At 45.8% G+C, this 72,089-nt stretch overlaps 3 protein-coding genes and 1 pseudogene across 5 annotated transcripts; all 4 read left to right on the top strand.

Annotated features, from left to right (window-relative positions):
• Nucleotides 1-18,659: 18,659 nt before the first annotated feature.
• On the top strand, nt 18,660-18,810 carry LOC120970016 (U1 spliceosomal RNA; annotated as a pseudogene).
• Nucleotides 18,811-19,793: 983 nt separating this feature from the next.
• Nucleotides 19,794-20,458, top strand: LOC120968079 (probable non-specific lipid-transfer protein 2). Its single transcript, XM_040394530.2, has one exon. The coding sequence runs from the start codon at nt 19,878-19,880 to the stop codon at nt 20,157-20,159; it is 282 nt and encodes a 93-aa protein (XP_040250464.1). The 5' UTR covers nt 19,794-19,877; the 3' UTR covers nt 20,160-20,458.
• A 27,768-nt stretch (nt 20,459-48,226) lies between these two features.
• LOC109765163 (uncharacterized) lies at nt 48,227-50,645 on the top strand. 2 transcript variants are annotated; one of them, XR_002233344.4, is made up of 4 exons: nt 48,227-48,408; nt 48,494-48,724; nt 49,084-49,618; nt 49,991-50,645. XR_002233344.4 is itself a non-coding variant. In XM_020323936.4 (3 exons), the coding sequence occupies exons 1-3, from the start codon at nt 48,329-48,331 to the stop codon at nt 49,268-49,270; spliced, it is 498 nt and encodes a 165-aa protein (XP_020179525.1). In that variant the 5' UTR covers nt 48,227-48,328; the 3' UTR covers nt 49,271-50,645. The 2 variants fall into 2 exon arrangements, 1 of the variants encoding a protein (XP_020179525.1); XM_020323936.4 differs by having other exon boundaries at nt 49,084-50,645.
• Nucleotides 50,646-51,319: 674 nt separating this feature from the next.
• Nucleotides 51,320-53,996, top strand: LOC109765153 (protein NRT1/ PTR FAMILY 8.3). 2 transcript variants are annotated; one of them, XM_020323927.3, is made up of 5 exons: nt 51,320-51,615; nt 51,761-51,860; nt 51,969-52,186; nt 52,427-52,989; nt 53,082-53,996. In XM_020323927.3, exons 1-5 carry the CDS (start codon nt 51,562-51,564, stop codon nt 53,905-53,907), a joined length of 1,761 nt encoding a protein of 586 aa, XP_020179516.1. In that variant the 5' UTR covers nt 51,320-51,561; the 3' UTR covers nt 53,908-53,996. The 2 variants fall into 2 exon arrangements, with proteins under 2 accessions (XP_020179516.1, XP_040250461.1); XM_040394527.3 differs by having other exon boundaries at nt 51,338-51,615; nt 51,969-52,146.
• Nucleotides 53,997-72,089: the final 18,093 nt, after the last annotated feature.

Consider the following 72,089-nt stretch of genomic DNA (forward strand, 5'->3'; position numbering starts at 1 on the left):
TGTTTGCTTTTTATCAGCTGCTCAAGAGCGTCATCAGCAAGATCGTCGTCACTTGACAGATCAATGGCGTCATTCTCGTTCCTCAGAACAGCAGCAGGGGTCAGAGCTGGACCAGTGGTGTGCATAGTCTTCTTTTTCTTCTTCTCGGACTTGGAGATGCGTGAGAGATCTTCAGACTGCACACTTGGTGCAGGAGGAGCAGTGGCCAGAGGCTTCACTCGCGAAGCTTTTGGTGCAGGGGAAGGCTTCGAAGCTTTAGGTTTCTTCAGCTTCTTTGGCTTCGGTGGTGCAGGCGCTTCGTCAAAATCAGCGTCGTCTGCAGGTTCATCCACGGCTGTCCCTTGAACCATAATATGAGTGATGAGACCTTCTAGATTGTAGAAGGGCCCAACAAGATTGGGTTCAGCTTCGCGTGTGCCATCGGCACGTGGAGCAGAGGGGCCTGGATTGAAGTCTAATCCCCGCGACTTCATGTTTTCTTTGGCCGAGTTCTTGGCAAACTAGAAGTTGCGCTTGAACAGATTGTCGTCATGACACCATAGAAGTGAAGATGGGCCGGCATCTGTAGGCTGTGGTCCACGGACCATGCAAGGGTAGAAGCCTTGATCAATGGCTTCAGCCCTGGACCTGGGTGGAAGATTTTTGTACAAGATGTCTCCCCAGGGTCGCTTGATGGCATTCTTCTCAGCATATTCCTGGGTCTCAAACCTGTACTTGTACCATTGTTCTGCCCAATATCTTCGAATCCATTGGATTCGGGTTTTTCTCTAATTGTAGTCCTCCTCTGGATCTGTCTTGTACAGCTCATAGAGGTCAGGAGGCAAATCTCTTGAGGTGTTCCCACGGCGCTGTCTGCCACCCTTCCTTGCAGACTTCTCTGTTGCCATGAAGTTCAGACTGAATGTCTTCAACACTATCAAAGGCTTCCACCTGCTGGTCAGATAGGAACTGGCTTCGGGAGAGTTGATGTGATGCTGTAAGAATTCTGCAAATGAATGCAGACTATGAGAACCAAGGGATTCTCCCACGGACATGTACCTGTGACAGCATTAGAGATGCGAGGGAAGGGGAAGAGGTCATATGCATTCTCAGAAGATTTTGAAGATAAATCAGTTTAGAAGACATTGACCTCATAGCGCGAAGACATTCACTTATATGTTGAGAGTTGGTTCCAGGTTTGTACGAATCCAAGAATAAGTACAAGTGAGGAATCTAACTATGTGTGAAGCATAAGTGAATATACTAGGCATTATATGAGATGCAGACAGGATAGATCCAAATTTGTGGAGGCAGAAACCACTTTTGGTACAAAGGATGAATCTATAGGATCAAAAAGACGGTAAAAAGAGGGTTTTAATTTACCACACGATGAACTGCTACACGGAGTAGAAGATGAGGCCGAGTAGTTCGATCTTCCGTGCCCTAACTTGGCGACGGAGGACACCTACGGCGGCGGCGGAGAAGACGATTTCTGCGGCCGGCGCGAAGACAGCGTCGAAGAGGTCGCGGCAGCTAAGCACTTCGTCGCCGGCGTCGTCGAGAGCTAGCGGTGGCGCTAGGGTTTGTCGAGATGGAGAGGTGGAAGAAGGATTTTGACCGCGATTGGACGGGTATTTATAGGGAAAGGGACGGCATAGCGCAATTACGCAGGTGCCCCTAGCGGTTTACATCTGAGGGACACGTGGCGAACATGCAACACATTGGGAGTTGTCCCACGTTCCCACGCCCGCCTGGACTGTCGGATGGTCGTTCCGGCTTCTCTGGATTTCAGGCAATAATAATTGAACGTTTAAAACAGATTTAATTTTTGTCTCTGTATCTTCTGCTGACAAGGACGCAGAGAAGACATTCGACAGTTTCAACAGAATGCATATGATTTGGATAGATAGAGTTTGAGGTAGAAAGCATAGAGAGGTTAGGGTCCGATCACATTCACTTAGTTCAAAAGATTCAAACAAGAAGACATAGCTATAAGTGAATGATGTAGAGGACAGAACACTAATATATGTATATATCAGAATACAACCACATCATAGTGAAGATAATCATGAAGACATGTTGAAATTGAAGACAAACCAAATAAGAAGACATAGCAAATATAACGCCATGAGAAAACACTTCAAACAGAAGAATTTGGTGGTGGCGTTACCCACCGTATAGGAAGTATTAGACCCAGACACGGCGCACAATTATCGTGGCGCTCCGAAGTCAAATTCCGCGTTAATGTATTCACACTTGGAATGTAAGTCTTCATTGATTGAAGATATACTTTACTTCGTGTGTTGCACATCTAAGTCATCAACATGCATAAGTGTTAGGATGTGTGCCTGATCACAGGACATTTGAGGATTCCAAGATATTTAGCTCACACCGCAACTTGCAAAACCTTTTCTCATCCAAGGGCTTTGTGAAGATATCTGCCAGTTGCTCTTCAGTGTTGACGTGTATGATATCAATATCTTCCTTCATGACATGATCTCTGAGAAAGTGATGACGAATTTCAATGTGCTTTGTCTTCGAGTGCTGAACTGGGTTGTTGGCAATCTTGATGGCGCTTTCGTTGTCGCAGTAGAGTGGTACTTGTTTCAGATGGATGCCATAGTCCTGGAGTGTTTGCTTCATCCATAGAAGCTGAGCGCAGGAAGATCCAGCAGCAATGTATTCAGATTCAGCAGTGGAGAGTGATACACAGTTCTGCTTCTTTGAAGACCAACAGACAAGTGATCGTCCCAGAAAGTGACATGTGCCTGATGTAGACTTGCGATCCACCTTGTCACCAGCATAATCAGCATCCGAGAATCCAACTAGATCAAACTCTGAGCCCTTTGGATACCATAATCCTAATGTTGGGGTGTAAGCCAAATATCGAAGAATTCGCTTCACAGCTAAGTGATGCGATTCCTTTGGTGCCGCTTGGAATCGAGCACACATGCAAACACTAAGCATAATATCTGGCCTAGATGCACATAAATAAAGTAAAGAACCAATCATGGAGCGGTATACCTTTTGATCGAACTCTTTACCATTGGCGTCAGGACTCAGATGACTCTTGGTTGGCATTGGCGTCGTGTAACCTTTGCAGTCTTGCATTCCAAACTTCTTCAGGCAATCTTTGAGGTATTTCTCTTGAGATATGAAGATGCCATTTCTTTGCTAACGAATTTGAAGACCAAGGAAGAATTTCAGCTCACCCATCATGGACATCTGATATTGCTCTTGCATCATGTGTCCAAATTCATCACTGTATTTCTGGTTGGTGCAGCCGAAGATAATGTCATCCGCGTATATTTGGCACACAAACAGTTCACCATCATATGTCTTCGTGAAGAGCGTGGGATCCAGGGAACCAGGTTTGAAGCCTTTGCTCTTCAGGAAGTCTTTGAGCGTGTCATACCAAGCGCGAGGGGCTTGTTTGAGGCCATACAGTGCCTTGTTTAGCTTGTACACCATATCATGATGTTTTGGATCTTCAAAGCCGGGAGGTTGTGCAACATACACTTCTTCTTCAATCTTGCCGTTGAGAAATGCACTCTTCACATCCATTTGATACAGCAAGATGTTGTGATGGTTAGCATAGGCTAGCAATATGCGAATAGCTTCAAGCCTAGCCACAAGAGCAAATGTTTCATCGAAGTCAATCCTTTCAACTTGAGTGTATCCTTGAGCAACGAGACGAGCTTTGTTTCTGACAACTTGACCATGCTCATCTTGTTTGTTGCGATATATCCATTTTGTGCCTATTATATTGTGCTTGCGGGGGTCAGGACACTTGACAAGTCCCCAGACATTGTTCAGCTTCAACTGTTGAAGCTCTTCTTGCATAGCTTGAATCCATTCAGGTTCCATGAGGGCTTCTACAACTTTCTTGGGTTCAGATATTGAGACGAAAGCAAAGTGCCCACAGAAATTTGCTAGTTGTGTTGCTCTTGAACGAGTGAGTGGACCAGGCGCATTGATGCTATCAATTATCTTCTCAACATGTACTTCATTTGCAACACGAGGATGAACTGGACGAAGATTTTGCTCTTGTTGATCATTGTCATCGTTGGGTGGATTGTCTTCGGGCTGAGCATTGTCTTCAGGTTGATTAGGTGCAGAAATGATAAGTTCCTCTTCAGGCTGTGCTTCAGACAGTATGATTTCTCCAGTTCCCATTAGCTTGATGGATTCACTGGATGGAACTTCATCTAGCACATTTGGCAGGTGCTCTCTTTGCGAGCCGTTAGTTTCATCAAACCACACATCCACAGTTTCAACCACTTTATAGTGAAAGAGGTTGAAGACTCTGTAGGAGTGCGAATCCTTTCCGTAACCGAGCATAAAACCTTCATGTGCTTTCGGTGCAAATTTTGAAGTGTGATGTGGATCCTTGATCCAGCACCTAGCACCAAATACTCTGAAGTAACTGACATTTGGCTTCTTACTAGTGAGGAGTTCATAGGATGTTTTCTTTAGAAGCTTGTGATGATAAACACGGTTGATGACATGGCATGACGTATCAATAGCTTCAGGCCAGAACTTTCTTGGTGTCTTGTATTCATCGAGCATCGTCTGAGCCATCTCAATGAGGGTTATGTTCTTGCGCTCCACAATGCCATTCTGCTGAGGTGTGTACGGAGCAGAGAACTCATGAGTGATGCCAAATGTATCCAAGTAAAGGTCGAGGCCGGTGTTCTTGAACTCAGTGCCATTGTCACTCCTGATATGCTCGATCTTGACGCCATAGTTGTTCATGGCACGGTTGGCGAAGCATCTGAAGACATCCTGCACTTCAGTCTTGTAGAGAATTATGTGCACCCACGTATATCTTGAATAATCATCAACAATGACGAAGCCATAGAGACAAGCAGTAGTAGTGAGAGTAGAGTAGTGAGTAGGGCCAAATAAGTACATGTGTAGCAGCTCGAAGGGTTGAGATGTCGTCATGATTGTCTTCGAGGGATGCTTGGCCCTAGTCATCTTTCCAGCTTCGCAGGCATCGCACCAGTGATCCTTCTTGAACTTGACGCCCTCGATGCCTATGACATGCTTCTTCTTTGCGAGAGTGTGTAAGTTCCTCATGCCAGCATGCCCTAGCCTCCGATGCCAGAGCCAGCACTCTGAAGCTTTTGCAAGAAGGCATACGGCAAGCTGTGGCCCTGCTGAGAAATCTACCATGTACAGATCATCTTTCCGGTACCCTTCAAAGACTAGAGACTTGTCAGATTCCATTAGTACAAGGCAGCAATATTTTCCAAATATCACAATCATGTTCAAGTCACAAAGCATTGAGACAGACATTAAGTTGAAACCAAGGGATTCAACAAGCATCTCTTTATCCATGTGTTGATCCTTTGAGATTGCAACTCTAGCTAGACCCAATAACTTGCTTTTACCAGTGTCAGCAAATGTGATGTGACTCTTGTCAGATGGACGTAAGGTTGAGTCCATGAGAAGACTTCGATCACCAGTCATATGATTAGTGCATCCGCTATCCATAATCCATTCTGAAGCATGAGGTGTCATACCCTACAGTGCAGTTAGGGGGATAGGCTTCACCAAAAGTATTGTGAAGCATAAACATTTGACGAGCAAGAGGATTATCAAAGCTCAGATCAGGATTAGGACTGATAGGATGATTGGCAAACGATTCAGGAACAAAATACATAGTGAGACCATTTGGGCATTTGATCTTGCGCCCTACAAGATGTTTTAGGTCCCCAGCAATAGCATCAGACGCCATTGATTTCCGGCTGGAGACCTTTCCCTTGGCACCACGTGCCATGAAGCAGTAGGTGGGAGAAGAGTCGTCCTTGTCATTAGCTTCAGCGTTGGTGACGGGGCCATTGTCTTCAGTGTTGAAGATGGACTTGGCAACGTAGGCTGTAGCTAGAGCCAGACTTGCAACGCCAGGGTCGGACTCCTCCTCAGACTCCAGCTCCGCCTCCCCAGAAGCAAACTCCTCCTCTGAATCCATCTCCTTGCCGACAAAAGCACGAGCCTTGCCAGATGAGCTCTTCTTATGAGATGAAGACTTGGATGAGGACTTGGAAGAAGACTTTGAAGATTTGTTCTTCTTCTTGTCATCAGAATCATATTCCTTGCTCTTCTTCTTGTTGTTCTCATTGTCCCACTGTGGACACTCAGAGATGTAGTGTCCAGGTTTCTTGCACTTGTGACATGTTCTCTTCTTGTAGTCATGAGTGGAAGCTTCATCATTTCTTGAGCTGGATCGTGAAGATTTTCTGAAGCCCTTCTTCTTAGTGAACTTCTGGAACTTCTTCACAAGCATAGCAAGTTCCTTTCCAATGTCTTCAAGATCATCAGAACTGCAGTCAGATTCTTCTTCAGATGAGGAAACAGCTTTTGCCTTCAAAGCACGAGTTCGGCCGTAGTTGGGACCATAGATATCTCTTTTCTCAGATAGCTGGAACTCATGTGTGTTGAGCCTCTCAAGTATATCAGATAGATCGAGTGTCTTGAAGTCAGGGCGTTCTTGTATCATCAAGGCAAGGGTGTCGAACGAGCTGTCAAGTGATCTCAGTAGTGTCTTGACGATTTCATGCTTGGTGATTTCAGTGGCGCCGAGAGCACGAAGCTCATTTGTGATGTCAGTGAGGCGATCAAACGTGAGCTGGACATTTTCATTGTCGTTTCTCTTGAAGCGGTTGAAGAGGTTGCGAAGAACACTGATCATTTGATCTCTCTAGGTTGAAACGCCTTCGTTAACCTTGGAGAGCCAGTCCCAGACTAGCTTCGACGTTTCCAGAGCACTCACACGGCCATACTGTCATTTGGTCAGATGACCACAGATGATGTTCTTGGGAGTAGAATCCAGTTGAACGAACTTCTTGACATCAGCAGGGGTGACACCTTCACCAGTCTTGGGAACGCCATTCTTGACGACATATCAGAGGTCGACATCAACGGCTTCAAGATGCATGCGCATCTTATTCTTCCAGTAGGGATATTCAGGTCCATCGAAGACGGGGAAAGCAGCGGAGACTTTGATTATCCCTGCAGTCGACATAGCTAATACTCCAGGTGGTTAAACCGAATCATACAGAACAAGGGAGTACCTTGCTGTGATACCAATTGAAAGTGCTAGTTATCGACTAGAGGGGGGTGAATAGGCGATTTTTATGAACGTCTTCAAAACATGATAGTTTCGAAGACAAACAATAGAAATGAACCTATTGATATGCAGCGGAAGGTAGACTACACTAAGCAAGCCATAGTCAAGTATGCAATGAAGTGAAAGCACGAAGACTAATAGCAACTAGGTAGTAAAGATCAGGATGGAAGATAGTATGAAGCCAAACAACAATAGTAGTCACGCAGTGAAGTCAAACAGGTAATGCAATCAGGCAATGACTTCACGAAGACAAACTGTAAGTAAAGAGAGGGAGAGGATAGAACAAGTCACTTGTTGAGGACACAGGATTTGTTGGACCAGTTCCAGTTGCTGTGACAACTGTACGTCTGGTTAGGGAGGATGAGATTCAAGTCAGAAGACGGCGTCTTCACCTTATTCCCCTTGAGCTAAGGACACCCAGTCCTCGCCCAATCACTCTGGTAAGTCTTCAAGGTAGACTTCCAAACCTTCACAGACTTCGTTCACCGGTGATCCACAATGACCCTTGGATGCTCAGAACGCGACGCCTAACCGGTTGGAGGATTCACAGTCCTCAAGTGTAACAAGTCTTCAGGTCACGCGCACAGAAAGACTTCAGTGATGCCTAACACTCTTTGGCTCTGGGTGTTTGGGCTTTGTCCTCGCAAGGATTTCTCTCTCTCAAAAGCTTCGGAGGTGGGTTGATCTCAAACGACAAAAGCCGTGCACTAACGCTGAGCAGCCACCAATTTATGGTGTAGGGGGTGGGCTATTTATAGCCACTAGGCAACCCGACCTTATTTGTCCGAAATGACCCTGGGTCACTAAGGAACTGACACGTGTTCCAACGGTCAGGTTTCAAACACACGCGGCAACTTTACTTGGGCTACAAGTAAAGCTGACTCATCCAGCTCTAGATAAGATTTGCTCTCATTGTCTTCGCTCGAAGACATAGGATTTTGGTTGAGCATCACTTCAGTCACTCTGACTTTGTTCACTGGGACCCCACTTAATAGTACGGTGGTTCCTACGACTCAACAAAGAAGAAAAGGAAACAACGGAACAACTAAGTCTTCGCGCTCCATAGTCTTCATGCAATGCCTTCTCTTGTCATAGTCTTCTATGTGAATATCTTCACATACCACCATTGTCTTCAATGTCTTCATACATTTTTAGGGGTCATCTCCGGTAGGTAAACCGAATCAATGAGGGACTACTACCTGTGTTATCCTGCAATTCTCACAAACACATTAGTCCCTCAACCAGGTTTGTCGTCAATACTCCAAAACCAACTAGGGGTGGCACTAGATGCACTTACAATGTCATTGTCGATATACCCCCTCCCGATAACTTCAACACGAGGGGGGGTCGATATACCCCCTCCCCGATAACATTATTTTCCCATGTATGTATGTCGTCGTTATCGATATAACCCCCTCCCGGATAACTTCGACATGAGGGGCGGTCGATATATATACCCCCTCTCGACCGTGATAACTTATACCACGGGAGCACCCCCCCCCCCGGCCCTCTTGCTCGACCAAAACTCTCGAGGACACCCAAACCGTAGAAAAAAACGATGTCGGTCTCCTACCCCCTCCCGCCGCGCCCCTACCCGACAAACTCTCTCAAGGCCACCAAAATTTACCAAGTTAAAAGAGCGTTGTCGTCGAGGCCACCCCGAACCCTTGAAGCGTTGTCGAGGCCGCCCCAAACCCTTGAAGCGTTGCCGAGGCCACTCCAAACCCTAGAGAAGCAGCGTCGAGGCCAATAATATGATTCCTTATTGTGATTAGCTAGCTAGTTCTACGTTTGCCATTAATATATCCATCTGTCATGTTTGAATAATAATTGCCATGTTGTAAATATTTGCAGAAACTATGGAGCACCCCCGAGACGAAGCAACAAAAGTGGTGTTGGGGGACATAATCGCAGCCGGAAGTGATGTCGTCTTGTCGTTTCTCAACGACACCGATGGTCTGGAAGGACAGGGTGAAGAAGCAGGCTACAGTGATCGAACAATGGAGGAGGAAGGACATGATTATGATGGCTCCGGTGACCCAATGCCGGTGCAAGAAGGAGACCGTGATGACGGCTCCGGTGACCGAACAGAGTCCGGCCAGGTATATATATTAGTTAAGCCTGTGCTGACTAGCTAATTGGTGCATTCATTGTTTTGGTATGTACACATATTAATTAACTCTCGTCTTTGTTCTTTTTTCTAGCCCTCCGGATCGAGCACAACTTCGGTAAAGAGACGAGGCCCGAAAAAAAGTTGCGCTCGAATGAAAGGTTTGAGATCACAGCAATCGCGCGCGATGGCATGCCGATTGAACCCGTCCGGACAAAGGAAGCATTTGCTGCTCAGTGCGGGGTTCTTGTTAGGGACAAGATCCCGATCAGCATCCACCAATGGTGTAAGCCGGCTAAGGAAGACCCTGAGGTGTCTTATGTCAACGATATGCAGAAAGATGATCTTTGGACCACGCTGAAGGCAAATTTCACCCTACCACCAGAGGAGGATCCGGAGAAGCTAGTTAAAGAGCAATTGATCAAGTCTCATGCTCTTAAGAAGATGGCAGAACTATTCAGGAGGTGGAAGAATGAGCTGAAAGCATCGTTTGTCGACAAAGAAAAGACACCAGAATTCATCGGCCGGTATGAGAAGATCAGAGATCACTGGCCCGCATTTGTGGCCCACAAGACATCGGACAAGAGTAAGAAGATTTCAGCGACAAACAAGAAAAATGCTGCAAAGAAGAAGCTTGACCATCGCACGGGGTCAGGTGGCTACCTCAAAGCCCGGCCGTTGTGGGCCCAGGCTGAGAATGACCTGCTTGATAAAGGGGTCGAACCAGAGACATTGAACTGGCCAGACCATTGCCGGACTTGGTTCTTTGGGGTTGGCGGAACCTTGGACCCTGTATCAGGGAAGTGCATTTGGACGAACGAGCAACTGCGAATACCCGTCACGAAGCTTCAGCAGTATATCAATGCAGCGCAGCAAGGGACGTTCGTTCCAGACAGAGAGAACGACGAGCTCACAATGGCCCTCGGGAATCCTGAGCACCCTGGACGGACACGAGGCACGCCAGGCTCCGTTCCGTGGAAGGCTGGGTTTCCGGACGCAGGCGGTTACAAATGCCAGGAGAGGAGGAAGAAAGTGGAGCAGACCCAACTGCACGCGCTGCACGCAAGGGTACAAGCGATAGAGGAACAAGAAGCAGATCGCAGCAAGCGACTTGCCGAAGCTACCCAGCCATTTCAGCAGAGAAGCAGCGTGGCTTCCACGGAGCTGCTTCAGCTGGAGCCTGTCTTCACGGCTCCTGCTAGCTACCCCGTGGATGCTATCACGGAGTCTCAACATTGCCACCTTATGACGCAATGGCAGAACTTCAAAGTCAAGGCGGCTGTCGGCTCTGTTCGACCTCCAGAACCCGACGCAACTTATCACTGCCGTCCAATTCTAGAAGGATATGCTAGGGTGACGGTGGATGAAATAATGGAGGGATTTGAGGACCTCGAGCTTGACCACCCTACCGGTGAAGGGGAGACTCGGCTGGGTTCTGCTCTGAAGACTCCATGCCTATGTGAAAGTGCTAGTTATTGACTAGAGGGGGGTGAATGGGTGATTTTTATGAAAGTCTTCAAAACATGGAAGTTTCAAAGACAAACAATAGAAATGAACCTATCAACATGCAGCGGAAGGTAGACTACACTAGGCAAGTCATAGTCAAGTATTCAATGAAGTGAAAGCACGAAGACTAATAGCAGCTAAGTAGTAATGATCAGGAAGGAAGATAGTATGAAGCCAAACAACAATAGTAGTCACACAGTGAAGTCAAACAGGTAGCGCAGGCAGGCAATGACTTCACGAAGACAAACTGTAAGTAAAGAGAGGAAGATAGAACCAGTCGCTTGGTGATGACAAGGATTTGTTGGACCAGTTCCAGTTGCTGTGACAACTGTACGTCTGGTTAGGGAGGCTAAGATTTAACTCAGAAGACCGCGTCTTCACCTTATTCCCCTTGAGCTAAGGACACCCAGTCCTCGCCCAATCACTCTGGTAAGTCTTCAAGGTAGACTTCCAAACCTTCACAGACTTCGTTCACCGGCAATCCACAATGACTCTTGGATGCTCAGAACGCGACGCCTAACCGGCTGGAGGATTCACAGTCCTCAAGTGTAACAAGTCTTCAGGTCACGCGGACAGAAAGACTTCAGTGATGCCTAACACTCTTTGGCTTTGGGTGTTTGGGCTTTGTCCTCGCAAGGATTTCTCTCCCTCAAAAGCTTCGGAGGTGGGTTGCTCTCAAACGACAAAAGCTGTGCACTAACTCTGAGCAGCCACCAATTTATGGTGTAGGGGGTGGGCTATTTATAGCCACTAGGCAACCCACCCTGATTTGTCCAAAATGACCCTGGGTCACTAAGGAACTGACACGTGTTCCAACAGTCAGATTTCAAACACACGCGGCAGCTTGACTTGGGCTACAAGTAAAGCTGACTCATCAAGCTGTGGATAAGATTTGCTCTCATTGTCTTCGCTCGAAGACATAGGATTTGGTTGAGCATCACTTCAGTCACTCTGACTTTGTTCACTTGGACCCCACTTAACAGTACGGTGGTTCCTATGACTCAACCAAGAAGAAAAGGAAACCAACGAAACAACTAAGTCTCCGCGCTCCATAGTATTCATGCGATGTCTTCTCATCTCATAGTCTTCAATATGAATATCTTCACAGACCACCATTGTCTTCAATGTCTTCACACATTTTTAGGGGTCATCTCCGGTAGGTAAACCGAATCAATGAGGGACTACTACCTGTGTTATCCTGCAATTCTCACAAACACATTAGTCCCTCAACCAGGTTTGTCGTCAATACTCCAAAACCAACTAGGGGTGGCACTAGATGAACTTACACTATGGCAGAAGGACCTCATCAACCTTCCGAACTGGACGCCTTCGCCTCCTCCTCCTCCTCTGGCGAGTCAGGGCACTCCGCCTCCTCCTCCGGCGAGTGATCAGGGCACTCAGCCTCCTTCTCCGGCGCGTGGCAGCACTCCGCCTCCTTCTCCGCATGCGCCGGCGCGCCCGAGCATCCAGCCTCCTCCTTCTCCGCTTCATCAGCAACGGCGGAAGAGACCCGCCGCCGCTCCGGCTGCTCCGGCGCGTCGTAGTCCTTCTCCTCCGCCTCTTAAGCAAGGAAAGAAGACAGTTGCAGCCACTCTGTCTGCTCGGCCGTCGTCTAGCAGTATAGCGAGAGGCGGGGGCAATACAGATTCGGTCCATCTCTCAAGCCTCTAGAGAAGTTACCATACGAGAGGACCGTGGAGGAAAACACGAAGATCGTGCAAGCCGAAGTGAGGGACTTCTTTGAAGGGGTGAAAGCAAAGAAACATCCACCTCCGGAGGAGAAGATAGATCCGGTGAAAGCGAAGCGCACTCTGGCTGCCCTGAAGAAACCACCAAAGTCTCCGCCGAAAGGCAACTATGAGCGCATTATTGAAAGGTCATTTATCGAAGCGGATCGGTCAGGAAGTACTATCAGTGATCAATGGTTAAAAGAACGACAAGCTGGGAAAAAATTGCCCAGCTCGGCGAACAAGCGAACCAATCGTGCCCCCCCGCTCAAGGTGTCTAGCGATATCGTCGCTAATGATCCGAGGATGGTGCCCGGTTATACCAATCTTGGAGATTACCTGCCCGACGATGTACATTATGATTTCTTGGAGGTGGACGAACATAGATACCATTACGGGAAGCCTCTCGTCAAAGATGAAAGATCTCTAACAACGATGATGCGAAGATTCAATGATTGGTACATGAAAACCTACAGAGAGTCTGGGGGATGAATACTTTGACGCTGAGAGTTAAAGAGGAGCATGACCTCGTTGGAATTGATCTGTTGAATGTTCCATTTGAGGAGTTCTTCCAGTTTCTCAATCAACAGGCCCTCGATAAATTAATGGTCACTTGCTACTATCTGTAAGTACTACTTCTGTCATTAAGTCTCTATATATAGGTCAGCTCTTTCATTGCATGTATATATAAGTATCCTCACTATATTATGCAGATTGACGATCGCCGAATTGAAGAAAAGACAAATCGGTGATATTCGGTTATTAACACAAATCTCATAGATGCATATACGGTTGAATTTAAGGCCAGAGAGACCGAGGCCAACTTGCTACGATCGTTGGTAACAAATGAAAACAAAGATATAATACTCTTTCCTTACAACTTCAAGTGAGTGTTACTGTCTTGTGCATATTTGGTTTCCCTTACTAGTCCAGGTTATAGTAATGTAATTGATGAGTTATGCATGCGTGCGCAGGTTCCACTATATTCTCCTAGAGATTAAGCTTGAGTAGGGACTAGTAACCGTCTTAGACTCGAGACGAAAAGATCCCCAGGAGTATGCGGACATGACTGAAATGCTCAAGAAGTAAGTTAAATCGATCATTATCGCACCATATCGGCAACTTTGTTCATTTCCTGATATCAAGTAATTGTTTTCTTTGTCTGGCAGGGTTTGGACAAAATTCACCTCAAAAGCTCCGGGACTGCCGAAGAAGCTGCAATTTAAACACCCGAAAGTAAGTACTACTAGCATGTTACGCGCATCTCCTAGTGATTCAAGCGCTAGTTTCATCAATACCATTTATAGCATGCTTGCTTATCACTTTGATTGACCTCTATTTCTTGTAAAGTGGTTGTGGCAGGAAGCCGGGAATAATTACTGTGGATACTACGTTTGCGAGTCCATCCGCCACACGACCTGTGAGCGGGGCTACTCTAACGAACAATATGAAGTGCGTAAGCAATAATATTCACAATTTTATTTTATTACCATCATTTGTGTTGAGTTTCATTTATTCATATATATGTATTGACCCCCTTCTTTAAATTAGATGTTTCGAATGCGGGATGAACTCCTACCACCAGATCGCATGCGAGCAATTCAAGAGGAATTGGCGGCATTCTTTCTTGACCACGTGATCGATAAAGACAGAGAACACCATGTGGACCCTGAGTTCATATATAATTAGGGGATTATATTGTAAGAGATCTTATATTGTATATATGTTGCCAGTAGCGTCGGATAGATATATGAAAACTTGTTGTTCGACCAATCTCTCGGAGAAGGAGAGGTCGATATCACTTCTCTGTATGCATATGTTCATGACGATCTTCCGTTTCCTTCATTTGCTTACTAGCTAGCGTGTCGAGTCCTCTCTATACGTATATATAGTACGTAGCGTCGACCAAGCACGGAGATAAGAGAGGACACTTCTCTCTATTAATTAGCAAGCTAACACAATATATGAAACACCTAAATTAACCCCCCAAAACCCCTAAACCACCCCCTTTCAAAAAAACCTCAGCTCCTGCCAGCTGCTGACGCGTGGACGCCTATTGGTCGGCCTCCTGCCTGGGCTCGCCGCACCGGCCACGTGGAGGCCCATCTGTCCCGGTTCGTGTAAGAACCGGGACTAAAGGCCAAGGGCTTTAGTAACGACCCTTTAGTTCCGGTTCAGCAACCGGGACAGATGGGCCTTACGAACCGGTACAAATGGCCCTTTTTCTACTAGAAGATGGCTGCATGCATCATTATGATGCAGAGGCCAGGGGTAAGCCTCCATTTCCAAAAAAATCTAAATGCTTTTGGGTCCGAGTCGCTGAGTCGTAAAACAAAGTGGAACAAGGTTGATATAAAGACTTTTGCAGCGATCACACCGCCGCTTCATTTTTGCATGCGCTTGCTATCAGTTTCTTCATCTTCAGAAGGTCTTCCATTGGCTTGGTTATGATTTACATGACATAAGTACTAAGTTGCATTGATGCATACTGTATGTTCTCAATGAATTTGTAACATGAGACATGGTATCGTGTCACCGTCACTCAAACCGACTAGGTTTCCAAGTCAAACTTACCGGTTAAAGAAACAATTAACTTTTCCATCAAGACATCAAAAAATAAAACACCAAAAGGAAATTGTGCTCCTGCAAGGCAACATATCAGATTTCGGCGGACTATTCACGCGCATGTCACACGTACGCGCCACCCGCCTGAGCCCATCCCGGCCAAGCGACGCAAGCACGCGCGCATGTGGTCTTCACTCTCTCTTCTCAACACACCACTTAGAGTGGTGGAGGGAACCCAATATAAAGAGGTCAAACTCTTTCTCAACTAGTTGTATGAGACTAAACTTTAGCACCACCACTTGCCATTTTATTGATGGGCTCATTTGAGATTTTAGATTTTGTTAATGGGCCAGGACCATTATTTCTAACAAAGCTATTGGGTGAGTTTTTTCAAGCGAGTTTTTACCGAAATGTAGAACTTTTGGATATTTTGCTTAATAATATGGCCGCATGCACCATTTTGATACAGAGGCCGGGAGTGATCCTCCTTGTCAGAAAAAAGAACACCTTGGTAAGCAAGGACATTTGACGCATTTCCTGAATTGCCTCCTATAACATAGAGTTTCAGACAATTAACCAATATGCATGTCAAAAAAAACCTTCAATTGTTGACTGTGGTGTAGTGAATGGCCCTGTTGAGTTTATCTCCATAATACTCTCTTGTAAGAGAAGACTTCAGAAAATAGCATCGGGATATGCACAAGCCTGAAGTCGTGTCTGCACTGCCGGAATCAGCAGGTATGCCGACGGCCTTGGACCGTCGGCATAGGCCACAACCCCATCGGCATAGGCCTATGCTGACGGTAGCCGTAGGCATACCCCCGTCGGCATAGAATGCGTCAGCGTACTCTTGTCAGCCGCCGGCATGGTTTCACCGTCGGCAAATAAAAGGAGGAGACGGCAGCTGACGGCGCCGTCACGAAGTCTAGCCAACAAGGAGCTGCCATGTGGCAGGACTATGTCGACGGCTTTGCCGTAGGCATAGTCCTGCCACGTGGCAGCTCCTGATAGCTCCTGGTCGAGGACTATGCCTATGGCAATGTCATAGGGATAGATGCAAAACTATGTCGACGGCTTTGCCGTAGGCATAGTCCTTGGTCAGGAGCTACCAGGAGCTGCCATGTGGCATGTACGAGCTAGTAGCACATCTATGCCGACGGCTATCCAAGTATATTCATAAATAAATAATACGAGTGATATTGCAAAAATCGAATACAGAAATTATATTCATAATAAATGAAACATTACAATTATTTGGTCTGATAAGAAACAATAGACTTTTATTAATATAAATGTCAATTACAAGCATTCACGAATTACACTTGAGGAAAAAAATAAAAGAAGGAAAAGTCCTAAACTAAACCTATACTAAACTATCTAGTTCTTCATCTTCTGCTTCTTTCTTCCAGTTCATCAGCCTGCAAAACAAGAAACAACAAACAAGAAAAACTTGATTAAGGTTATAAAATGTAGCATTCCCCTAAGGGAAATGCCTTTGTTATAGGAGCTAGCACTTAGGAGTTTGGAAACATTAGTCAAATCCCAATCAGATTAAGTTGATCAAAGAAACAGTAGAAGAGATCCAACACTGCGTAAATGGAGCCAATGGAACAGTAACCAGCAAGGCCAAAAGCAACAAGTTCAATTGGCAGTAAGGAATAATCCAAGATAGAAGTAGAGCCAGCAAAGTATGGATCAAAGCCAAACTCAAAGATCAACTCAAATTAGCACTAACTCCATGATTAGGCGATCCCTCAATTAAGCTTTGGGTTATCATTACATGCAACAATCAGGACTAGACCATATAACTAAACAACCAGTAGATGATGTACTAAACCATATAAGAAATACAAATACATGGTATTTAGATAAAGACTAGTATATACCAAACACGGATACCAGCTTGAAAGAGAAACTATAATTTTATACCACTACAGGAGCAAATCATGAACTACACAGAGTAGTTGCAGTAAAGAGATGAATCAGTATATGTTGATCAATAAGAGAGTTACAACTATATACAAATGAAGGACTATATCCTTTATAAGATAATAAAGAAACAGTAGCACTTATACATATGAACAAATAGAACCAGTAGCCAACTAATAAAGAAACTAGCATGTGCTATATGACAGGAACAATAACATCTATAAGACCAAGATAAATGCAATGATAGACCAACAGTAGGGTCATGCAATCATTCGATCCCATCATTGCACTAGTTGAGCGACAAATCAAATATAACAGTAGTTCCATTGGTTCAACCAACAAGTTAACAAAAGTTCACTTCCCACTACTAATTTTGCAACTCGTGATATAATAAAGAAAACAGAGCTCGACATCACAACAATAAAAGTGGTATAGACTAGGAGCCTGGAACCATGCACATCAAATCGCGGAGCAGAAAAATAGCAGTGCTACCTGGAGCAATAAGAAACTCAATGTAATGGGGCAACATTTGGAAGGAGACAAGCAAGTACTACAACAAATAGCTAGGCTGAAGTGAAGATTAACCAAAATCATATGAAGTATTTGTTGAGCATGATTATACACGGGAAGGGGAAGGGGTTCATGGCAGGGACCTTTAGGTCATGGTGTGGCTTGCATATCTCCTCCTCATGTGCATTGGTTTGCATCCAATCCTTGCAGTCCAATCTATGTGTAGGTCTAGGGAAACCAAAGGAGGTACATGCCCCACCACCGGAGGCGAATGTAGCTCGGCGACATGCCAGATCTAGCCATTAAAATCCACGAAAAATCATACGATGCCGGAAATCCTCGGGACCTGGCACGGTGTCGTCGTATGGCCCTTGTATGGTGTGGTAAAAATTTGAGCGCATTTTGGCAGAAGCCTGACCGGAGGCTCCCTGTAAACTACACCATCTCCGAGGTAGTATGTGGCTATCGAGAGAGAACTTGTCTGGTTTGTGAAGGAAGTGTGTTGTCCGTTGCTCCGTTGACCTCGAAACTTCTCGTGCTCTCAAAGGGAGGCATTGCATGACACGTGCCAAGACATGGCATTTTTCTGGGCGCCTGCAATATTTGAGACATTTATTGCATCCTTAGGGTTTCAATGCAGGAAGTTGCAGATCTGCATGACGACCACCTAAAATGATGTCCAGAAGTGGTTTGTTAAATCATATATGATGTCTTTGCAGTATGTATAGGCTAGTGCAACCAAAGGAGGGGCGCCCCCCCCCCCCACCAACGGAGGGCGAATGTACCTCGGTGGCATGCCGGGTCTAGCCGTTAAAATCCATGGAAAATAATACAATACGATGACAGAAATCATCGGGACCTGGCATGGTGTCGTCAGATGGCCCTTGTAGGTTGTGATAAAAGTTTGAACACTTTTCGCAGGAGCCTGACCGGAGGCCGCTTGTAAATCGCAACATCTCCGACGTAGTATCTAGCTATCGAGAGAGAACATGTCCGGTCTTGTGAAGGAAGTGCGCTGCCCGTTGCTCCGTTGGCTATTTCAACCCTCCATCACACTTGTATACACATATTAAGACACAATGCAAGTTTTGGTGGCATTAGTACCGCCGAAGGCCCCCGGCCGGCCTAACCCTAGCCCTGTTGACCCTCAGATCTAGGCCTTTGACTTTCACCGGCCTAACCCTAGCCCCGTTGAAACTTACTTACCTGGACGGGGTCAATGGGTGATCAATAAGGCTCATGGCCTAGATCAATGGCTCACATTGCACATGGTTATCTACCCTCTCCCATTGATGGGAGAGTGAATGTCATAATTTGTGATAGAAGGTTAGGCGTCCGCGCGGCTCCTACCAAGTTTAAATTTAAATTTTGCCTTCATTTTTGTGTTACACGACTGTTGTGAACCAATAGCGCAAACATTCTTTCGTTTTTGAGTTCACTTTTTTCTTTTCCTATTGCATACTTTTTTTGCGGGAAATCTTCCGATCTATTCATCTTCAATCATGGCAGTACAACGAATACCAAAAATAATAAAAATTACATCCAGATCCGTCGACCACCTAGCGACGACTACAAGCACTGAAGCGAGCCGAAGGCGCGCTGCCGTCATCGCCCCTCCATCGTCAGAGTCGGGCACAACTTGTTGTAGTAGACAGTCGGGAAGTCGTCGTGCTAAGGCCCCATAGGACCAGCGCACCAGAACAGCAATCGCCGCAGATGAAGAATAACACAATCCGAAGACACACGAATGTAGATGAACACCAACGAGATCCGATCAAATCCATCAAAGATAGATCCGCCGGAGACACACCTCCACACCACTGGAACGGGGGCTAGGCGAGGAGACCTTTATTCCATCTTCAGAAAGCCGCCGCCGTTTCGTCTTCCTGAGCAGAACACAAACCCTAACAAAATTGAAAGAAACGACTAAAAACGAAGCCCTCCCGCCGGCCCTTGGCAGGATCCGCCACGCCTCCATGGTCCTAGGGCCATCGGAGACGAGGCGGACCTGAGCCGGCGAGAAGCAAAAACCCTAGCTGCTTTTTTTAGGAGGAGGAAGGGGCGGCGGCTGTAGGGAGTCCTCCTATTGCATACTTTCATGCTTTGAGTTTAAAAATCATACCTTCATGCATAGCCAAAGATCCCAATACAAGTGCACATGCATGGCATTCGCTGCTAGTCGTAATACCATGAATCAAACATGGCAGCATCGTTGCCCATGCTTCGCCCCTATCCGCGTCCATCCCGATCGATCTTCTTCCCATGCGTTCTCTTACCATGCATGCACGACACAGCCTATAAATGCGAGTCGAACCCTCACACAAACGTACCAGCGAGCCACCAGCCAACTCACCATCTCGCTCGCCGATCTCTGCTCCAACACTTCGATCGCCAACACCGAGCAAAGCAAGTCACCATGGGCAACAACAAGGCCGCGGTCTGCGTGCTGGCGCTCGTCCTGTGCGGCCTGCTCGCCACGGACACGGCGGCGGCGGGGTGCGACGCGAGCGCGCTGAGCCCGTGCATGGGCGCCATCATGCTGGGCGGGGCGGTGACGCCGGGGTGCTGCGCGCGGCTGCGCGCCCAGCGGGCGTGCCTGTGCCAGTACGCGCGCGACCCATCGTACCGCGGCTACGTCAACAGCCCGAGGGCGCAGAGCGTCGTCGCCGCGTGCGGCCTCCCCAGGCCCAAGTGCTGATCGCCGTCGTCGCCGCACGCGCTATATATATCGACTCCGCACTGTGCCATCGTGCATGATGCCGGGCACCGGTGAACGGCGGTCTACGTAATGTAATGTGTGCTTAATTATACGGTCGACGACGCCATCGAGCTGGCACGTACGTGCGTGTACGGTTGAGTTGTGGACGTCTGTCTAAATAAACGTGGTTTGCTCGAAGCTGCGCAAGCATATATACGTGCTTGCGTTGTGGCAGCTGGTTCTGTACGTTCTCATGTTTTACTACCGCCTATGAATAAAGTTTTTCCCCGGCATTAATTCCATCCTTCGTTTTGGTCTGCTTTTATTTTCTTGACTCACCTTTATTTTTGGACAATTTTCTCTTTTCTTTTACAGTAATTTTAGACAAATGGTATAGATACAGTAAGGATGGATTAAACATAGATATAGTAGGGATGGAGTATATGATTACAACATAATGATTCCTGTCGGCTAACTATTGGCCGACTGAAACTACTTGGTTACAGTAGGCCGTTTATTTCGATTTGGCATTCTGTAAGTTAATAGGTGCATGCCCCATTTTCTCAGGTGTAGAGAATGATTTGGTGCATCGATAATTGATTGATCGTGCATTAGGCACATATATATAGGTACAAGGGGTGCGACCGGTATCTTGTCTTCTAAAATACACGTACATACAGAGGGAGACAGATACTACAGGTACTGCATACAGAACCCGGACCTACGTACATGTACACATGTTCAACATCAGGCCTAAATTTTCCGCTTCTGAGCACTAAGATGGGTAAGCATTGTAGTCTATTCTCGTCAAGATACGTCCAAATCCTGATATCTCGGAAGTAAGAAACTTAGGCCGAAGAAAATGAGGCATGCACCTATCAGCTTACAGGAAGTCAATTAGAACTAATCAGCCTACTGTAAGTCAATTAGTTCTAGTCGGCCTACTGTAAGCCAATTAGTTCTTGGGCAGGAGCCCAATTAGCCTGCTGTTAGCTGACAGAGTACTAATCAGCCTACTTGATCAAGTCGGCCACCAGATGGCCGACTATGTATTATTTTTGGAAAACAATAATTCAGTGTAATATTTCTGAAAATTAATTAAAAAATCGTATTATTTGTTTCTAGCACGTGTAGCATAACTTATTCTTTTAGAAATGTACTTTCTGTCCCAAAATTAGTTTCTCAACTTTGTACCAACTTTTTTCTAGAAAAACGTAAAACTATTTTTTCTTGTAACACAGTACAATCGAAGTCATTTACATACACGAACATACACTCACCCCTATGAATGCACGCACACACATCCTATCCCTGTAAGCACCTCCGAGAAACTGAGCTGGCAAAGCATCTTGAGATTTTACAAAGTCATCACAGGCGCCTCGCAGTTCACGAGAATGTCTCCTTTCACTGAACGAACATCGTCGGAAGCCTGGAATAAATTCAAAAATAATGCAAGCACCACTGTCATCATAACCATCCAACCACAAATTGGTTCGCAAGTCAAAACCAACTAATCAGGGCAAGAATGAGAGGCCTAGTTGCCATTTCCTCGGCCCAATTAACCATAGGTTGCCCAGGTATGCCCACCGGAGCAGTCGCCCAAAAATGTTGGCTTGATCGTAACGCATGGGTTGGATGACGAAGAAAAGGCCAAGCATGCTTAGAGTAGTGGGACGACTGGCAGATCCACGCCATCGGCCGGACGATCGGACGGCTGGGTCGTAAACCGTTGTGGTAGTTCCTAAGCCGATCCGTCTTACTGTTTTTCCCGCATGCAAATTAGTGCAGCTGCACTAATTAGCTGTCGCGAGCAAACGAGCTAGGCAACAAGCAAAAATATGTCATGAAAAGGGGAAATTTGTGAACTTTTCAGATTCTTGAACTTTTCTTGAATCTGTGAACTTTTTAAATCCTTAAACTCTTTTCAAATTCATGATTTTTTTTCAAATCCACAGACATTCTTTCATTTTGCAAACGTTTCTCAAATTCGCAAACTTTTTGATTATGTGATGTTTTCCCTAGGAGAAGTTAACCGTGCCCAGCCGATCAGGAGTGATGGTGCCATTTCATAATCCACTGCAAAGTTCCCTCCAACAAATCGGGAGTGACTACAACCAGGCGACCGAATGGTACCAACGATCAGCGTGAGGAGTGTCTTAGCTAGGCTGCGTTCCTTTAGAGTCAGCGCGGGCATCGGTTTGACTCCCTACGCTAAAGGTGACGAAACAGGAGCTCTGTGCCTAACCCGATCCATGATAAGGACAACTCCTCGATTAGCTAGCCCAAGATACATGTCTTCAATGATTTTATGTTCTCTACTTCTATTTATCTGTGAAATTCATAGGGTTGAGGCCCATTTCAAGACTTCCTACTCAGCGCTGGCACAAAAGTTCATGAATTTGAAGAAGTTCATAAATTTGAAAAAGATACATGAATTCAAAAAAAAATCCTGAATTTGAAAAAACAATCGTACAAACAAAAAATATCTATGAACACAAAAATATTCGTAAATTCAAAACAAATCATGAATTTGAAAAGGTTTTGCAAATTTGAAGAAATTTCACAAATTTGAAAATATGTTCTTGAATAAAAAAACACAAATTTGAAACAAAAAATGAAAAAGAAAAACAAGTAAAAAAGGAATAAAATAAAAACAATGAAAAAGTAAATAAACTGCGTAGAAAACCAGGTTACCTGACCAAAAGAAAGAAACCAAGAAAGGAAAAAAAGCCTAACCGGAAGCTTCACAAACTAGAAAAGAGGGGTTGGAGCTAGATGGGCCGGCCCATTTACATTCATTTGTTGGAGTTCGCTCTCTCTAGTGGGCGCTGGTATGAAAATAAATGTCAAATAGTAGAAAATAACACCAGTTTCACTTGGGACCTCCTAAGTTAGCGCCTTAGGCGCCAACTAGGGAAACCAGCGCTCACGTGCCTCTGCGAGCCTGGGCCGGCACAACAAAAATCAATCGCTCACACGCTCTGCTTCGCGCTCTCGCTCGCTCGGTCAGCTGCATTCGCTACCTTTACTCCGGTATAGACAATTGACTGCTAATACTTGCTCAAAAAACAAAGTTGACTGCTAATCAATTGACCAATAATTGCAAACCTTTGACCAGTTGACTGTTGATCATAACTTTAAAAAAAGCTGATGGACTTGAAAATAATTTGCGGGGTTAATAAAAGGTTCATAAAATAGAAAAAACTTTCATGAATTAGCAAAAACATCTTTGTGTTTCCGGTGATTTATCCGATCACCGTTAAGTTATAAAGCTTTGCTTTATCTCAAAAAATAAAAAACTTGACCCAGTTCATTGTGCTTTGGACTGTGTGTTTATGTCACCTGAATGGGAGGGCTCCTTACCTGCAAAAAAAATGGGAGGGCACCTTCCCTCGCTGCTCTCTTCCTACATTCATATCAGAATGCTGCTATACGGACGACACTCGGCGCATGATTTTTGGACGAGGCTATCGATCGAATCATGCATGGGTATAGCACAGCCACTGAATCATGTGTAGTGTGAGAGCATCTCTAGGGGCATGTTTGATTGCCGTCGGCTACAGTACCTTTTCACTCAGCCTGGCTCTTGGAAAACAACATCATATACGACATCTGCAAATTGTTTGGTTGCATGCATATGAACTGCCTGCATTAGAGGATCAACTTTCTTTTTTGCGAAAAACTTCTGATCTATTCATCTTCAATCATAGCAGTACAACGAACACCAGAAATAATAAAAATTACATCTAGGGGCAAAGACCATCTAGCGACGACTACAAGCACTGAAGCGAGCCGAAGGCGCGGCGCTATCATCGCCCCTCCCTCGTCGGAGTCGGACACAACTTGTTGTAGTAGACAGTCGGGAAGTCGTCATGCTAAGGCCCCATAGGACCAGCGCACCAGAACAGCAACCGCCGCCGATGAAGGATAACGTAGATCGAAAGGATCCAATCCGAAGACACACGAACATAGACAAAAAACAACCAGATCCGAGCAAATCCACCGAGGATAGATTCATCGGAGACACACCTCCACACGCCCACCAACGATGCTAGACGCACCACTGGAACGGGGGCTAGGTGGGGAGACCTTTACTCCATCTTCAGGGAGCCGCCGCCGTCTCGTCTTCCTGAGCAGGACACAAACCCTAACAAATTTGAAAGGAACGACTAACAACGGAGCCCTCTCGCCGGCCCTTGCCAGGATCCACCTCACCTCCATGGCCCTAGGGCCACCAGAGACGAGGCAGACCTGCGGTGGAGCCGGCGAGAGGCACAAACCCTAGCTTTTTTGGTGGAGAAGGAGGAGGCGGCTGCATTAGGGGATCATCTTTGGCATGTTGTTTGGTTGCCTGCATTGTCTTGGCGCATACAACTACACGCTGTTTGGTTGCCCCGCATGGGGTATGATTAAGAACTAGCACTTGCACTTAGCAGACATGGTTAAGAGCTAGCAGAGGAATGGGGAGAAGAAATGTAGTGTGCGCCGGACAATGGCGACTGCGGTTGACAGTGACCGTGGCGCCGTGTCCGACATGACGAGCACGAAGTCATGGGCGAGCGACCCGTCGGCGAACTAGTTGGAGTGATTGCGTAAAGGCAGTGGACGGAGGAGGAGAAATGCAGTGCTCACGCCATGGCATCGTCAGTGTAGTAGGACGAGAGAGAGGAGCTGAGATGATCGACGCCGGAAATGACTCCTGTGTAGTAGGACGAGAAAGAGGAGGCCGGGAGGAGGCCAAGATGATCAACCCCGTCGGTGGCAGAGAACAGAGGAGAAGAACCCCGTCAGTGTGCGCGCCATGGTGGCTTAACTACAGTAGGATTTGGAGAAAAGGTCGAGATGAACGATGGCGACAATGATGCTACCACAAAGACACGAGAGAGGAGATCGAGAGAAACCACGCCGGCTAAAGGAATAATTAAGCGGTGTCTTAAATCACAGCACACATATCCATATATACAGCCATGAGAAATATGTAGATCTTCTCGTCTACGATCGTCGAAACAGGAAACTTGCAACACGAATGTTGTGCAGAACTGCGAGATTAGGCTGCTGGTCAAAAGAAATTTCGAACAATCGATCGTGCGCGATGAATCTGACAAAATTCGTCCAAAACAGCTCCAAACGGTAACAAGAAATTAAGCATGTACGGTCGACGAAACTACAAACCGATCGCCTGAATGGAACCGTAGCATCGATGTGCATCTTTTTCGTGTAGAGCTTACCTCGAATCGAAGCACCGTTGTGTAGATCAGAAGAACAATTAAGAGAGGAGATTAGAGAGAAGCTTACTGGAGGTTGAAGAAGACCTCATGCAATCACCTCGCATCCCTCCCGTCTCCACTTGTGCAAGGGCCCGCTCGCTTGCGCTCGCCTTGGCCTGGCTCGCGAGAAACTGCTGATTCGAGCGTTTCCAGCAAGCCAGGCTCTAGGCTGCTTTAAGAAGCGTGCGATGCAGGCTCAACAGTAAAACCAGGCAACCAAACAGGCCTCTCCCTTCCCGCGCGGGTCTGGTTGGGCTGGATGCGGGCAACCAAACACGCCCTAGAAGACCCCGCATCCCGCCGACCCGCAAAACGCGTTTGCAGTTCGCGGAAAAACGGGTTTGCGGGCCGGCGCGGACGGCCGCAGAGGCAGACCCCGCAAAACGGACCCATATAAAAGGATATTCACGGAATATACTCTTTTAGGGTCGGCTTTGCAGGGTCTGCTCTTGCGCCACTGCCGCCGGTCCACAAATATCAATACCACACCACAAAGAAACAACAATCATCCACACTACAAAATATCAATACCAACACAATACAACAATCATCCACATTACAAATAATTATTCAGATCACCGAAACAAATTAAATAATGCAATACAAAACTATTCCTGAATACGAATAACACATGAAATAAATAAAAATGAATAGAAAAATGAGTTTGTTACTGTCGAGCCCTTTGCCAATGGTGCTCAGTAAGATCCACTTGAAGCTGAAAGTGGGTGTTTGCATTTTTCAATCTCCTTGTATGTCTGAAAAAGCTCTAATATAATCAGTGCTACCTAGCATGCCAGGCCAACCTCTCCTCTCATTAGATGCCATCAATTTCTTTGTGCCATCCTCGTTGGGTGCCTGAAGATATTCAGGACCAAAGACACGGATGATCACTTTGGCAAATCTACGCACTAACTCAATTGTGGTATCTTCACCAATGCGAGGTACTCATCGGCATAGTCAGCCGGAACGCTATATGCAATCACCCACATAGCTGCCGAGATTTTTTGATATGCACTAAATCCCTTTAAGCCCGTAGCATTTCTTCCTTGAGTAAAATACCGACAATTTGCCTCACAAGCTTGAACAATTTTCACAAAGAGGGATCGGCGCATTCGGTACCTTCTCCGGAAGAGGTGCGGTGGATATGTTGGATTCTCCGCGAAGTAGTCTTGCATCAACATCTCCTTCCCGAGATGGCGATTCCGAGGAATGCAAAGACGCCCGACGGTCGATCCTCGCCGCCTCTTTCGGTTCTCGTCTTCGTGCTCCTTGACGGCAAGAGCCATCACCAACGTCTGCTGCCGAAAGTTTGCAAGCAGCGTCTCAACATCCGAGTCGTCCGCATCGTCGAGCAAAAACTTCTCGCACGGGTTCAATTTCATCTACATGAACAAAAATCGCACGCCGCGTCAACCAACTATGCGTAGCGGTCGGCACAAAGCACAATCAAGCACTAACCGGCGGCTCGTGGGGCGGGTGATCCCGGGCGGCGACGAGGGGCAGCTCGAGGGCGGTCGATCCCCGGTGACGATAGCGACGAGGGGCGGCTCTTCTCGCCGGATCCGGGGGGGAGGGTTGGGCGGTGCAGCGTATCGATGGTGCAGGGTGGGAGACGCACCCGCGACGCGATTCCGTTCGCATATTTGGCCGGAATTGCCAACGGCGGAGGGGCGGAACCAATGATGGGCGGCGGCGGAAAGAGGTAGGGAAAGGGCGCGGGCTGAAATGTCCCTCCCGCCAACCGCTTCACTGCGATACGGGGCACCGTAGGGGCGGGGCGGAAACCTGCGTATTCGCGGGTTGGGGCCGGGATTTTATCGCGCCCCTCAAAAATTTTTACGGATCGGCCGCGTTTGCGGGGTCTGTTCGGGCGGGATTTTCCATGCCAACCTGTATTTTGGCGGTTATTTTACAGGTCGGGCATTTTTTCGGGGTCTACTAAAGTTGCTCTGAGAATAGAGCGTCGGGCGCCGAGTAGTTCCGTTTTGATCGTATCCCACGCATGCGCATTCCTAAACTAGGACCCCTTTCCACGTTGAAGCTAATTGCAGTCCGATCCCGAGACCAGCTGCATAAAGAAATGCCTCGAGTTGAATGTCGATCTACGTTATGAGCAGGCAAGACGTGTTTGTTATACACGGATCCATGCATGGAGCTGTTATACATGGAGACATGGAGCTGCCTGCTTTAGAACAAAACATGGTCATTAACACTAGACCCCAGAAGAAACGAATAAAAATGTTCCCTCCCGTGTCGTGCTTCACCAGGCACGTTATAATACTCGTCTCAAATTAGAAAAGACTCGAAAGAGTGAAGAAGCGCACCCCGAGTCAAGCCGTCAGAAAAACCATCGCAAATTATCACAGATCATTAGTGCTAATCATTGGTACCGTCACCCCAAAAAAGAAGAAACCCATTTGCAGAGAGGGATAATTGATATTGATGTTTATTTATCATCCTTGTGAGCGCATATATAAAGAGTACACGACTTTCCTGAAATACAAGACGGAAGAATATATTCTACGCTATCCTATATTTTCTAAACATACTCAACGCCCAGGGACGGAGGAATTTGGTATAGGGGGGCAAGTTCCTAACTTGAGCTATTACATACTAATGAGCTTCGACCCAGCCAAAAAATATTAAGACCGTGTAGAAGGCCAAAACTGAAACCATATTTTCATTGATGTAAACACTAGAAGAAGTCTACCAAATTGTTCACCTTCGACAAGAAAACTTCATTTTGTATTAAATGTATACAGCAAAATTTGGTATGTTGTACTTGTTGGAAATATGAGCAATTTACCGAATGATTTTATTAACAAAAATACTAGATAAAGCATGACCAGAATAGTAGTGATAAAACAAGCCATGCGATTTGACAAAGAGAAGGTAAATAACATCTTCATATATGAACTGTAACTAAACATATCTAGAGCAGACAGTATAGCAAGTTGCATATATGAAATAGAATCTAACATATCTAGGGCAAATACTAGAACAAGAAACTGTAGCAGGACCTGTAATAGAAAGGACAAGAACACGTACGGGACAGCAGCAGCAGAAGCGCTGGACTTGGGGTCGGTGTCCTCGCCTGCCATGTCGTCGAGGAGGTCGTGGACGTCGGGGAAGTAGTCGCCGTCGGGGAATTAGTCGTCGGCGACCGGATCGTCCGTGATGAAGCAGCCAGTAGTCGCGCTGAGCGCTCCCCAAAAATTTTATCACCCTTCTCCCATACAGGACTCAAAAGGTGCGGTTTCGGAGGTCTACTGTCCCGACGTGCGGTGCACGCCGCAAGCCGGGATGAGGAAGACAGCAGCAGCTCTGAGATGGAACCGATGGCGAGGGAAGGAGTAGTTCTGGTGCGTCTCTTGTAACACCCCCAAAATTTTGACCTTAATTTATTAATTAAAATTTTGCCAGGAAATCAAGATTTTTATTTTTTGGTTTTATCTATTAATTTCAGATAACTCTGTCCCTCTGAATTTTGGAGTTTTTCTTTCTAGATGGAAACCTTTCAAAAATGTTGTTGGACTTGTATATCTTCCCAAGACCATTTCCTTTTATCAGTGGAATTATTTCTACAATTATTTTTCCTGAGCTTTATTTCTTTAAAAATGATTTTTCATAAGTTTCAGAGCTCTATTTGCACTACAATCCTTTCAGAAAATTCTTGAAAATTTCAACCAAAATTTGGGGATGTCATGTGATGTTTCCACATCACTTTTATGCAAAAATATCTTTTGGTCATTGGAGATTTTGAGCTCTACACCAAATTTTCAAATCTGGTCCAGTTGGTAATTTTGCACTACAACCTATTTAAATATTTCTTTAAAAATTCTTTCAAGTGTTTGGAGATGTCAGTAGATGCATATAATTCAACCTTATGCAAAAACCCATGAGTGTTCTTTGAAAAATTTGAGCAAATCATCCTCTTTTGCTCTCTGGTCCAGTTTGGCTTTTTCTACTGCAACCCTAATTTATTTTGCTCTAGTGCCCATGAGCTTTCTCCTGCTTATAAACCACCCTACAGTGGAACCACTGGAGTGTTTTTGGTCCATGCAATGATGCCCTTTACTTTCTGTCCAGATTTGGTTTTCTCAAAAACTTGCACTAACAAGTTTCTGGTTTTGCCCAAATAACCTTGCCACCCTCTTTGTCTTCCAAAGAGACTATGATCTGGAGTTTTTGGCAACCCCAAGAGTTGCCTAGATGCCCTTGGCATTCTGTCAAGCACCTTATGTGCATGGTCAGTTTTGACATGGTTTTTAGTTTGCACATTGGACCTGCTTGCTTTGCCTAACCAGCATGTCTCATGGCTCTACCTTAGTCTATAGCCCCACCCTGCTAAACCTCATGTGAATTGGAGCCCCCTGGCATGCCTTGGCATTTGGCCGAACACGTAGCATGCGTGCTCTGAGCGCGCCCAGAGCGCACGTTTTGCACGCGCGCGCAGCCGAGCCGCCGCGTCGCGCCCCTGGCCTTTGCTCGCCCACAGGGCCGCGCCCTGGCCTCGCCCGCTCACCAGAACCCTCCAGGCTGCCCCTGGAGCCCCACAGCGCCGCCGTCAGGTCGGCCATGGCAGCTAGCGGCCGGCCACAACAGGCTCCTGCCATGGACGACGTCGCCCGAGCCACCCTCGCTCGCCAGCTCGCCCCTGGAGCAGTGCCCGCTCGTCAGCTAGCCTCTGCCGCCATCCCCAGCCTCGACACGTCGCGCTGCAAGCTACAGAACGGCGGTTCGCCGTTCCTATCCACTGCCGCCGACGATCTTATCCACGGCCGCCGCGGAACCGACCTTGGCCGCCTATAAGAGGAGCCCCGAGCTCGTCCAGTCACTCAGGCAAGCTCAAGCCATCCACCTAGCGCTCCCATAGCCTGCAATCGACCAAGGAAGGCCGTCTTCCCCCTCTCCGGTCAGCTCGGCCGCCGCCACGTTCCAGTCCCGCTCGTCGCAACCAGAGCCTCCCCCGTCCGTCTGGAGCCACCGTTCAACTCCCCTGAACCTTGCGGAGCCACCCCACCTCTCAAACACGATCAGGAACCACCGTAGCTCTAGTCCCCAAAACCTCCTGAAGCCACCTCCGCCGCGGAGCTCGCCGCCGGCGACTCCCTCCACCCCCGCCAACCTAGCGACCACCGGGAGGACCGCCCTGGACTGGCGGATCCATCCCTGCCCCCGGGGCCCCGTAGGGAGCCGCCGTTCACCGGCGTCGATCGCCGGAGCCCGCCACCGCTCGGCCAGAGGAGAAGGAGGCGCGGGCGACTAGCCAAACCTGACCAGTGGGCCCAAGGGACCCACTGTCAGTGACCCACGAGTCGACCCACGCTGGCTTAAGTGGAAACGTATTCCACTGAATACGCCTTCGCTAGGGGAAAGCGTAAGCCCCCGAACCGTTTCCTTTTTCCGATTTTTATTAAAAACAGAACTTTGACTGGTTATAACTTTTTAAATATAAGTCCAAATGACTTGTTTCTTTTTTTGTTGTTTCTCAAATTATGTCTAGTTTATTTTCGTATTTATGTGAAAAAAATTCCAGACACCTTTTTTGTACTGTTTTAAAATTATGTGTTAATTTAAATTTCCTCAAAATAGGATTTTGGAGAGAGAAGAAAACTTTCAAAAAGTTTTTAGGATGCACCCTGCCTCTCCACAACCCTGGCATAATATTTTTGTGTGTTGTTTGATACGGTTATAACACCACCTTGACATGGAGCATTTGTTATTTTTTTGTGACGATACGGTTATACGCATGAGTGCATAATGAAGATTCTTTGCTGTTAGAAATGGATATGCTTGTGATAGTAATCAGCTTCGTATGCCTTTCATGCCTACCGGAAGGAAGTCGGGAGAAGTCTCTGTCTTGGGTAGACACGAGCTTGTCTCTAGTTCCTCGTCAGGACGGTTGTGTCCGATATGGCATGATGAGGTATGATGAGTGGTGATTCTGCCTGTTTGGTTGAATATATTTGTTATGCTAATCATGCAGGAAATACTTAAACCTCCTGAGTCGGCCGTAGATCGAGTCTTGTTCCAGTAACCCCCATACTTGTTTCGTACTACCACTTGTCCCTGCCATATGTAGGGTACAGTTCAGTAAGTTGTCAACCCCTTTCTAGCACACACCGTACAGAGAGGCCATGGTGGAAGATACCGGCTGCGTCCGGTAGGCATGCCACCTGGTCCGGGGGCATGGGTGTTTCCGGTTGGAGCCGAGGGGGTAGCTCCCCTAGTTTGCGCGCGTTATAAATTTGTGATCCCATGCTAAGTCGAGGTTGTAGCCTCCCCACTTAGAGTTTTTCTTAATGGGTGTCGTGGGTGATTCCAGACACCGGTAAGTTAGGCTGGTGTGTGCGGTCAGGTGTGTTTTCAATTAAAAGACCATAGGCGGAATTAGTCCCGATGGACTAAAGAAATCCGCTACTCATGGGTAAAGAGTACACCCTCTGCAGAGATTAAACATCTATTCGAATAGCCGTGTCCGTGGTTAAGGACTACAGTCTGGGATGGGTCAAGTGTCGGTCTTAGTGTCGGTCTTCGGAGGAAAAACTGCTAAACCAGAACATTGATTATGGCCTGTGACATATGATGATGATGATGATTGTGGACTAACCATTTACGTTGTTTGAATTATTGAGTATCCCTGGGACGGTTCTACCTCCTGGATATTCACTGTGATTATTCTTATATAAGCCCTTTATGTGGTGTCTCTCAGACGCCCGACTGTGGCATGCTTGTTATTTAAATTATTTATAAGCCCTTTATGTGGTGTCGCTCAGACGCCCGACTGTGGCATGCTTGTTATTTAAATTATTTATAAGCCCTTTATGTGGTGTCGCTCAGACGCCCGACTATGCCATGCTTGTTATTTAAATTATTTATAAGCCCTTTATGTGGTGTCGCTCAGACGCCCGACTGTGGCATGCTTGTTATTTAAATTATTTATAAGCCCTTTATGTGGCGTCGCTCAGACGCCCGACTGTGGCATGCTTGTTATTTAAATTATTTATAAGCCCTTTATGTGGTGTCGCTCAGACGCCCGACTGAAGCATGATTTATATTATTATCCTTTCGAGGCGTCGCTTCAGACACCCGATCGGTGCATTCTGTTTCTACTCCCGTATTGCATATTCAGGTGTTATATGAACAACCTGCATGCGTGCATCATGGATTTTGTTTATTTCGTGACTGACGTTATGATCATAGAATATTTCGGAGCATGATTATCCCTTGTTATATTATACCCGTACTCATAATGTTTGCGAGTACATTTAAAAGTACTCACTGGCTTGTCCCTGGCTATTGTCTTGGCCAGATTTCTTGCATGGAGAGGAGCGTTGCGATGACAGCCCCGGAACCTACGCAATGATGATAGTAGCCTCGCGAAGATAGGAGTTATCCTGGTCATCTGTTCTTGTGGGAAATGGAGTCCCATAGACGCAGATGAACAACAAACCGCTTCCGCCATCAACCACTAGAAAACCAGTTGTTGTACTCATAGGCCACAATGGTCTTGTACTACATATTATGTACTTTGCTTGGAATTTCTGTATCAAGTTGGTGCCTCATCAGCTAACAGTAATCCTGGAGCTGGTGAGCACAAGGGCCATTTTCTGGAAAATTAATATCCCGAAAACCGGTCCTGACATCTCTCTGGGAGGAGCGACCTCCCTTTTATAGGCGCAAGAGAAGGAGGCGAGAGGGCAGCGACGGGAGACGAAACGAAGAGACGGAGATGAAGCGAACAGCCAGCAGCCGAAGGGCTGCACCGTTCGCATTCGAACTCCACTTTCGCAAAAATCTTTTCAGCTTCCGTGTGACCTTTCGTATACCCGTAGTGCGTGGCAAAAATTTAGACATCAGCTCGGCTCATTCCCGCGGAGCGGAGCGGCGCGTCGTGACGAGGCGTGGCGTGGCGAGGCAGGCGGCGGAGGAGGAGCGCGCGTGGATGTCCCTCTTGTTCTCATGCTCATACAAAGTGGGGAAAGAACCTCCCTTATAAAGAGGTCCAACTCCCTCTAAACTAGCAATGTGGGACTAAACTTTAGTTCCACCTCTTGCCTTGCACGAATGGGCTGCGTGGGCCTCTAGGATTTATTAAGAATTTCTGAAACTGCTATTGGGCTAGGCCCAAAATAGACAAAATTCCAACAATCCCCCACCAGATCCCAGAGGCACACAAAAATTGCCTTTGGTTCCAAAACACTGTTTTATATACCGGTACTGCAGTGGAGACTGTTAAGTTGAACTTCCACCTAGAATTCTATGCTACACTAGTAAGCAACTTGAACACTGGACCGGGCCTTGAACTGCAAGTTTTTTGCGAATCTAGCTTCACATAAAGCCTTGACCGATACGTGGCTACCGTGGGTCTTCCCCGCGGGTGGAGCTTATGCGTCATACTCCGTGACCTTTCATGAGTTTACTAGAGAGAACCCTACTCTCACAGATTGCGACGTTTGACAATCAGACTCATATAGGTGTGTTCTTCAAAAGATGTTCTGCAGGATAACATCTCTGCTTAAATGAGCCACTTAGAACACATTAAGATATACATCAACCTGCCATGCAGATTAGGAGAGTATTGCATCAAATTGAGTGGTATTGTGAATAGTAAGGATATTCTCCTCTCAGTTGACTAACAGCTTGTCTTCCACATCTAATTCACGGGATCTCGGATCACAAAGAATAGGTGACCACTGTGAACAACTCATATTGTGGGTCTCATACCCATCTCCCTCGATGCATTATCTATCACATTACGTGATAGACCCTTAGTAAAAGGATCTGCCAGATTTTTAGACGTTTGGATATAATCCAATACAATAACTCCGGAGTTTTTCATTTTCCTGAAAGACTTTAACCTTCTCTGAACGTGTCTTAATGACTTCATGTTATCCTTTGAGCTGCTCACTTTCGTGATCACAGTTTGATTGTCGCAGTTCATAAGGATACCTGGTACAGGTTTCTCAACACCGGCAAGTCATTCAAGAGCCGACGAAGCCAATCTGCTTCGACCGTAGATGTATCTAGTGCTGTGAGTTCTGCTTCCATTGTTGACCTCGTTAAGATGGTTTGCTTGCAAGACTTCCAAGAAACAGCGCCACCTCCATGAGTGAATACATATCCGCTCGTGGCCTTTATCTCATCAGCATCTGAGATCCACTTTGAGTCACTATACCCTTCAAGCACCTTTGGGTGCCCAGTGTAGTGAATTCCATAATTTGTAGTGCCTTTCAAATAACGCAAAACTCTCTCTAGAGCTTTCCAATGCACATCTCCTAGTTTTGAGACAAACCGACTCAGTTTGCTAACAGAAAAAGAGATGTCAGGTCTTGTAGCACTTGCTAAGTACATAAGCGAGCCAATAATCTGAGAATATTTCAATTGATCTCTAGCAATTCTTCGATTCTTTCGAAGTAACACACTTGCATCATAAGGTGTTGGAGAGGGCTTGCAGTCACTATAGCCAAAGCGACTCAAGATCTTTTCCACATAGTGAGATTGAAGCAATGTAATCCCACCATCATCGTCTCTCAACAACTTGATGTTCAGAATGACATCAGCCACTCCTAAATCCTTCATCTCAAAACAGCGAGATAGGAAATTCTTGACCTCCTTAATAACATTCAGATTTGTTCCGAAAATCAGTATGCCATCAACATACAAGAAAAGGATAACTCCCTCGCCCCCACCATGGCGATAGTACACACATTTGTCAGCTTCGTTCACAACAAAGCCTGCAACTATTAAAGTTCTTTCAAACTTCTCATGCCACTGTTTGGGTGCTTGGTTGAGTCCATACAAAGACTTCAGCAACTTGCACACTTTTCCTTTCCTGACCATCTAGTACAAACCCATCTGGTTGTTCCATATAAATTTCCTTGTCCAACTCTCCATTTAGGAAAGCAGTCTTAACATCCATTTGATGAACGAGAAGACCATGCGAGGCAGCTAGTAAAAGTAGAACTCGAATAGTGGTCAGTCGAGCCACGGGTGAGTAAGTATCAAAGAAGTCTTCACCTTCCTTTTGGGTATAGCCCTTAGCCACGAGCCGAGCCTTATACTTTTCAATAGTACCATCAGGCCTAAGCTTCTTCTTGAATATCCATTTGCATCCTATAGGTTTGCACCCATAAGGACGATCGATTATCTCCTAAGTTTCATTCGCCAACATGGAATCCATCTCGCTACGAACTGCTTCCTTCCAATAGTCAGCATCTTCAGACGCATAGGCCTCTGAAATAGAACTGGGAGTCTCATCTATGAGATACACAAGAAAATCATCACCAAAGGACTTTGCAGTCCTCTGTCTCTTGCTCCTAGTAGGAACTTGATTGTTTTCCTCCACAGGACTTTCAAAGTGTTCCATCGAAATGGTAGGTTCGGTAATTGTAACTGGTTCCTGATTCGATGAACTAGGCATCTCCTGATTATATGAGGTAGCCATATCCTTCATGGGAAAGATATCTTCAAAGAAAGTCGCATCATTTGACTCCATGATCATACCGACATGCATGCCAGGTACCTCAGATTTTACAACCAAGAATCTATAGCCAATGCTCTGAAAAGCATATCCCAGGAAAACACAATCCACAGTCTTTGGTCCAAGCTTCCGCTTCTTTGGAATTGGAACATTGACTTTCGCCAAACAACCCCATGTTCGTAGATAAGAGAGTTTTAACCTTTTCTTCTCCCATTCCTCGAATGGAGTTATCTCTTTGTTCTTTGTGGGAACTCGGTTTAGTACATGACATGCCGTCAATATCGCCTCCCCCCACCATGCCTTGGAGAGACCCGATGTGTCTAACATGGCGTTAACCAAATCAGTTAGAGTACGTTTCTTTCTTTCGGCCACCCCATTTGACTGAGGTGAATAGGGAGGCATCCTCTCATGGATTATACCATGTTCCACACAAAAAGCATCAAATTCATTGGAAAAATATTCTCCACCACGGTCGGACCTAAGCCTCTTGATTTTTCGATCAAGTTGGTTTTCCACTTCAGCTTTATAGATCTTGAAAAAGTTCAAAGCCTCATCCTTAGATTTCAGAAGATCCACACGGCAGTATCTAGTGGAGTCATCAATTAACATCATGAAATATTTCTTTCCACCTTTTGTCAAAACACCATTCATTTCACATAGATCTGAATGTATGAGCTCTAGTGGTGCAAGATTTCTCGTTTCCGAAGTCGTGTGAGACTTACGAGGTTGCTTAGCTTGCACACACACTTGACACTTAGATCCCTTGACAGTGGTGAAACTAGGGATTAAGTTCAACTTCGCTAGTCGCGACATGCAACCAAAGTTAACATGACAAAGACGTGAATGCCACACATTTGATTCACTATTGTTGCAAATATGATTAACAACTTTATTGCAAACGTCTGATAAGGATAAACGAAACAGGCCTCCTGACTCATAACCTTTACCAACAAAGGTTCCATACTTGGATATTACAAATTTATTCGACTCAAAGACAAGCTTGTAGCCATCTCTACACAGAAGAGATCCGCTAACAAGATTTTTATTAACGGAGGGGACATAATGCACGTTCTTCAGCCGCACGATCTTCCCCGAAGTAAACTTCAGATCAACCGTGCCAACACCACGAACAGAAGCACTTGAATCGTTGCCCATCAGCACGGTTGAAGTCCCTGCGGTCTGATAAGACGAAAACATGGAAATATCACCGCATACATGCACATTAGCACCCGTGTCAATCAACCAATCAGGAGAATGACATACTGAAAGAATAGTGGGAAATATACCATACCCATCATCCTTCATGTCATAGTCTCCAATGACAACATTAGCGGTCTTGCCGCCTTTCCCAGGATGACGCTTGTTAGAGCAATTAGGGCAACTAGGAGCCCAATGATCAGGATCCCCACACACATGACAAGCACCTTTCTTCCTGTCATTCTTCTTCTTGAAGTTCGTGTGTTGCACAGTGATACGTCTCCAACGTATCTATAATTTTTGATTGCTCCATGCTATATTATCTACTGTTTTGGACATTATTGGGCTTTATTATTCACTTTTATATTATTTTTGGGACTAACCTATTAACCGGAGGCCCAGCCCAGAATTGTTGTTTTTTTGCCTATTTCAGAGTTTCGCAAAAAAGGAATATCAAACGGAGTCCAAACGGAATGAAACCTTCGGAACGTGATTTTTAGGAAGATTATGATCCAGGAGACTTGGACCCTACGTCAAGAAACAAAGGAGGAGGACACGAGGTAGGGGAGCGCGCCCACCCCCCCAGGGCGCGCCCCCCACCCTCGTGGGCCCCCTGTTGCTCCACCGACGTACTCCTTCCTCCAATATATACCTACGTACCCCCAAATGATCAGATACGGAGCCAAAAACCTAATTCCACCGTCACAACCTTCTGTACCCACGAGATCCCATCTTGGGGCCTGTTCCGGAGCTCCGCCGGAGGGGGCATCCATCACGGAGGGTTTCTACATCATCACCATAGCCTCTCCGATGAAGTGTGAGTAGTTTACCTCAGACCTTTGGGTCCATAGTTAGTAGCTAGATGGCTTCTTCTCTCTTTTTGGATCTCAATACAATGTTCTCCCCCTCTCTCGTGGAGATATATTCGATGTAATCTTCTTTTTGCGGTGTGTTTGTTGAGACCGATAAATTGTGGGTTTATGATCAAGATTATCTATGAACAATATTTGAATCTTCTCTGAATTCTTTTATGTATGATTGGTTATCTTTGCAAGTCTCTTCAAATTATCAGTTTGGTTTAGCCTACTAGATTGATCTTTCTTGCAATGGGAGAAGTGCTTAGCTTTGGGTTCAATCTTGCGGTGTCCTTTCCCAGTGACAGTAGGGGCAGCAAGGCACGGATTGTATTGTTGCCATCGAGGATAACAAGATGGGTTTTTTTTATCATATTGCATGAATTTATCCCTCTACATCATGTCATCTTGCTTAAGGCGTTACTCTGTTTTCATGAACTTAATACTCTAGATGCATGCTAGATAGCGGTCGATGAGTGGAGTAATAGTAGTAGATGCAGGCTGGAGTCGGAACACTTGTCTCGGACGTGATGCCTATATACATGATCATACCTAGATATTCTCATAACTATGCTCGATTCTGTCAATTGCTCAACAGTAATTCGTTCACCCACCGTAAAATACTTATGCTCTTGAGAGAAGCCACTAGTGAAACCTCCCCCGGGTCTATCTTCATCATTTTAATCTTCCAACACTTAGTTGTTTCCTTTGCGTTTTTACTTTGCTTTTATTTTACTTTGCATCTTTATCACAAAAATACCAAAAATATTATCCTATCATATCTATCAGATCTCACTCTCGTAAGTGACCGTGAAGGGATTGACAACCCCTTATCGCGTTGGTTACGAGGAGTTATTTGTTTTTTGTAGGTACGAGGGACTCGCGCGTAGCCTCCTACTGGATTGATACCTTGGTTCTCAAAAACTGAGGGAAATACTTACGCTACTTTGCTGCATCACCCTTTCCTCTTCAAGGGAAAACCAATGCAGTGCTCAAGAGGTAGCAAGAAGGATTTCTGGCGCCGTTGCCGGGGAGTCTACGCAAAAGTCAACATACCAAGTACCCATCACAATCCCTTATCTCCTGCATTACATTATTTGCCATTTGCCTCTCGTTTTCCTCTCCCCAACTTCACCCTTGTCGTTTTATTCGCCCTCTCTTTTCCGTTCGCCTCTTTTTCGTTTGCTTGACGTTATGGCTAGTCCTCTATCTTCTGCGTTGTCTCCCGAGAATGAAGTTCTAAATTTTAAACAAAGGGAGGGAGAAAATCTAAAAGACGCTTGGTATAGAATTTGCAATGCTCAAAATAGATCTACCAGGAAGCAACCTACTTCCGTTCTTCTCCGCAATTTTTATGTAGGTGCTAATCCTTGGTATAGATATATCCTTGATACCATTACCGGAGGGAATTTCTTGGGTAGCCATACTTTTGACTCTTATAATGCTATGATAGATTTGTTTGGCTCACCACCTCTTTTGGTTAATGGAACTATGTTAACTTTGGAGCATGTAATGCAAAGACTTGAAATTATTGAAAATAAGGTTGCTACTGTAGAGTTAATCGAAAATTTGGATAAAAAGATCCACAACCAAATTACCCAATATGGATCTAAGGTAGGAGTCACTTTGAAAAATATTAAGGAGAAGGAACCCATAGTTAATGAGAGAATAAATCAAGATTCCACTAGAATCGATAAACTTGAGGGTATCATTACCAACTTGGGAACCGCTTTTTCTTCCTAAAAAATACTCCAAGTCCTCCTACTAAAATTGCCAAGCTTATGTATGTTCCTAAAAATAAGGGTGAATCCTCTAATAAGGAAACTGCGGATCTCAAATCTATAAGTATTCATCCCAATCTTTTTGCCATCATTAAGGAACCATTTGCTACGAATAAATTTTTCGACCTTGTGCCTAAAAGTTTGATAATTACTAAAAAGAAAGAAATTCCTAAGGATGATAGATGTCTCATTGAAGAATTTCCTACCAAAGATGGCAATACCTAGATCTATCATTGCTTTTATGCCTAGCTAGGGGCGTTAAACGATAGCGCTTGTTGGGAGGCAACCCAATTTTATTTTTAGTTTTTTTGCTTTTGCTTTTGTTTAGGAATAAATATTTGGTCTAGCCTCTGGTTAGATGTGTTTTTATGTTTTAATTAGTGTTTGTGCCAAGTTAAACCTATAGGATCTTCTTGGATGGTAGTTATTTGATCTTGCTGTAATTTCCAGAAACTTTCTGTTCACAAAAAAAATTGTTAAAAATCACCAGAACGTGATAAAATAGTGATTCCAATTGCTGCTGATCAAAACAAATTTTCTAGATCTTCCTATTTTTGCTGATTTTTTGGAGTTCCAGAAGTTTGCGTTAGTTACAGATTACTACAGACTGTTCTGTTTTTCACAGATTCTGTTTTTCGTGTGTTGTTTGCTTATTTTGATGAATCTATGGCTAGTAAAATAGTTAATAAAACATAGATAAGTTGGAATACAGTAGGTTTAACACCAATATAAATAAAGAATGAGTTCATTACAGTACCTTGAAGTGGTCTTTTGTTTTCTTTCGCTAACGGAGCTCACGAGATTTCTGTTGAGTTTTGTGTTGTGAAGTTTTCAAGTTTTGGGTGAAAGATTTTGATGGATTATGGAACAAGGAGTGGCATGAACCTAAGCTTGGGGATGCCCATGGCACCCCCAAGATAATCTAAGGATACCATAAAGCCAAAGCTTGGGGATGCCTTGGGCATCCCCTCTTTCGTCTACTTCCATCGGAAACTTTACTTGCAGCTATATTTTTATTCACCACATGATATGTGTTTTGCTTGGAGCGTCTTGTATGATTTGAGTCTTTGCTTTTTAGTTTACCACAATCATCCTTGCTGTACACACCTTTTGAGAGAGCCATACATGATTTGGAATTTGTTAGAATACTCTATGTGCTTCGCTTATATCTTTTGAGTTATATAGTTTTGCTCTAGTACTTCACTTATATCTTTTAGAGCACGGTGGTGGATTTGTTTTATAGAAACTATTGATCTCTCATGCCTCACTTAGATTATTTTGAGAGTCTTAAATAGCCTGGTAATTTTCTTAAATAATCCTAATATGCTTGGTATTCAAGATTAATAAAAACTTTCTTATGAGTGTGTTGAATACTATGAAAAGTTTGATGCTTGATAATTGTTTTGAGATATAAAGATGATGATATTAGAGTCATGCTAGTTGAGTAGTTGTGAATTTGAGAAATACTTGTGTTAAAGTTTGTGATTCCCGTAGCATTCACGTATGGTGAACCGTTATGTGATGAAGTCGGAGCACGATTTATTTATTGATTGTCTTCCTTATGAGTGGCAGTCGGGAACGAGCGATGGTATTTTCCTACCAATCTATCCCCCTAGGAGCATGCCCGTAATACTTTGCTTTGATAACTTGTAGATTTTTGCAATAAGTATATGAGTTCTTTATGACTAATGTTGAGTCCATGGATTATACGCACTTTCTTCCTTCCACCATTGCTAGCCTCTCTAATACCGCGCACTTTTCGCCGGTATCATACACCCACCATATACCTTCCTCAAAACAGACACCATACCTACCTATCATGGTATTTCCATAGCCATTCCAATATATATTGCCATGCAACTTTCCACCGTTCCGTTTATTATGACACACTCCATCATTGTCATATTGCTTTGCATGATCATGTAGTTGACATCGTATTTGTGGCAAAGCCACCGTTCATAATTCTTTCATACATGTCACACTTGATTCGTTGCATATCCCGGTACACTGCCGGAGGCATTCATATAGAGTCATATTTTGTTCTAAGTATCGAGTTGTAATTGTTGAGTTATAAGAAAATAAAGGTGTGATGATCTTCATTTTTTAGAGCATTGTCCCAAGTGAGGTAAAGGATGATGGAGACTATGATTCCCCCACAAGTCGGGATGAGACTCCGGACGAAAAATAAAAAAAGAGAAAAGAGGCCATAAAAAGGGAGAAAAGGCCCAAATAAAAAAATGAGAGAAAAAGAGAGAAGGGACAATGTTACTATCCTTTTACCACACTTGTGCTTCAAAGTAGCACCATGATCTTCATGATAGAGAGTCTCTCATTTTGTCAATTTCATATACTAGTGGGAATTTTTCATTATAGAACTTGGCTTGTATATTCCAATGATGGGCTTCCTCAAAATGCCCTAGGTCTTCGTGAGCAAGCGAGTTGGATGCACACCCACTTAGTTTCTTTTGTTGAGCTTTCATATACGTATAGCTCTAGTGCATCCGTTGCATGGCAATCCCTACTCACTCACATCGATATCTATTGATGGGCATCTCCATAGCCCGTTGATACACCTAGTTGATGTGAGACAATCTTCTCCCTTTTTGTCTTCTCCACAACCACCTTTCTATTCCACATATAGTGCTATATCCATGGCTCACGCTCATGTATTGCGTGAAGATTGAAAAAGTTTGAAAATGTCAAAAGTATGAAACAATTGCTTGGCTTGTCATCGGGGTTGTGCATGATTTAAATACTTTGTGTGGTGAAGATAGAGCATAGCCAGACTATATGATTTTGTAGGGATAACTTTCTTTGGCCATGTTATTTTGAGAAGACATGATTGCTTTGTTAGTATGCTTGAACTATTATTATTTTTATGTCAATATTAAACTTTTGTCTTGAATCTTTCGGACCTGAATATTCATACCACAATTAAGAAGAATTACATTGAAATTATGCCAAGTAGCACTCCGCATCTAAAATTCTGTTTTTATCATTTACCTACTCGAGGACGAGCAGGAATTAAGCTTGGGGATGCCTGATACGTCTCCAACGTATCTATAATTTTTGATTGCTCCATGCTATATTATCTACTGTTTTGGACATTATTGGGCTTTATTATTCACTTTTATATTATTTTTGGGACTAACCTATTAACCGGAGGCCCAGCCCAGAATTGCTGTTTTTTTGCCTATTTCAGAGTTTCGCAGAAAAGGAATATCAAACGGAGTCCAAACGGAATGAAACCTTTGGAACGTGATTTTTAGGAAGATTATGATCCAGGAGACTTGGACCCTACGTCAAGAAACATAGGAGGAGACCAGGAGGTAGGGGGCGCGCCCACCCCCCAGGGCGCGCCCTCCACCCTTGTGGGCCCCCTGTTGCTCCACCGACGTACTCCTTCCTCCTATATATACCTACGTACCCCCAAACGATCAGATACGGAGCCAAAAACCTAATTCCACCGCCGCAACCTTCTGTACCCACGAGATCCCATCTTGGGGCCTGTTCCGGAGCTCCGCCGGAGGGGGCATCCATCACGGAGGGTTTCTACATCATCACCATAGCCTCTCCGATGAAGTGTGAGTAGTTTACCTCAGACCTTTGGGTCCATAGTTAGTAGCTAGATGGCTTCTTCTCTCTTTTTGGATCTCAATACAATGTTCTCCCCCTCTCTCGTGGAGATCTATTCGATGTAATCTTCTTTTTGCGGTGTGTTTGTTAAGACCGATGAATTGTGGGTTTATCATCAAGATTATCTATGAACAATATTTGAATCTTCTCTGAATTCTTTTATGTATGATTGGTTATCTTTGCAAGTCTCTTCGAATTATCAGTTTGGTTTGGCCTACTAGATTGATCTTTCTTGCAATGGGAGAAGTGCTTAGCTTTGGGTTCAATTTTGCGGTGTCCTTTCCCAGTGACAGTAGGGGCAGCAAGGCATGCATTGTATTGTTGCCATCGAGGATAACAAGATGGGGTTTTTATCATATTGCATGAATTTATCCCTCTACATCATGTCATCTTGCTTAAGGCATTACTCTATTTTCACAAACTTAATACTCTAGATGCATGCTGGATAGCGGTCGATGAGTGGAGTAATAGTAGTAGATGCAGGCAGGAGTCGGTCTACTTGTCTCGGACGTGATGCCTATATACATGATCATACCTAGATATTCTCATAACTATGCTCAATTCTGTCAATTACTCAACAGTAATTCGTTCACCCACGTAAAATACTAATGCTCTTGAGAGAAGCCACTAGTGAAACCTATGGCCCCGGGGTCTATCTTCATCATATTAATCTTCCAACACTTAGTTATTTCCTTTGCTTTTTTACTTTTCTTTTATTTTACTTTGCATCTTTATCACAAAAATACCAAAAATATTATCCTATCATATCTATCAGATCTCACTCTCGTAAGTGACCGTGAAGGGATTGAAAACCCCTTATCGCGTTGGTTGCGAGGAATTATTTGTTTTGTGTAGGTACGAGGGACTCGCGCGTAGCCTCCTACTGGATTGATACCTTGGTTCTCAAAAACTGAGGGAAATACTTACGCTACTTTGCTGCATCACCCTTTCCTCTTCAAGGGAAAACCAACGCGGTGCTCAAGAGGTAGCACACAACCTTGTTCTTCCCATCAAGCTTTGCTTTACCATCAAACTTGCCCTTGTTCTTGAACTTGTGGGGCTGGAAGTTCTTCTTCTGTACCAGATTGGCACTAGATCCTCCCTCAATACCTCGAGCACGTGTGTCCTTTGCTCTCGCCTTTTCTTCCACATCAAGAGTACCAATGAGATCCGGGACAGAAAACTCCTGTCTCTTATGCTTCAGTAAGGTAGCAAAGTTCCTCCATGAAGGAGGAAGCTTAGTGATAATACCTACGGCAACAAACTTGTCCGGTAGCATACAATTGAAGTGCTCAAGTTCTCTAGCAAATGACTGTATCTCATGAGCTTGCTCAACCACGGAGCACTCTTCAGTCATCCTGTAATCATAGAATTGCTCCATGATGTACAGCTGACTGCCAGCATCCGAGAGCCCAAACTTGGCCTCGAGTGCGTCCCACATATCTTTTCCATTATCAATTGACGCATAAGCATCAACTATGTTCTCAACAAGAACACTCAAGAGAGCAGCCTTAAACAGAGTATCCATTTTCTGAAAAGCTTGTGCCTGTTGAGCATCAAGCTCTCCTTCAGGTTTGCCAAGAGTGGCGTCATAGCAACTCATGGTTTGAAACCATAAGACTGCTCTCACGCGCCACCTCTTATAGTGGATACCCTCAAACATAGGAGGTTTCATGGAAGCAGCAAAACCACTCGGGGTAAATTGCCTATAATAAGGTTTTTGGATTGTTGGAAATATGAGCAATTTACCGAATGATTTTATTAACAGAAATACTAGATAAAGCATGACCGGAATAGTAGTGATAAAACAAGCCATGTGATTTGACAAAGAGAAGGTAAACAGCATCTTCATATATGAACTGTAACAAACATATCTAGAGCAGACAGTATAGCAAGTTGCATATATGAAATAGAGTCTAACATATCTAGGGCAAATACTAGAACAAGAAACTGTAGCAGGACCTCTAATAGAAAGGAGAAGAACACGTACGGGACAGCAGCAGCAGAAGCGCTGGACTTGGGGTTGGTGTCCTCGCCTGCCATGTCGTCGAGGAGGTCATGGACGTCGGGGAAGAAGTCATCGTCGGGGAAGTAGTCGTCGGCGACCGGATCGTCCGTGATGAAGCAGCCAGTAGTCGCGCTGAGCGCTCCCCAAAAACCTTATCACCCTTCTCCCGTACAGGACTCAAATGGTGCGGTTTCGGAGGCCTACTGTCCCGACGTGCGGTACACGCCGCAAGCCGGGATGAGGAAGACAGCAGCAGCTCAGAGATGGAACCGATGGCGAGGGAAGGAGTAGTTCTGGTGCGTCTCTCTGGGAGGAGCGACCTCCCTTTTATAGGCACAAGAGAAAGAGGCGAGAGGGCAGCGACGGGAGGCGAAACAAAGAGACGGAGATGAAGCGAACAGCCAGCAGCCGAAGGGCTGCATCGTTCGCATTCGAACTCCACTTTCGCAAAAAACTTTTCAGCTTTCGTGTGACCTTTCGTATACCCGTAGTGCGTGGAAAAAATTTAGACATCGGCTCGGCTCATTCCCGCAACCCGCGTGGCGTGGCGTGGCGTGGCGGGCGGCGGAGGAGGAGCGTGCGTGGATGTCCCTCTTGTTCTCATGCTCATACAAGTGGGGAAAGAACCTCCCTTCTAAAGAGGTCCAACTCCCTCTAAACTAGCAATGTGGAACTAAACTTTAGTTCCACCTCTTGCCTTGCATGAATGGGTTGCGTGGGCCTCTAGGATTTATTAAGAATTTCTGAAACTGCTATTGGGCTAGGCCCAAAATAGACAAAATTCCAGCAGTACTACAAAGAATTGATTCCAATCTGATTTTCATGTCCATCAGTCAACGATCATTCATGTTAGACAATAAATTAAAAGATTTGAAGTTAATGAGAGGGGTCGTACCATGGAGGCAGAGGAAGTCATGCATCTTTAGGTCCATGGTGGCTCCTTGTGATAGTGCTTCCCTTAATCCACTTTATGCTGGCTAAAACAATGATCAGGCTGATAATCACCTTCAGCAGGACTAGGGTTGTTCTCCTGGATAGTTTGCAGATCGTTTGTGTATGCATCATGTTCACATGGCTGACAGCTTGAACCAATTGGCATAAAGAAATTATGAATTTATTCATCTCTCTTCATCTTCATGTCTACACAAACACAATTAGAGAATAAATTTTTTTCTAATTAGTTTACCTTGTATGTAGTTCTACGATTACATTACAAGACACAAACTCATCTAATCCTAAAAAATAAACTAACCCTTATTCCTCTCTTGATCGCTGTCGGCCGGCCGGAAAGTGCCCGTGGATCTGCGCGACGGCGCTTGCCTGTGTCCTTCCCTTCTCGACGGTAGATGATCTACTAGGCGGCGGCAACAGCGGCGGCGGCGGCAGTGGCAGCGAGTAGGTATTTCCGATTGCACGAAGCCAGGAACTTGCAGATAGGAAACAAGCGACCATATGAAACTATCATGTACGTGCGACGTGCGTGAGCCTGTGGGTCCTTCTGTTTCACGGTGGGCTCCTTTGACCTGCTACCTGCTGCAATCACTACATGGGCTTTGACCTGCTGCCTTGTGGTATACATGGGCTACGGGAGGCACGGGGGGGGGGGGGGGTGAGAAAGGGGCAACGTGATCGTTGGGGGGGGGGTCGCCCCCCTCGTCCCCCTTGGAATCGTTCCTCACCCGCAGTCAGAACGGTAACAACGCAGACAGTGAGATCAGTGGCGGAGCTTCACCCAAATTGCTTGGCGGGCCAGCAGGGCCAAGCTGAAGAAAATTACTACTGGAATGTTATTCCATGGCGGCTAATAGTAGGTATACATCACAGAAATTTGCATGTGATGGGCGGGCCAGGGCACGGGTTGGCCCAGCCATAGCTCCGCCACTGGATGAGACTGGAGAAGAATCCGAAGGTTGTAAGCCGGCGGACATTTCCCCTTCCCACACAGTCGTAAAGGTCGAGCATCGCGACAATTGTGGCTGAAGTAGAAACCGACGAGTGTGTACGGCCTCTCGTTGCACGCGGCTGTCCGGTTCAGGAGCATTTGCTCGGGCCCTTTGCCAGCCGAGCACGAGAAGTTTACGTGCCAACAAAAGCACGAAATGCACAACAACAAAGCGGAAAGCAACGACGCGTACCTTCGTCGATAGCAGCAATGTCGGATGTAAGGGGCGAAGACTTGTCGACGGCGAGCAGCGGCGCTTGATTCGGTGGCGATGATGCGCCACCAACCAACTGGATACCACCGCGCTCCAGAAGATGGAAGCGGAGAGAAAGGGGGATGAAGAGAAGTGGGACTGGTGGAAGGAACGATGAAGCCCACGACACACCCTAGCTAGCTTCAAGATTCGTGCGCGCAAAACTACGGTGATTAGAGCGTTCGCTGACATGTGTCAAATATCTTACGGCAAAAATGCACGGCGAGTCAAAGCTCTCACAAAAACAATCCAAAACCATCTCGGATCATCATCAGTAGGAATTATTGGCGTCCTCCCAAAAAGGGATAAACCATTAAGCATCGACAGAGCCAGCACGGAGAGTGGCACGGAGAGTGGCGTTACTGAAAGCGGTGGCATCTGAACATGTTATCCTGGCCGTAGGTACATGTATAGGGATCTGGTCCAGTGGAACCATTCGACATAATACGGGAGTAAGAATTTCGATTCGTCTGACGCTATACACAGGTGAACAGTGATGTACGGCAGCCCACGGGCTACGGTGACGAGCCGAGCCGTGGCTCGCCTCCGCCACCAAAAGCCGGGCGTGGGATCAGAATCGTATGTTCGCCGTCACGTGCAAACACATCGCCGTCAAGGATCAGTGAATGTTGACCGACCGGTGGATGAAGTGTGGGGCACCCAAACTATCTTGGCCCCGCACTAGTAAGTTAAGCCTTTCTCCCCTCCCCCCAACCTCCCTACCTCGACGGCGGAAGGTGAAACCATGGCGGCGGCGAATGGTACGGCGGAATTTGCAGGCCTACGCCACAACGGGATCAAATTTCTGCTAGATCCAGTAGACAGGTAATGTCTGAACTGTATAAATCTGTTGATTCAATCCAGACACGCCCAAGCACAAATACATTTTGCCTAGTATTCGATTTCTTAGATTGCCGCTGAGAGAGGTCACAGCCGGCGATGGGCACCCAGATCCATTAGTTTTGATGGCTGTTGGGCCGACGGCACCGGCAAGAGCCGACTCGTCGTGCGCGGTTACGGTGGGAGAACTCGGCGGCACTGCTGGGCAGAGCAATTCCGCCCAGAAAAGGAAGCAGTCTCCAACTCAGTCCGTCGAGTCCACCGGGATGGTCAACCTAGATGCACCAGACTGGACCAGAAGGTATACATAACAATGAGTGTTTTTTCCTCTGAATTCATGGTTTTGATTTTATTATTGCCTAAGTTTGTGTCCAGTGGGCATGAGTACTGCTGTCAACAAGCTGATCCTATGATTCTTGTAATAAACCATGCATGCAATTAGCATATACTATAATGCTTTCCGGTCAGACCATGCCAACCATGCGCGGAATTAGAATACTTAGTCTTCTATGGGCATAGCATGTCATCCATATGTAAATCAAAACAAAAAAAACACGGCATCACTGTCGTATGAAAAATGATTTCATCATCTCAGAGACTGTTATTTTGAATTAAAAAAAAGGTCAGTGACTGCTCCTTGATTTGTTGAATTTACCACAGATTCCAGTACAGAGAGTTCAGTGCAGATGTTGAGCAGCCAGATCCATTGGTTTCGATGGTTGTTGGGCCATCGGCATTGACATGCGCCGAGTCATCGTGCACGATTGTGCTTGGACAACTCGGCGGCACTGCTGAACAGAGCAATTCTGCCGGCAAGAGGAAGGAATCTTTCATTTCATATACATGACACAGAGAAAAAAATCATTTTGCAGGGGAAACCTGAACAGCAGAATAGCCGGTCTTGTCGGTGTGAGTATCCTGCAATTATCAAATTGCTTAGATCTGCGGACAATGGATGGTACATTGCTGAGCACCGCTCCAGCCACAACCATGCATGTCTCTAACCTGTGGTGAAAAAGTTCATTTGCCATCGCACAAGCACCTAGATGTGTACACGAAGGATTTGGTGAAGCAGCTAAGGGTGAACAATGTGAACCTAAACAAGGTGGCACACGCGGCAAGAGGAAGGAGTCTCCGACACAGCCCGTGGAATCCACCGGGAAATGAACCCAGAGGCTCCTAGCTGGACTAGGAGGTGAGATTGACTCTGCAATTTACTTGCCTATGTCATTTTACGTGATGTCTGAATTTGTGCTCACTAGGGTCAATTGGTAGCCCCTTAGAACCCCGTGTCTCGGCAAAAAATTAATTATGTCACTTATAGCTAATTCCTAGTGAGGTTTTAAATGCTAAACCGTGTGACACAGGTATCTTGGTCTATTTCGTTGGTAAAAAATTATTAGACAAAATCATGGAATTGGGTGCCCTGTTTGTCTCACAAAGCATGGTCTGTTCTGTGGTGGGTTGTGTCACTGATCAGTAAAATGGGGTTTTACCATGATAAACAAAAGGTGTTGCTATAAATTAAGATATCGTGTGCAAAACTTGGGATATTTTTCTCTTGCAGGTTGAGAGTTGGCTGTGCACCTGCTGACAGAAAACCATGCCCTGGGGGAGTTACTCCATTGGAAGAAACAATCAGGAACGCTGATAAATCATCAGACAGTGTGGTCACGCCAGAAATTGGAATGAGTTTTGACTCTCAGGAAAGTGTATGATTTCTGCAACCTTTAATTATTTGTGGGAGCTCAAATTTGGTAACTGGGATGCACTTGCTGGACTGTCTACTCCGGTGCCGGGCGATCATGCTTCAGCGGGAAGAAGGCACTGTATGAATGACTGAGTAAAAGGACAAAGTTCTAAAGCATTTGAAAATTGCCAGGACATGGGAAGACTACCTGCCCTGATAGGTATGCCAAAACAGCCTCGCAAACCTGCAACCTGCAAGAATTGTGGCATCGCCGTACACCGTCGCACTTCGTGCACCAGGCTGCTGGGTGCTGCTGCTTCTTAATTACTTTGAGAAACATGTATGACAACTCTGAATTTTAAGTTTCGAGGATTTTCTAGTGTGCGATTTCTGCATGGACCCCCACGCTTGTTCCTCCCAGAGTGTAAACTAGCTGTATTTGTAACTATGCTGAAATGTGTGGATTTATAATATTTGGTTTATGTACCTTTTAAGTCGTTTGAGATAAATGTGATTTTTTTTCCAATTTGCACCTACTGATGTCCGGATGACAAATAATATTTCAAGTTGTCACTGAGCATGCATGACTGAAAACTGTCCGGGATGCTGTCCCTGTGCGTCACGGAAATTGGCTTGGATGCTGCCCCTGAGCGTGACTAAAACTCGTTTGTGGGTGCTAGTTTGTTGTTGGCAGTCTACATCTACAGTCAGCTACTCCACGACACGTGCCTGCGTTTTGTCTACCACTGGATCGCTCGTGTGCACCAAATGTATCCGAAATGGTAAGCTGCTGGCAAGCAAGCCTGTGAGGCTGAGGCAGGGTGGACGATCAAGCCAGGACGGCTCAGGTATGCCCAGAAAAATGGCTGATCCATCCGACCTCCTCCTCTACCGGTGCCGCAGTTGCTGGGTCGCATAATAAATGAGGCCGGCCCATCTTGAAATACATCTACAATACGCAACATTCTACCGACCAGAATATGGGTAAACACGAGGATCCCAAGAACAGCTGGCGGATGAGATAACGGGCTCAGCTCTGCTCATGATCAGAAACGAATTTTCCCAGAGCACGCCCATACTTGAGTGCTAAATCTAGTGGATGCGGTGCCCCATCGCTACGAAAAGACCGGTAGGGACAGTCACGAGATAATATTCTTCTATCTATCTTTTCATTTGCGATTTGCGGCCTGATGCTTTTGGTTGGCGGTTGCCCCGTCCACATTTCACATGTCCCGTTCCTGTCGCTCTCAGTCTCAGCAAAGGGCTCAATCACTGTCCGCCTCGGCTAAGGCAGCCTTGCAACCTCGCATCTGCAGCCACTCTAATTGCCAGGATGCGTCCGTCAGGACGGCTACTCCTACAAGATTACCCTAATCTCCACCCACTGCACTGCCGCCAAGTGAAGCATTGGACGAGGGAGAGGCGTACGCTCCCAAGCTCCTCTCTCCATGGCCTCCTCCGGCGGGCACACGGTGCCCCTGCTCGCCCGACTTCCAGCCGAGGTCTCGTCGTCTCCCTCGCCTCTGCCGCCCCCGTGAAAATTCCTTTTCTCTCTGCTGGTTCAATTGGTTTCTCTGCATATGATTTTAACCAATGGCATGGATGATGATGGCTCGCTATTAATTCTGGTGGGGATTGCCGTCGCAGGCGGCGGAGGCGTACACCACCGACGGGACCCTTGACTTCGACGGGAACCCGGCGCTCAAGAATCGCACGGGCGGATGGCGCGCGTGCCGCGCAGTTCTCGGTAATTTATTTCTTCTTCATCTGTTCTTGGGAGTACTACTCGACCGGCTGATTAATTTAGTTTTACTCGACCGGCTGCACCTTGGAACGACGGTTTTCCTTCATGCAGGAACCGAGTTCTGCTACTGCCTAGCGTTCTACGGCATCTCCTACAACCTCGTCACGTACCTCACCGGCGTCCTGGGCCAGAGCAACGTCGCCGCGGCGAGGAACGTGTCCACCTGGCAGGCCACCTGCTTCCTCATGCCCCTCGGCGGCGCCGTCGTCGCCGACTCCTACTGCGGAAGGTACCGCACCATGGTCGTCTCCTGCTTCATCGGCGTCGCAGTACGTTACCAAATCCTCCTCCCGGCCACTCTGCAGTGCACTGCAATCAATAATCACTCTGCGCACAGTCTGCACCTCTATGTCATGTCCCAATGGAGCAATCAAGAATAGCACTTCAATTAATTACGATACTCTGCAGTCTACAACTCTACATCATGCCTGGAGCACTTCAATTAATTGAGAAAATTCAGACAGCATTATGGAAGATCGTTAGAATTTGGTGTCTCTGTTTTTGGGCAGGGCATGCTCACGACAGCATTCTCGGCGTACCTCCCGCTGCTCGTCGAGAACGGCGTGTCGTTCAGAGGCCTCACCTCGTCCAACATGGTGTCGGTTCAGGAGTTCGTCTTGTTTCTCGGCCTCTACATGATTGCCGTCGGGCTGGGCGGACTCCGGCCGTGCCTGATGTCCTTCGGCGCCGACCAGTTCGACGACGGCGATCCATCGGAGCGCGTGACGAAGGGTTCCTTCTTCAACTGGTACGTGTTCAACATGAGCTGCGCGTCGCTGATATCCAGCACCGCAATCGTGTGGGTGCAGGATCATTACGGCTGGGCGCTGGGCCTGACCGTCCCGGCTGTCGTCCTGGCCGTCGGGCTTTCTTGCCTGGTCGCGGCGTCACGAACGTACAGGTTTCAACGAACTCGCGGCAGCCCGCTCACCAGAGTGTGCCAGGTCGTGGTTGCTGCCGTGAGAAAGTGCGGCGTCGAGCTGCCGGCCGACAGCTCTCTGCTCTACGACATGCCGGAAGACGACCTCGCAATGAAGGGTGTTGAGAGGATCGCACACACCACTGATCTCCGGTCAGTTACTACAATTCTCCTCGTAGCTGCTTGCAGCTAGCTTGGTTCAATTCACCACTCACTCAAGATGGATCTGTTGCTTCCTTGATCAGATTCTTCGATAAGGCCGCCATTGTCGTGGCTTCGGACAAGGATGTGGAGGCGGCAGCCGTGCCGGTGCCGCGCAGCCCGTGGAGGCTCTGCGTCGTGACGCAGGTCGAGGAGCTCAAGATTCTCGTGCGGATGCTGCCGCTCTGGGCGACCGTCGTCTTCTTCTATGCCGTGTCGGTGCAGATCTCGTCGACATTCGTCGAGCAAGGCAGGGCGATGAACGCTACCGTCGGCTCCGTGCACGTCCCGCCCGCGTCCATGTCCACCTTCGATATACTCACCATCATCCTCCTGGTCCCTCTCTACGACCGGGTCTTCGTTCCGGCGGCGAGAAGGCTCACCGGGAGGGAGAAGGGTATCTCGGAGCTGCAGAGGATCGGCGCCGGCCTCACCATGCCCGTGCTCGCCATGGCCGCCGCGGCGCTTCTCGAGACGGTGCGCCTCCGCGCGGCGAAGGCGGCGGGCCTGGCGCCATGCTCGACGAGCGTGCTGTGGCAGGCGCCGCAGTACGTGCTTGTGGGCGTGGGCGAGGTGCTCACCACCATCGGGCAGCTCGACTTCTTCTACGGCCAGGCGCCGGCCGCGATGAAGACCGTGTGCACGGCGCTCGCGCTTCTCGCAGTAGCGGCCGGCGGCTACCTGAGCTCAGTCCTACTGACAGCCGTGCAGTGGGCGACGACGACTGGCGGCGCGCCGGGGTGGATCCCCGACGACCTGAACGAGGGTCATCTGGATCGCTTCTTCTGGATGATGTCCGGGCTTGGTTGCCTGAATCTGATAGCGTTCGCGAGCTGCGCCATGAGGTACAAATCCAGGAAGGGTTGCTGATTTTTGAGTTGCTTTTCCGTGGGTAGATTTTTTTTTTCCAGCCCAAGATAAAGCACGATTCATGAGCAATAGAGAAATGCCTGCAAAAAGATCTGCCATTGCAATAGTGAACCATTTCGGGCGTGTTTGGCAGCCGTTCAGGTGCAGCCTGGCTAATCGGAGGCTGGGTGAGAAAATACAAGGTAAAAACTAACGTCTGTAAATTATTTGGTTGCCCGCATTCAGGCGAGCATTCCTGCCAGCCCCGTGGCGAACTGGTTGCTAGCGTCACGGCCACAGAGAAAGTCCATGTGGAGGAGCGTTAAGGCAGAGGATGGGGAGGAGAAATGCAGTGCGTGTCGGATCATGGAAACTGTGGGTGACGGTGGTCGTGGCGCCGCGTCCAACACGACATGCACGGAGTCGTGCGCGAGCGACCCCATTGGCGACGTGGCGAACTAGTTGCTAGCCTCGTCGTCGCAGAGAAATTCCGCACATAGACAGTGGACACAGGAGGAGAAATGCAGTGCTTGCGCCATGGCACGGTCAGTGCAGTAGGACGAGAGAGAGGAGGCCAAGATGAACGACGCCGGAGAAGACTCCAGTGTAGTAGGATGCGGGCAAGGAGGTCAAGAAGAACGGCGCCAGCGTCGAAATGAATGAACAAGAGGGCTCTGAGACACAGGACAGGGGAGAAGAAATAGAGTGTGCGCGTAATTGCGGCGTCTGTGCAGTAGGATCGGCGAAACAGAAAACTTGCAACACGAATATCGCGAGGAACTGCGAGATTAGGCTATTGACCAAACAAAATTTCAAACGGTCGATTGTGCACGACGAATCTAACCAAGTTCGTCCAAAATAGCTTCAAATGTGAATACAAAATTGAGCATTTATGGCTGACGAAACTACGAACGGATCGCCTGAATAGAACCATAATATCAATGTGCATCTTTTTCGTGTACGAGATCTTATCTTTAATCGAAGCACCATTGTGTTGATCAGAGGGGAGAAGGAAGAAAGGATATTAGGAAAAGGTTAGTGGAGATAGAAGAAGCATGTACAAAACTCGCATCCCTCCACACTCCTCTCGTGCAAGGGGACCACTCATGTGCGCTCGTTGTGCATCGCTCGGGTCTGGCTCTGAAGAAACTGTCGATTCGAGCGTAGCTTGCGACCTGACTCGAAGGTGCTTTCAACTTCATGGGATACATGCCCAATAATCTCTACTTCTAATGAACGAGTTGGTTGAATAGTATCCTGGTTTATTTTCGTCTCACCTCCCACCACCCCTCCCATGCTAAAACCGAATCGCGTCTGATACTCCTTCCATTTTTTCGTAATGTATTTATGTGAAAAAATCAGTTTATTTTCGTCTCACCTCCCACCACCCCTTCCATGCTAAAACCGAATCGCGTCTGATACTTCTTCCATTTATTCGTAATGTATTTATGTGAAAAATCGATTATGATTAATCTCTAATCATTCTCTAAAAAATCAAATCTAAATTAATCAACTATACCATAAGTTCCTCAATCACATTAATTAATATTTCCATACTTGTCAAAAAATACAATAATTAACGTTACCATACATTGCCCAAAAAACCAAGTACATGCCCTCCCAGGGCTCACCGCCGCCGCGACTGCCCTCCTCCCCTCGACCCGCCTGCCACGCGACGTCATGGCGCCTCTGCATCCTCGACGAGCTCCTCCTCCTCATGCCCCAGTCCTGCATGCAACTCCAAGGACCACACCGGTCTCGTCGTCGCCGTACTCCGATGCGCCTCGTTCTAATCAACATCGGGGCCTCCGCTGCGTCCAGTCTCGTGGCGGCGCACTGTCGTCGAGGCCATGGCCGGTACCGCGACCACATCAGCCTTCGTCTTACTCCAGGTCATCGTCCTCGTCGACTTCACCTTCACCATGGTGCTGGCGTCCTCCTCATAGGATTCCTGCATCGGAGCTGGCAAGCAGCAAGCTACCAGGCGAGCATGGGGAACTACCTGATAGCAGCAGCGGCCGTTGAGAGCCACGTGAAGCAACAGCTAAGGCGGGATAGCCACATCCTCCTCCAGATCCCATCTCTTTTTTCCTCACCTGACGCCCAAGCGCCACCATCCGCGTTGGACCTCCGTCGTCCGCTAGCATCCTCGTGGTATTGAAGATCCTCCGCATGATGTACTCTCCATCTCTCACCTCTTTTGGGTGGCGATGGCTGTAGATCGAGGGCAACGGGGGCGGGACCTAGGCCAGCACCGGCGGCGACCCAGGTATTTTTCATGTAGATTCAAAGTAAAATTAGCTGTCTTGATCAGATTTTTTTAGAAAACTAATTAGGCACACTTTCTACTCGAAGCGGTTGGAGCACGGGCATTGCAAGTAATTAGCCCGTCCATGGCTGCCATTAGCGAGGTCTGGCAGAAGGCCAAGTACTCCTATTGTAATTTGTAATTGGTGCACACAAGATGACGATAATGGCCACCAACGACACAAGCACATCAGGTGGCCAGCAGCCTGACTCGTGGGTGTTGGCGGCTAATCTATCAGATCTGTGAATATATTGCATTTTGATAAATACTGCCATACACATCTATGGTTGTGTGCTTGCCTCCTTCAATCAAATGGAACCAAAGTTTGCATTGTGGCGGCCGACATATGAAATCCTAAGATAACCATAGTTGTGGAAGTCCTATTTTTTTTATCCGGCGATGCTGTATAGAAAAGCTACAGGAGCAAAATCCTCAGCTTCTCACGTAATTTTATAATCTAACAATTCCAACTTGTTGCATGCATCAGGTAATCTGCCACTGAAGCCTCTATGCATCTTTGTTTGCCATTTTATTTGTTCCATTGGAGTTATGCCGCTATCCATGCATACATGTAGCTATCTTTTTCTTGTCTTCCATCTATGGTTATAAAGGTTTGGTCTGAAGGCGTTGAAGGAGTCCCATGTACACATGCACAATGCTGACATATACGCATGTTCCTTTTAAACACTTGCATGTTCATCTGCTATTATTCATCTGAAGATGATGATGTAACATGTACTACCTCTAATTTTGCTTCACTTTCACTGAATTATTGAAAACTAAGCACTGACATTCTTTGTAAATCGATATAGTGTTCTCCTAAGATGATGAGGTTGTGAATCTGAAAATTTTGACTCCTCAGACGCGAAACCGCATTTATGGGAAGCCATCAGATACCCGAAGCCAAGAATCCTAGGGTTTTCTCCTTGAAATGCAAAAAATATGGGTTAGCGTTTAATCTACCATGTTCATTGTATTTGTGTGTCTAATCTGCTGTCTTCCCTAGATAGTTTGCTTGAAATATTAGCAGCACATTTATTCTCAAGATTCTTAATGACATGGTTGTGCTGTTTGTCAAACAAGCAATATTCCAGTGCCTCGAGCACACAAAAAATGGTAAAATGCGGTCAAGGGGCTGTTCGTCTCCTGGTAAGCTTGCAAAAACCCAAAGGACCCACATTTTATCCATTTTACCATCTCTGTGCAGTTTGACATGATCCACTGATTTATCATATATATTTTTCTAAGTGATGTACTGCACAGTTCATTGTTAGTCTGAAATTCTGAATACTTTAGCACCTACATCAGAGATGTTCATCATGCACATTCTTGACCCTGCACACATGTGGGTCCAGTGTGAATGCCCATCCTATAGCGCCTTCCAACTTTAAACTCCATCTGGATATAGCTACACTCTTATTTGATTCATAGTTACGTGGAATGGTTGCAGATAGAAGGTCTCATTTGTGGTGTTCTGGAATTATAGGTATGTAGATCATTGTGTCCATGGTTCTTTTGAGTGAGCACTTACCTGCTGAGAATACAATATGATTTCTTGTGGATTTAGGTGAAACTTATGTATGTACCTGTGTGTTATTGTAGTATATTGTAGCACTTATCTACTAGAAAAACATGTTCTTGTTGAGTTGCTTCTTTGGCAGGTGTGTCTTTTTAATAGATTTTTTGTCAAATTTTGTTGTGAACATTAATATTTTAGAGGTGTATCATTCATATTGGCTAGCTAGCAAAGCATCTGATTTGTTATTTTCTTGTCATTTGTGGGGCAACTCTTATGACTGTCTCCAGCAGTACAAGGATAAACGTACATAGGTGGTATTCGTTAGTCTTTATGTTCCATGTAGGTAATTGATGGTGTACATCTCCTGTTGCAAAGAAAAAATTTAAAGGGTGGCTCCATTGACAATGGCACTTCAAGTATACATCTCTTGTTGTCAAGGAAAAATTAAAAGGATGGAATACTCGATACCTCTACAACACCGGGATGACAATGGCACTTCGCTGATCTTTAAGGTTCGTCTTCACGTTTTATTTTTTTAATGGAATTTTGATGCCAATTCTGTAGGAAATGTCTTTATGAGTACAGAGACATTACAAAAAAAATACATGTAAAGTCCATCATGGAACAATGGATGTGAATGGGATTTCAGTAGAATGTTTTTACTGAGATGGAATTGCGTGTTCTTGACCACTCCATTTTTAATATAAATTGTATTCCATTTTGATTAATTGACTGTGCCTTGCAATCTGGGAGATATATTCTTCCCATTTATGCATAGAGAAAAACAAAGTATTGATTAAGTTATGTATAACTTGTGTCTTGCAAACTGGAAATGGAAACTAACAATCATTGTTTGTTTTCTGACTCGAAATGCAGAATGTGAAATCTTGCTACCATCTAGGTGAAATGTCTCGGAAGTACTGTCCAACAGCTCGAGATCTTGGTCAACAGGGAGGAGCCCCGCCGCGGCATGACGTCCTATGTCAGCGCTTATAGCTACGACATGATTACATAATATCTTTTCTTATAGGAAGCATCAGATAAAAGTCAGTGCACATTTCATCATTCCATTCTACCTAGCTTCTGATTTCTATTATCAGAAAGACATTGTTTGTTATTACAGGAAACATCTATAAATAGAAGATTGACCAGAAAATATTGAATCCCCGATGCATACTAACTACAGTACTAAAACTACCTATTTTATGCATGATAACATCTGGGCTGCTCCAGAAAATAACACTTAAAAAGGTAAAATAACAAAAAATAAGAGTTCCATTCTGAATTCTGAAAGAATCCTGCAAAGTATGTAGTAAATTGCTTCCTCTATGATCTGATGAAACATTGGGATCATACTAAAAAACCTTGGGCTCACCTCCCACGTTGTGTGTTACGTCTGTTCAATTACGTCTTAAAATAAACTCTGGATAGGGTTGGGGTTGGTCTATTGAGTTACGTTTGAGCAAAATAATTTCTCTACTTTAGAAAATAAAAAATTGCATTTCATTAGAGATGGTTGAGCGGTTCTTTTTTTCCATTGAGCTGTGCGATTTTTTTGTTAGGATAGAAGGGTAAATACATTGATTTCTTTAAGAGATAATAAGTACATTACAATGTGGAAATAGTTTAACAGACATCAGATCTACCTTCTTGGCTTGGGGGGGGTGTCACGGGCGACGCACTCCTCCTCCCCCTTGATGGCGGTGGCGAATCAGCCCAAAACACGGGCGGAGAGTATTAAGGCAGAAAGCGGGCCGGTTGGCAGGGCGACTCCTTCTTGGCGGTCTGTGTGGAAGTACGGTGTGAAGAAGAGAGGGTGCCATGTCGAAGGTGAGGTGGACATCATCCGGTTTTAAAGGAGAGGGCTCTAGCGAGAAATGTCCTGCTATGGCGTGAAACCGAGAGGGAAGGGGAGGGTTCGACACGAGAAAGGAAGGATGCATCATGGGGTGGGGGTTTTGTGTTGGGCCCGCCAGTTGAAGATAACATGGCGGATAGTCTGGACAATCACATATCTCTCTCACATGGTCTGGCTTTCGGGGTGCCCAGACTGTCTAGACCGTTGACTTTTTTTGAATTTTCAAGGGGGGAGTTTTCCCCACCAGAATTTTATCACTAATGGGGCCAAACGCCTAGATGAGCAACATGTACAATATAGGAAGCCATGGGGGAGGGGGTAGAGAGAGGTGGGGGACGCAAGATTAGACCTAAACTAGGAAGGCGGAGAGCATGCAAACCAGACCAACCATGCATCAGACGATTGAATTCTGAGGAGCCTGCTGGGCATCCATTTGATGTTTCGAACACGCTCGAACGTACGAGGGAGAAATAAGCTTCGACCTTGGAGACAACCTTAGTTATTTGTCTGATAATTTATACGCATTGTAGCCCGTAGTGACGCACTGGAGTTCTACTAGTGTACATAGGTAACCAAACAACTCAGTTTCTTCCTGCACGGACCTGGTTGGTCCAAATCCGGGCAACCAAACGCGTCCTTCAAGAACGGCTTTACTAAATCTCAGTCACATGTTTCATCGTTGGATTACAGTTCCTTTATGATTCAGGTAATCGCACGTGAGGGCACGAGCATGTTTTTGTTTCTCGCCTGTTTGTGGGTGAAAGCACTACAAAAAAAATACACTTCCGTGATGATACGTGTTTGCCACAGTAGGTCACGTTTTCTGTCATGCATGTACATCCATGACAAATTTATGACAGAATCAAGATAGTCATACTTGTGCTGTCGTAGAAGTGTTCCATGACATTACCAAAATTATCATCACGGAAGTGTCCACTTCCATGACGATAAATCGCGCGTCACAGAAGTGCTTTCATCAAGGATGACCGACACGTGGCATCCACCGTAACGGAACGCCGTTAAGCTATCGGGTCCAGTTTTGGATCCGATAACCTATTAACAGCCCCGACCAATGGGGATTTTCCACGTGTAAAATCATCATTGGCTGGAGGAAACACGTGTCGGCTCACCGTTGGGACAGATGTCATCCACTCATTGGACAGGAGGCGCCTATGATAGGTCGACACATGGCACGGCCCAACAGTGGCCCATTCCGGTGAAAAGGCCGGCCCGTTTGACTTGGTCAAAAGGTGGCGGGCCGGCCCACGGCAAGCCTGTTAACAGCCTATTCGCATATAGCCCATTTACAGCCCGCTAACCCAGGGCCCATTTACGGCCTATCCGAATTAGGCCCAGTAGCGTCATCTGGGCCGTCCAATATAATTCCAGCCCGTTAACTTCCTGCCCATGTATGGCCCATGACGTCTTTTGGCCCATATGAGGACCTTAGTAAACCTCGGCCCATTAACGACCCGTGGTAAAACTGGCCCGTAATGAACAATGTATCATTTTATACCCATTAACGGCCCATTATTCCGTTGGGCCATTTCCAGCCCATGTTATCATTCGGCCTTCTCAGGGCACATTTATTCTTGGGCTCATTTCCAGCATTCGTTTACTTTCGGCCCGTTAGTGTCATTTTCTGCTTGTGGGCCAAATACAGCCCGTGGTTACAGTCGACCCGTTTGTGGCCCGTTAATACGTTGGGCCGTTTTCATAGCGTCATCAAATACGGCCTATTAACGACGGTCTGTTATGGTCGGCCCATGAATGGACGATTTCAACTCTAGCCCATTTACGGCCATAATGTGGTCTATTATTGGCCCATGTTTGGCCAACCGATCATACGGCCCGTAGAAGGCCCATTGATGATACAGCCCGTAGAAGGCCCATTGTATCTACGCCCCGTAGAAGGCCCATTGTTTCTACGGCCCTTAGAAGGCCCATTGTTTCTACGGCCCTTAGAAGGCCCATTGTTTCTATGGCTCGAAGGAGGCCCATGTTAACTACAGTAAATATGTAGCCCATTGTTAATGTGGCCTAGTTTTAAAAAAATAGGTTATTCCGGCCACTAGCAAACCGCGGAAAAAGAACTGCTCTGAAATAAACAAACAAGACAACGGAAATAAATAAGCAAGCAACTTACGCTAGGCTATCACGGCTATTACACATATTACATCCACTAGGCATCAAAGTTCGCCACAAGTGCAAATATAAGGAACAAAACAGCATATAAACGCCGTAGCAAAACAAGTCCAGAACTGAAACCACTTCAGAAGAGCTCAAGAAACAATATCCTGGGTACCCATAATGCTGGCAAGATGCTTAGCAAGCTTATTAACTTTTTCTTGTTTGGCGCTTAAATCCTCCAGCACTTGTTGTTGCACCAGAAAGTATGCATCTGAATTCTGCAGGGACTTCCTCAGTCCTTCGGCTTCCTGTCGCATAACATCGGATCGATGTCTTTCAACTTGAAGTTGAGACTCAAGAAGCCGAACTGATTCAGGCAGCGAGTTCGAAGAGCTGGTGCCAGCAGTAGTAGCCAGTAACTCGAACACTACATCAAGACAGGACTTTGGGGTTGTCTCAGTGTCTTCAATATAGTTTTTATCAGCTTTCTTGAAGAACAACAGGGATGTCTCACTATCTTGAACCTGATCTGCATTACTTCCTTTACCATTGCATAACGGGGTACTCTTCTCCAATATTTTATCCGCGTTCTAAAGGAGAAACAAACAAACACATCACAGGTTTACAATGTAGTATATGAAACTCATTTTGGTAAACCAGATCAGTAGTAAGGTGGACAGGATAACATCATGAAACAAACATATATCTATGTAGTATGGTCACTGTATGGTCTATATCATTCTAGTTTATGTTGCCAAATCAAGATAGATACAGTTCGAATCATATCTATTTAAGACAAAGCAGCATAGACAGAATATAAGTGTGGGAAACTACACAACAATAACAACACTTGTAATGTGCATGGCATGAGAACATAACTGTTTATTCAATTGAAACTGAAATCAACATAGAGCAAGTTACAACAGCAAACACGTTAAAGAAACAGGTTTAAAATATACTGTTGCACCATTGGAGTTTCAATTGCATCCTTCAAATTTGAAATTAGTTGGTATGAGTAAATACAGTGATGCAAGAGCAAAGTAGTATGAACCATAGCTACGGAACCTGACCTGAGAACAATTCTTCTTCTGCTTTAAGCGTTGACTTGGGGTTCGGAGTGGTGGTCCTCGTGCTTTGGGCACTGCAGTTGCCTTACTAACTGCTCGTGTTTGGGTGCTCTGTGGTGGAGACGGTGCTGTGTCAACGTGAACTGGGTTACTATCTGCTGGGGTTGGGGTTAGAAGGGGTGTAGCTGGTTCTCTGTCCAACTGGGTAGGGGTACAATCTGCGTGAGTCTGGGTTATGTGTGGTGGGGCTGGTTCTTGGGCAAGTACAACCGTGGTTCTATCTCCATCGACGGGTAGCACGATCTTTTCTGAAGACGTGTTTTTACTCCCATAGATACTGCCATCACCCCCTCCAATTGAAATGGCTGATAAACAAGAAAAGTAATTGAATGTACAGACATTGTAAGATAGACAGGTGCAATGGATAGTAGGGAAGAAAACAGGGCATGAGATAATTCACATTTATGTTGTCTAACCAAACAGAATAGCATGACATAATTTCAAATATATGATGGCTAATTAAACAGGATAGCATGACACAATTTCACATGTATGATGGCTAACTAAACAGGATAGAATGACATATTTCAAAATATGATGACTATGTAAACAGGATGACATGATATAACTATACGATGTGTCTATTAAAGTGGTTGGCATGCCATAAATCACAAACATGCCGTCGATGGAAACATGATGGCATGATATAATTCACGGATAGAATGACATAATTCAAAATATGATGACTATGTGAACAGGATGAGATGATATAACTATATTATGTCTTTAGAAAATGGGTTGGCATGCCATAATTCAGATACATTCTGTCTATGTAAACATCATGGCATGATATAATTCAAATATATGATTTATATACTAAGGAAGTGAGCAGAGGGCAATCGCATATATGATGTGTCAACTAAGGAGATGGCATTCAATATCGTGTATATGATGTAAAAACTAAGCATTGCAATACAACATATGCATGATATGAATAATATAACCCTGCCAAGTTTGAGCATACACCTCAGGGGGATAATAGGACTGGTCATCTGCCTCTGAATCCTCCTCTGAAGAGCTATCTGTAACCAGCAACATATCTGCTTCACCAGGTAGCATTGTCTGCTCTAAAGACCTTGTTTTCACTCCAGATTTCTCCATCACCAATTCAAATGGCTGATGCACAAGAAGAGCAGTTGAATATACAAACATTGTCGACAAAAGCAATGAGAAATACAAAAAAGGACGGCATGATATAATTCACATATATGACGCTTGGCTAAACAACATGGCATTGCATAATTCACATATATAATGCCTTGCAATAAGATAGCATTGCATAATTCACATATATAATGTCTTGCAAAAAGATGGCATTGCCTAATTCACATACATGGTAATTAGACACTAAACAGGTGGCATTCACACAAATCATGTCTAAACTAAGCAAATGACATAGCAATGAAAGATACCATACACACGATATGAGCAACATAACCCTGCCAAGTTAGAGCATGCACCTCGGGGAGGGAATAGGACTGGTCATCTGTCTCTGAATCCTCCTCTGAGGAGCTATCTGTAACCAGCGAGATATGCGCTTCATCAGATAGCATAGTCTGCTCTGAAGACCTTGTTTTCACTCCAGAATTTTCCATCACCGTGTCAAATGGCTGATGCACACGAAGAGTAGTTGAATGTACTAACATTATTGACAAATGTAATACGTAACGGAAAAAAGGATGGCCTGATATAATTCACATATAAGATGACTGGCTAAGAAGGGTGGCATTGCAAAATTCACATATATGATGCCTGGCTAAACAAGATGGCATTGCATCATTCACATAAACGATGAATAAACTAAACAGATGGCATTCACACAAAGCATGTCTAAACTAAGCAGTTGACATATTGGATGTATAAAGTAAGAAATGCAAGGCACCATATGCATGATATAACCAACATTAGCATGCCAAGTTAGAGCAAAGACCTCATGGGGTAAATAGGAGTGGTCTTTTGCTTCTGAATCCCCCTCAGAATAGTTATCTTCCTCTTGATTACGATCCGAAATGGGTGGAGGGGGGATGCCTTTGCGCCCACCATGGAGCGACGTCTGCATGAAATTTTATTGCCATGCAAGGCTCGTCTCTTTTGCTCTACATGTTCAGTTCCATTGTGTACAATAACTGACATGCATAGGAATAAGGGACATTTACATCTGTGCCCCTAACTCGAACCCACTACTCAGTTTTGCCCCTAGTTTTCGGGTATGCTCAGTTTTGCCCCTCTGCCGTCAGTGCCACTTATAGAAATGCCCCTCCGCTCCGTTTCCGTCTAGTCAAGGCTATTTGACCGCTAACTTGCCGTCAGTTTGACATATTTTCCCCTCTTTCTTACATGTGGGTCCTCTCTTACCTCTTCGCTTCACTCGCTCTCTGTGCTCTTTCTCTCGCTCGACCCTAACCCTAGCTCTCTCTTCCCCAAATCGCCCCCTCACTTGAACCCTAGCGGCTTCGATCCCCACCATGGAAAACTCCAGATCAATGGCGGGCATGGTGGAGATTCGGTGGACCTGACTCTTTACGTGAGCTGTGCTGCGATTCGGAGCCAACCGCTGCGGATGGAGGTCGACGGTGGTTGCGGCGCCGGCGGCGGCCATGAAGGGAGCACAAATCCGAAGGGGTAAGTGCAGTACTTTCAGATCTGAAGCCTGCTATACGTATTGTTGTTCGATTTGATTCCTAGTGTTCATCTGCGTTCGTAGTGCTCATTTGGTTCGATTTTTTTCCTGTTTTTCATTGTCATTCGTAGGGTGGACTATATATGTTTGGATTGTAGAATGGAAACAACTCTTCTAGTTCCTGCTGGTACAAAAGCAGGGAACACAGGATTTTCATTTCCTTTGGTAGTGGAGAGCACACTGAAGTTTGTGCAGTTCAGATCTCAAATCTGTGCTAAATACCCGTGGGGAATACATGATGCAGTTGAATTCAGGTAATGGGATATTGATAGTTCAGTTTGGGTCCCAGTCCAATGTGATGCTGAGTTAGAAAAAATGTTTAGAATTCATGCTCATTTCCCAGTCAAATTGGAAATCAATGTCATACAAAGAAAAAGAGGATTGACAGAGAGCAGTGGCAGAAAATCACAATCTACTAGTTCTAGAGGTAGGAGCAGAATATCCAGGGGGAGAAAAACAAGTGTTGGCAGTCAGGAGAGAGCTTCAGATGCAGGAGAGAGCTCTATGCAGGTACCAGGAACACCATCAGAGCAAGTGCCTATTTATGCAGGTCCTACTCAGAGCAGAGATTCTGTTGATCCAAATATTGAGGAGGGACTTCCTGATGACTGGCCTACAGATGATGAGGATGAAAGGCTTTTCCCTCAGTTTGTTACAAAACAGAAGGCCAAGAAGACAGATGATGATGGGGATGAAGATTATATGCCACCACCAGAAGGAATGTTTGATGAGCCAGGTGAAGATGAGTTGGAGGAGGACCAGGACATGGGATATAGTGAGGATTCTGATGATGGAAGGCCAGATGTGCAGTACAACAGAGATGATCCTTCTTTAAAAGAAGGAACTATATTTTCCAGTGCTTTAGACTATAGGAATGCACTAGCTACATTTTCAATTAAAACTCAGAGTGAGTATGTAGTAGACAAGAGTGATCCTACCATGTTGACTGTTCATTGTGCTTATAAGAGGTGTAGATGGAGGATGCATGCCTCCTTAATGAGAAATAGCTCATTGTTTCAGGTACAAACAGTAGGTGCATATGTAGTTACATTGCAAATATTTTTCAGTTATTTGTTGCAGCAAGTATGTCTGACATGTAATTTAACTTTCAATATTGCAGGTCAAAGTGAACCAGTCTGCACATACTTGTCCAAGTGTAAGCAGAAGGCAAAGACTGAAGTCAGCTAAGTGCAGATGGGTTGCTGATGCAGTGAAGCATTGGGTTTTAGAGGATTCAGAGGTTGGAGTTACAGAGTTGAAAAAGAACCCGAAGAAAAAATATGGCATGCAAGTCCCATACATGAGAGTGTTCTATGGAAAGCAGATGGCACTTGACAACATTTATGGTAAGTGGACTGACTCATTTCAATTGTTGTACACTTACAAGGCAGAAGTTGAGAAAGCATCTCCTGGAAGTGTAGTTAACATTGACAAGCACACTATAGAGTACAAAATAGCTGAAAAAACTAGACAAAAAGAGTGCTTTAGAAGAGTGTTTGTTTCTTTCAAAGCATGCTGGCAGGGTTTTTTAGATGGATGTAGGCCCTATCTTGCAGTAGATGGCACATCACTGAATGGCAGATATAAAGGCCAACTTGTGAGTGCATGTGCAGTGGATGCTTGCAATTGGATCTTCCCAGTAGCAGTTGGAGTTGTTGAGTCTGAAAATACAGATAGTTGGACATGGTTTTTCCAGAATTTAAAAGAACTAATAGGACATCCACCAGGTCTTGTCATACACACAGATGCATGCAAAGGACTAGAGACTGCTGTTGAAGATGTATTCACAGGAGTTGAGCACAGGGAATGCATGAGGCATTTGGCAGCTAATTTCTCCAAAAAATTTAGAGGAAAGTTTTTTGATGATAATTTGTGGCCTTGTTCATTGACATATAGCATGAAAAAACACAATTATCATCTTAGACAGCTATACAGCAAACCTGGTGTCCAAGAGTACCTAGAAGAGCATCATAGCAAACTATGGGCCAGGGCCTTGTTCAATGAAATATGCAAAGTTGATTATGTCAATAACAATTTAGCTGAGTCATTCAATTCCAAAATTAAGAAGTGGAAGGGGGTACACATTGTGGACTTGCTTGACAAAATTAGGCAGTTCATAATGGAAAAGTTTGACTTGAGACAGCAGATTGCAGCTGGGACATACAATGGGCACATCATAATCCCAAAAATCATGATTATGCTTCATGCAAAATCAAAAGACCTTGATATGTCCATAGTAAAAAGAAGCACATTTGAGGGAGAGATTACTGCAATTGACAAGGAAAAAAGAGAGTGGAGATATCCTGTTAATTTGCAAACACATACTTGTAGTTGTAGAAAGTGTCAAATAACAGGACAACCATGCATACATGCATTGTACTTTATCACTTCAATGAGAGGTCCAGTTAGTGAGATTGATCAGTATGTTCATGAGTATTTCTCTGTGGCAAAATTCAAGGCTACTTATGCTGATAATCTGCCACTTCTAGGGGGCAAGCAACAATGGGATGTTGTAGACCCATGATTTAAACTGAGTGCTCCATTGCAAAATAAGCCACCTGGTAGACCTAGGAAGACAAGAATTAGGGCTAAATCAGAGGGAAAAGGACTCGGAGGAAGAAAGAATAAGTGTTCAAGATGTGGGAAGCTTGGGCACAAAGGCAGCCACTGCAAAGAGTCCATTGACCCTGCATTTGGAGAGGAAGAACATTGGGGTGCTGATAATGCCAATGATGAACCTCTGGCTAAAAATGATGAAGCAACTGATGTTGCTACTGATGCAACAACTGCTACAAATGAAACTATGGCAGATGGTGCTACTGATGATGTAAATGCAAATGCAAGTGCTGGAGATGATGCAAATGAAGATGCAAGTGCTGAAGATGCTGCTAATGCAAATGCAACCGTTGGAGATGATGCAAGTGAAAAAAATGCAGTTGCTGGAGATGCTGCTAATGCAAATGCAACTTCTGCAGATGCAACAACTGCCAGTAGTGCAGTCAGGTACTTTTTTGGTTTATTTTTGAAGTTATTTCCTAAATTCTTCAATGTTTGCTAACTGGCCTCTCCCATTTATTTGTGACTTTGCAGCCCAAGAAAGAACTACAAAAGACCAGCTGAGAGGGGACAGTCACCACATAAGAAGAAGTTCAAAATTGCAGAAGAGGAGATTATAGGTTCTGTCACTGGAAGCAATAATCCTACCAGTTCTTCTACTCCAAACAAGGCTGTGAGCAAAACTGTGAGCACCAGGAGGAGTTCTAGGCTCTCTTCAAACCCAGCTTGCAATACCAGGAGCAAGAAGAACAAGTAGATGTGGTAGTACTTGTAATGCTGTGAAAATTTGTTGTGGGTGTGAAAACTGCAAGGTCATGTAATAAATTTGTTGTGGCACAATGCTGTGAACTCTCTTATGTCTCAATGTGATCATGTCCTATGTTTGGTCCAGTTGCTAGTGTGCCCATTTAACTGTCATTTTTGTCACATTACTACTGCACTGTCAAGTTTTGTCACATTACTACATTGCTACAAAATGGAACACAATATACTCAAAATAGCAAACTCATTTCCAGTTAAAACTTGTCACATTACACCAGATGAAACTCATTTCCAATGTGCTTTGGAACAAATACAACTAATTAAGATAGCTCACACAGCAATACATTACATTTCATTAAATACCATAATCCAGCTAGTATGAATTCTTAAACCACTCAGAACAAACTGATGCCAAAATGCTAATGCAAATTACTATGAGAAATCCCCATGTTTGCATAAGTTCATTTCTCTTCTTGATCTTCAACTTGAGTTTCTTGTTCTTCTCTGTTAAGTACATCAACCTCCTCTCCAAATGATGGGACTTTAGCCAGCTTTTCTCCAATCCAGCATGAAGTTCCTCAAATGCACGAGCAACACAATCTGTGGGAGGGGGATCAATCCAAACTACCCAGTCGCATTCATCAGGGAGCTGCAGAATTAATCTTACATTATACAAAAAAAATTGGCAAATAATGACAGCAAAATGAGAGGACAGAAAGAGCGGGAATGAGAGTTAATCTTACATCTAGGGGGCAGCCTAAGAATCTTCTTCCCGTGCTTGCACCTCCCCAGGCGACGCGACGAGCGGGGATGAGACCGTGCCCTGCGCACCGCCGCGTCGTGCTCATCTCCAGCCCAGAGAATGACGGATGGGGGAGGTAGAACTCAGATTGAAACTGAACAATCCCAACACCATCGACCTAAACGCAGGAAATCCCCAATCTGATGAACCCTAATTGGGACAGAAATCCCCCCCGATCGATCCACCGACGAGCCACACTTACCTCGCAAGCCACCGACGAGCTCGACGTGGACATGCCGCCGCCCTCCAAATCGACCCACCGTCGGCCTCTGAATCCTGCTGCGGTCGCTCTCTCCCCTCTCCAAATCGAGCCGTCGAGAGGTTGAAGAAGAATAGAGAGAGAGAGTGAAGCGAAGAGGTAAGAGAGGGCCCACATGTAAGAAAGAGGGGCAAATATGTCAAACTGATGGCAAGTTAGTGGTCAAACAGCCTTGACTGGACGGAAATGGAGCGGAGGGGCATTTCTATAAGTGGCACTGACGGCAGAGGGGCAAAACTGAGCATACCCGAAAACTAGGGGTAAAACTGAGTAGTGGGTTCGAGTTAGGGGCAGAACTGGAATTGGCCCTAGGAATAAAACATAGTGAGATTATGTAAGGAGTGCATGCACAAATCCAGAGTGATGGTAGCAAACTGTGGATAGACCCAAAACCAATGATAGCAGGCAGATAATAGCTTTAGTTAAAAAATACAGATAATGGCTCCTTTAATGTTTGTTTGCACCCAACATGAAACTCATAGTAGACACCCGAGATTAACCAGATAGTAGACAGATAGTACTGATTGCTGCCCCAATATGTACCCCACAACCATTTAAAAACTCAAGTTTCAGCATTTGGACCTGAGTCAGAGTCTAATAGGTGAACACGATGATAAAGTAGCATGTCATCATATTAAGCGATGCATAATGTAAGCAGACACGGAAGAGTGCAACCTCTCTTGCGGACCCGTATAGTCCTCAAAGTCATCTGCTCAGTTGATGATGGTAATGCAGTTGTCGTGGCTGCCGGCGGCGGGGAAGAAGATCTAAGGCGGCGAAAGACAGTCTGGAGAGTGGATCCCTGCTGTGGTGAACCCTTCCGTCGTTGGAGCAGCTGAGCTGGGGTGGAACACAGCACCGCAGGAGCAGGACAAACCACACAAGGTTTTCTTTGACACATATCTGTAACAGAAGTAATTGTGTAAGGGCTTGTTTGAATTTGAGGATTCTAACAATGCAGGGATAGGAAATAGATAGGAATAGGATAGGAATGCACGTGCAAAACAGAGAATTTAAAAACACATGGTTTCTGCCAATCTGGGTGTTTGGTTCACAAGAATTGAAAGATCACAGGATGCAAAGAAGCATGGTGAGATTAAGTCAAACCACAAGAAGTGTACAACCTCTTTGGTGAAGCCATGTCGATCTCAGCGTGATTGGGTTGGCCGGTGAGGATGCTCCGGCTGACTTGGCTGTCGGAGGAGGGGAAGAAGATCTTAGGCGTCTGGAGATGGAGCCCGAGGTACTGCTCCGCTGTGATGGAGGGTTTCGTCGTTGGAGCAGCTCTGATGAGTTGTACGACGCCGAGGCTGAAGTAGGACAAGAGAGACAACGTTAACCTGAGTGGAATTCTAACAACATCTCCAATAGATGACGTAAAATACATAACCACAAAGTGCTAGATGTATACATCAGCCGCTCATCTCTGAACTTAACTGTCGAAACTGAATTTAACTGTCGAAACTGAATTTTGCTGTCGAAACTGAATTTTACTATCGAAACTGAACGCACTAGAGGTGAGGCTACACGTCAGTCGACTGACTTTTTCATCTCTAGTCAGTTGATTTTGCAGCCGTTGGATACGAAATCAAGGGCCTGCAGTTCATCTTCAACCTCCACCCCCCTGAGCCGCCAGCCACCATCGGCCAAACAGCCGCCCCCCGCCACCCGCGGCCGGCGGTGCGCCGCCCCGCCCGCCCCGAAAACACTCCCACCGCCGGTCCGCCGCCGCCTCGGCCATCCCTCTAGCCCCCCCCCCCCGTGCCGAGCTTTTTATCCGGCGATCCCCACGCCACCGCCCCACCACCGCCGGCGACCACCGCCCCCACCCTGAACCCTAAGATAGATAGTGGGGTACTTCTCTAGGAGCCCCCCTCCCCGCTCCGGCTGGTTCTTCCTTAACTCCGGCGAGCCCCCCACCCCCTGAAAATCGACTGACCCAAAAGTCGATTCAGTCGACTGAAGTGTAGCTAAATCGGAGCAGCATCGCAAGCAAGAGCAAGAGCGAGAGCAGCAGCGCGAGCAAGAGCAAGAGCAAGAGCAGACCAGGCAGGGGACCGAGAGCAAGAGCAGAGCAGCAGCGCGAGCGAGAGCTAAAGCAGCAGCAGCTCCTACTAATGTGGACGTCGCCGCCGAGGGAGCGACGCCGTGGAGGAAGTGGTCGGCGACGCCGCGGTGGATAGAGCCGCGCCGTGTTGGCTC

Source organism: Aegilops tauschii, chromosome 7 (genome assembly GCF_002575655.3).
Source record: "Aegilops tauschii subsp. strangulata cultivar AL8/78 chromosome 7, Aet v6.0, whole genome shotgun sequence".
In the NCBI taxonomy this organism is placed as follows: Eukaryota; Viridiplantae; Streptophyta; class Magnoliopsida; order Poales; family Poaceae; genus Aegilops; species Aegilops tauschii.

Bases quoted from the DNA above. Each gene is read 5' to 3' on its own strand.
- LOC109765163 (XM_020323936.4), top strand. From the start codon at position 48,329: ATGGCGGCGGCGAATGGTACGGCGGAATTTGCAGGCCTACGCCACAAC. The intron at 48,409-48,493 runs GTAATGTCTGAA...TCGATTTCTTAG, and splicing joins CTGCTAGATCCAGTAGACAG to ATTGCCGCTGAGAGAGGTCA. The intron at 48,725-49,083 runs GTATACATAACA...AATTTACCACAG, and splicing joins GCACCAGACTGGACCAGAAG to ATTCCAGTACAGAGAGTTCA.
- LOC120968079 (XM_040394530.2), top strand. From the start codon at position 19,878: ATGGGCAACAACAAGGCCGCGGTCTGCGTGCTGGCGCTCGTCCTGTGC.
- LOC109765153 (XM_020323927.3), top strand. From the start codon at position 51,562: ATGGCCTCCTCCGGCGGGCACACGGTGCCCCTGCTCGCCCGACTTCCA. The intron at 51,616-51,760 runs GTCTCGTCGTCT...TTGCCGTCGCAG, and splicing joins TCGCCCGACTTCCAGCCGAG to GCGGCGGAGGCGTACACCAC. The intron at 52,187-52,426 runs GTACGTTACCAA...GTTTTTGGGCAG, and splicing joins CCTGCTTCATCGGCGTCGCA to GGCATGCTCACGACAGCATT.